Source organism: Hordeum vulgare, chromosome 2H (assembly GCF_904849725.1).
Source record: "Hordeum vulgare subsp. vulgare chromosome 2H, MorexV3_pseudomolecules_assembly, whole genome shotgun sequence".
NCBI lineage: Eukaryota > Viridiplantae > Streptophyta > Magnoliopsida > Poales > Poaceae > Hordeum > Hordeum vulgare.
The window spans coordinates 30629226-30701314 of record NC_058519.1 but is presented as its reverse complement, the minus strand read 5'-3'; the positions used below and the strand labels follow the sequence as shown (position 1 = coordinate 30701314).

The following is a 72089-nucleotide window of genomic DNA, read 5'->3' as shown; positions in this document are numbered from 1 at the left end:
TATTATCATTGGCGATTCATCTCTATTATGAAATCAAATATATCAAAAACCATTGCAGAACATACGACCAAATTGATACAATTTCATCATCACATTAAAGCCAAAGAACAATAGTGATCAAATGTTATTATTGCAAAAAATAAATACATAAAGTTATCTCATAAAACAACATACAACTATGTAAAACATTTAAATGCAACAACAAACGCGATCAAAATAGCAACTAAGGTAACAATTGACCCAACAACATAATGATACCAAGCCTCTTTATCAATGGCATATTTTCTAACATTCCTAATCTTCAAGCGCATTTCATCCATCTTCAAGCGCATTGCATCCATCTTCAACCGCATCGCATCGATCTTCATCTTGCGATCATCGATGACATCGACGACATGCAACTCCAGTTCCATATTCTTATCCTCAATTATTTTCAATTTTTTCTTCAAGTATTTGTTTTCTTTTTCAACCAAATTTAACTTCTCGACAAGAATTTTTATGTGGGTTGGAATTTCCGGTTCACATACCTCCTAGATTAAAAAAATATATGTCATAATTGTCATAAACACTAAATAAAACAAATAGTTATAAAAGATAATATATACCACATCCGAATCATAGACAGGACGAGGGCCGACGGAGGCGGATACCAAAACCATCGCACTATATAATAACAAAAAATAATGAAAGTGAGTAATTTATACAAGTATGTATGTAAATCATACAAGTAAGATTTTTTTAATTTTAAAAAGAAGATAAGAACAAGAGGCTCACCACGGTGGTGCTCGCAGTTGGTGCACGCCAAACCTAGACAAATATTAAGGAAAATGGAGCTTGGAGGTCGAGCTTGGAGAGGAGAAAGCTTAAGTAGAGTGGCTCGGGCATTTCATCGAACACGTCATGTGCATGAACTAGAGTGGCAAGAGCATGGCATGGTCACACTTCAACAACCAAAAAACAGGGGATATGGTGGGCAGGGGCAAGGGTTTATATAGGCAAAACTTTAGTCCCGGTTCTTTGCACGCCCCGGGACTAAAGGCCCCTGCTTCCCGCCTTCTGGTCAGCCGAAAAAGGGCCTTTAGTCCCGGGTCGTGGCTCCACCCGAGACTAAAGGGGTGTCTTTAGTCCCGGTTCTTTGCACGCCCCGGGACTAAAGGCCCCTGCTTCCCGCCTTCTGGTCAGCCGAAAAAGGGCCTTTAGTCCCGGTTCGTGGCTCCACCCGGGACTAAAGGGTCTTTAGTCCCGGATCGAGCCACGAACCGGGACTAAAGATCCACCTGTATAAGCGGGAGTTAGAAAATTTCGAACCCAAATCGTCCATTTCTCTTCTTCTTCCTCTCGTTCTCCTGCCCGGCGCGGCAAGCGACGAACTCGACGACGCCGTCAGGCTGCCCGCCGTCCTGCTCGCCGCCGCCTGCCGTCCTCCTCGCCGTCGCCGTCGTCCTGCTCGCCGCCGCCTGCCGTCCTCCTCCCCGTCGCTGTCGTCCTGCTCGCCGCCGCCATCCTGCTCGCCGCCCTCGTCGCCGCGCGCCGCCCTCCTCGCCGCGCGCCGCCGTCCTCCTCGCCGCGCGCCGTCGACACCTCCGCCCGATAAGCCCCACGCCCCCTCCTCCCCAACACTCCGGCCAGCACAAGCAAAGAAGAAAAAGGAGAAGAAAGGAAGAAAAAGGAGAAGAAAGGAAGAAAAAGGAGAAGAAAAGAAGAAAAAGGAGAAGAAAGGAAGAAAAAGGAGAAGAAAAGAAGAAAAATGAGAAGAAAGGAAGAAAAAGGAGAAGAAAGGAAGAAAAATAGAAGAAAGGAAGAAAAAGGAGAAGAAAGGAAAAAAGGAGAAGAAAGGAAGAAAAAGGAGAAGAAAGTAAGAAAAAGGAGAATAAGAAGAGGAGGAGAAGAAAAGAAGAAAAAGGAGAATAAGAAGAGGAGGAGAGGAGAAGAAGAGGAAAAATAGAAGAAGAGGAGAGGAGAAGTAGTAGAAGAAGAGGAGAAGTAGAAGTAGAAGAAGAAGTAGAAGAAGAGGACAAATAGAAGAAGAGGAAAAATTAGTTTAGGGTTACAAGAAGAAGAACTATTTTTTTTGTCATTTAATTTTGCTATTGTATAGTGTATATGCTTAAGTGTTAATAGTGTTTCTTAAATTATTGCTTAATTTTGCTATTGTATATGCTTAAGTGTTAATAGTTTAATTTTTCTATTGTATATGCTTAAGTGTTAATAGTTTATTTTTAGCAAGAAAATTAATAGAACTAGTTTAATTTTGCTATTGTATATGCTTAAGTGTCAGGGACTGGGCTCCGGCCGGCTGGTATTTTAGAGTTTAGGTTCTAGCCAAGACCCGGGACTAAAGGTCCTCCTATATAAAACGAGCCTTCGAAGTTTCCAACCCCTCTTATATAGTTTGTTAGTTTATTAGTTAATCAAATGTCCGTTTTTTGCAGAACTATGGATCCACATATCAGGAACCTCGAAGAGGAAGAACTTCTCGAAGATATAATCAAAGACGGCCCCGACGTTGAACCAGCTGAATCTCCGACGTCATATCTAAACGACTTCGGATATGGAATGGAGGTCAGCGACACGAAGATGAAGCCGATGGGGTAGGAGATAGGTCCAATGATGGAGAAGGTGATAGCTCCACTGATGGAGAAGCCGGTGGAGAAGCCGGTGAAGAAATAATAAAGTCCGGCGAGGTATACATATGAAGTTCGGCAATCACTTGTAATATGTGAAAAATATTGGAGATAGCTCTATATTGTATACATATACATTCATTTGACGAATGTTTCTCCCTCTTAGGCCTCCACATCGAGCAAATCTACGAAACGAGGCCCGACTAGAAAGTTGGATGCACGAACGCATTACACCTTTGAGGTGATAATGCCTACGGGTGAACCCAAGCTTCCTAAGAATGCTGCTGACACATTCAAGAAGCAATGCGGAGTTCTCGTTAGGGATCACGTCCCGATCAGCGTTCCGGAGTGTAACAAGCGCAAAGGGGCAGCCGATAGTGACTATGTCGCCGAAAGGTACAAAGATAATCTTTGGAATGATCTCATGTCACATTTTAACCCGCCAGAATGTGAGAATGAAGACGCCGCAGACAAACTGAGGGCCAAAGTCAAGCAGTGGACTCTAAAGAAGATGGCCGAACTGTTCCGTAGCTGGAAGAAGAAGCTATGGAAAAACTATCTGAAGACAAAGAAAGTGCCAGTATTCGAGGGGTATCTAGCCAAGCAGGCGAATCACTGGAAGGAATTTCAAGAGTACAAGGAGTCAGAAGATGCCCAGGCATTATCAGAAAAGAACAAGATAAATGCCGACAAGAAGAAATATCACCACAAGCTGGGGCCAGGGGGCTATGAGACCGCCATCCCAAAGTGGGAAAAGAAAGAGCAAGATCTGATAGATAAAGGCATCGTACCTGAACCACTCCGTGATGAGTGGGAATTGAGAGCAAGAAATTGGTTCCTTGCGCATGGTGGGTCGTACGACGAAAAAACAGGGGACCTCATCTGCAATGACAATCTTAGGATACCCAGGGAGAATTGGAAAAGGATAGTGAAAGAAATTAAGGAGGGACAAAGAAAGTTCACTGCAGATAGAGATAAAGATTTGCTCACACTGGTCCTCGGCAATGACGAACATGGAGGACGAACGCGAGGCTTCGGTCCATCTTACCCGTGGTGGCTTGGGTTTGCCAGAGACCAAGACACTTACAGAAGCCGAGAGAGAGCAAAGAAGCGGCAGCAGGATGAGGAGAATGACAAGTTCAACCAGTTGCTTGCGAGGATTAACGAGCAACAGAAGCAGATTGATGAGCTTAGAGGAGTACCGCGCCAGGAAGATCCTGCACTTGATATTACCGGCGCCCCATCTAAGCGGAAAAGCAGCATGGCTGAATCTGAGGCCCCGCCCACCGATGAACAAAGAATGATAGAGGGCGGTCCCGGCTACCCCGTGGATGGAATCAAGGATTCAACATCATGTGAACTTCATTAGAAATTCAAGAACATATCCATGAAGGTGGCCGTCGGACAAGCTTTACCTTCTGGCCCTAATGCACGCTGGCATGGCCGTGAGATTCCAGCTGGCTTTGCTAAAGTCGGGGTGGATGAAATCATGACAGGGTTTAATGATATGGAGCTCGACATAGCTGGACCCGAAGATGAGAGGACACTCGGAGAAGTACTGGGTGGAGTCATCCTATGGGACAAGAACTACATCAAGCTTCCAGGCTCGGCCCCAAGGACAACACCGCCTCCGAGTCGTCGCAGGTCACCTACACCTCCATTACCTCCAAGCCCTCCACATGACGTCGGCCAGCACAACACGAGTCCATCTCGATCACCGCCGCCGGACTTGGGTCGTCTGTCTCCGCCGCTGCCCGCTCCGAATACAAACCCTGAGCCTGCCACGGATACAAAGCGGGAGTGTGCCACCAAGAACACTCCGCCGCTGCCCGCTCCGGATACAAACCCTGAGCCTGCCACGGATACAAAGCGGGAGTGTGCCACCAAGAACGCTCCGCCGCTGCCCGCTCCGGATACAAACCCTGAGCCTGCCACGAATACAAAGCGGGAGCGTGCCACCAAGAACGCTTCGCCGCCGCCCGCTCCGGATACAAACCCTGAGCCTGCCACGGATACAAAGCGGGAGCGTGCCACCAAGAACGCTCCGCCGCCGCCCGCTTCGGATACAAAGCCTGAGCCTGCCACTGATACAAAGCGGGAGCGTGCCACCAAGAACGCAACGCCGCCGCCCGCTCCGGATACAAAGCCTGAGCCTGCCACGGATACAAAGCTGGAGCGTGCCACCAAGAACGCTCCGCCGCCGCCCGCTCCGGATACAAAGCCTGAGCCTGCCACGGATACAAAGCGGGAGCATGCCACCAAGAACGCAACGCCGCCGCTCGCTCCGGATACAAAGCCTGAGCCTGCCACGGATACAAAGCGGGAGCGTGCCACCAAGAACTCTCCGCCGACGATTCCTAAGCCACAGAGCACCCCAAAGCGCAAACAGTCGCCCCTCCCAAAGGTACGTCATGCTAATCTTCCTATCGGACCTTATGATCGTACCCCCGAGGAAAACGCCAGGATAGCAAAGGAACATCATGATGTGCAGATGAAAAAGAAGGAACCCGAGCCCCGCCCGGAATACACCTAGAAGCAAATAGCATTTGCAAAATACTTCACGACTCTTCCATCACAGTATGACTTATACCATAAGCCTGATGACTATACACGCACATTGCAGAAGGAAGTGAAAAAGAGAAGATCTCGGTCACCGCCGCCGGACTTGGGTCGTCCGTCTCCGCCGCCGCCCGCTCCGGATACTAAGCGGGAGCGTGCCACCAAGAACGCTCCGCCGATGATTCCTAAGCCACAGAGCACCCCAAAGCGCAAACGGTCGCCCCTCCCAAAGGTACGTTTGCTAATCTTCCTATCAGACCTTATGACTTACACCATAAGCCTGATGACTATACACGCACATTGCAGAAGGAAGTGAAAAAGAGCAGTTCAACTACAAGCAAGAAAAAATCAGACGTTCCTCAGCTTGGACAATAGGCCAAATAGTCGATCCCACCCCTCAAGGTGTTAACCGAGAATGTTCCCCCTCTGGTGCAGGGGCTAGCTTTAGAAAGAGCAAAGGAGTTGGCGGCTCAATGTGGTATCTCGGTTGAAGAATTGCTGTCTTCCCAAGACGACAAGATACCCAAGGCTGTGGTAGCCCCTAAGCCAAAGTTTGTCATGGGTGAGCCTTTGGTCAGCAAAGATGATCTCCCAACAAATATGCGTTACTTGCATACATGGTACTTAAGTGAATCAAAGAAGGGGAGAACAATGATCGTGCTGAGTGTGCCACGGGAGTACTACGGCCGCCCCGAAGAAATCCATATCGACTTTGATGAACTCTTCGAGATGTACAATGGCGACACCCTCGACAAATCGCTTATGAGTTGTTATTGTCTGTAAGTTTTTCAATTCGTTGTCTACATATAACTTGTTTAGTTATTTCAATTCATTGTCTATATATAACTTGTACTCTATTATGCAGAATGAAGATTCTGGATTGTAAAAGTAAGAGCATCATAAATATTGGGTTTATTGACCCAGATAAAATACATATAGCGACGCTAACTAATTATCCCAAGGAGACGGAGGAAAACCTTCTAAGGTTTCTAACAGATCAAAATTTCCGTGACCACATACTGTTTCCATACAACTTCAAGTGAGGGTCTTTACTCTGTTGTGTCCATTCACTTATAAGTGTAATTGATAAGTTACTGACACACACACACACACACACACACACACACACACACACACACACACACATATATATATATATATATATATATACACATGTGCAGCTTCCATTGGATTCTGTTGGACATTCAAATTGATAAGGGAAGAATTGATGCCTTCGACCCATTATCGAGACCCTTGGAACAGTTCCAAAGCCTGCAGGACATGCTCCAAGGGTAATTTTAATCATTCTTGCGCTCTATCGGTCTCTTTCGATGATTTTCTGATATATCAATTAATGAAAAACTTAGCAAATCATTATCCTTGTCGGGCAGGGTTTGGAAGCGGTTCAAGTGCGTGACTCCCGGTAACTTTCCTGAGAAGCTGACCTTTAGAGCGGCTCAGGTAAGTAGTAGTATGATATACTTCTATTAATTTTCAATACATTTATGATGCTAGATTATTATTTTGATTATATATATTCTATTCTCGTAAAGTGCGACCAGCAGCCACGGGGAACGCATCTATGCGGATACTATGTTTGCGAGACCATTCACATGTTTACCTCTGAGCTCAAGGATCACAGATTCTACGTAAGCAATGAACATTCACACCTCTATTTTTATCCGTCATTCTTTGTTATCATGATTGATATTCATATTCATCTCCTCTTCTTATATAGCACACGGCCATGAGGACGAAGGTCCAACCAGAGCAACGCGCGATTGCTGTTGCAGAGGAGCTTGCGGGATTTCTGAGGACGGAAGCTATAGATGACAAAGGACGATTTAGTGTAGCTAGGGGCCATTACTGATGTTCGTCCATGTAATCGAATAGACGGGCTCTAGTCCCGATAATTCAGATCTGCATATAATTGTATATATATGCTCGCTTGTAAGATAAGTTAATCTTATATATATACGCATAATTATTTCTATTTAAATTATATGAAAACTAATTCCCGAAAACCAAACGAGGCATCACGTTAATCTCCCGAACACCTAAACCCTAAAACCCTAAAACCCCAAAATAATTTCATTCAAAAAAAAACCCAAAAACCAGCAAAATCTGAAAATCTTTAGTCCCGGCCCGTGTAACGAGCCGGGACTAAAGGTCCTGCCCGTGGGGCGCTACGAGGCGCCCACGTGGAGCACCTTTAGTCCCGGCTTGTAACAGGGCCGGGTCTAAAGGTTAGGCCTTTAGTCCCGCCCCTTTAGTCCCGGTTGATGAACCGGGACTAAAGCCCCTTACGGGCCGGGGCTATAGGCCCTGTCCCCACTAGTGATGGTTCTGGTTCGTCCTGCACGTACTCTCCTGACTCCACGTATTCGTTCTCCGATCCCGGTGCTACCCAACATGATAATAATAGCCAATGAACAGCAGCACCACAAGATGCAACAATCACATGATGCATGAGCTGAAAATTGAGCACCCACCACTATTTCTATCACTAGCACAAGCAAAATAAACTACTGCAAGTTTCTGGACAGAACTGGACACTAAGCTACTTTGACATGCATGAGAATGACATGAACAGATGCGGCTCGTGAAAACGGTGCAAACCATATAAGGAACATTGCAAACGGAGCAACGGATCAACGGGAATCAACGAAACAAGATATGAAGCTCTACGTGGAAGATTCAACACTACACTCACATTTGGCACAAATCTGGTATTCCCAGGTTGCCAAGACCTATAACAACCCAACATGAATGGATTGGAGCAAGGAAGAACACCACAACACCAACTAAGCACACACAAAGATCAAAATGTCAACACTACATAATCTGCCATAATCTGCATGTTAGCTCTTTGGGAGCTACATGCAACATAGATACAGGTCTCCAAACATGACAAATAATATATATGGCTGTTGCCAACCAAGAACACTACAAGCACCAGCAAGAATCACAGCAAGAGGAATTAAACTCTAGAAGATACAAGGCCACAAACTTTCCCAAAACCATCAGATCTCAGGGACTTAGTGAAAATTCCTGCACCTGAGTTTCTGTCTCTGTTCTGAAGCTTTTTGACAGCAACCAAAACACAACCTACTGGACTCCAAATGATTTGAAAATTTACAGGAAGCTTCACAAACATACCAGGTTCAAAATCCTAGCACTGAACTAAGGCTAGTTCTCAACAGAATGACCAGAACATCCTCATCTATAAGAGAAGAAAATGTTTCCAGCATCCCAGACTTGGTGAAATTTCAGATTTCACTAAACTGGAATTTTTCAGCCACATGCCCACTTTGTCTAGGTATAGTATGCACACACATAACACCAAGTGATAAATGACACCACTATAGTGTAGAGCAAAACCCCTACTACTATCACACAAAAACGCATGCCCTTGAGCTCCACCTATTCCATGGAATCAAGGCTCAAACTTGCAACAAAACTGAATATGTCAACTCCATAAGGTATCCTACTAAGACAACAACTACAAAGGTTGGATTCATGTGCACAATGACAAAGTGACATGGGGGTTTGAACCCCATGTTTGTGTCATGCACATCAACATCACAAGCACATCTACCAAACTATCCCCACACACAAACACCATGCCCTCTCACATATAAACATGTGAAGGTGCATAGTTTTGCAAAGGTGGGGAAGTTCCCCACACACACATATACTCCACATCATTCACAACAACATAAACTCTTAGATCCAAGGACAACATGAGGGGGAAAACTACTAAGCAAGTAACTTGGAAGCATCACCTCTCAAACATTTTTAGTAGGTACCACATGTGGTGTGCACTCACTACAAACACATCTCCATACCTACACCATCAACTTCACTTACAACCCCTATGCACACATGCCTACTTTCAATCACACCAACAACATAAACTAACAAGACCACATGCACACACATATCACTTAATCCACCAACACCATCTATCACTATATTAGTGTGCAAAACACACACACAACACAATCTGGACCCATCTACACCAGCATGAAAAATATTAAATAGGACACCTAGTTGTCTATGCCTAAGAAAAGGAAGTAACAAAAAATAAAAGGAAAGCAAAAAAACAAAAATATGCATCAGGCTCCTGGGAATCGAAACCAGTACCTCCTGGTACACAGCAACAGAGCCTACCACTACACCACTGCCACTTCGTTGACAAGGTAGGGGAGGCAATCAGGCTAACATGTCCCTGATGCTACTGTGCAGGAAAAACAGAAAACAAAAATAGCGCCGAGGGGGGATCGAACCCGCGCCCTCCAACAGGCACGCAACGCTAGTTACCACTGGGCTACGAAACGGCTTCTAACAGACTAGAGTAGTATTGGGAAAAATACTACTGCTGCTGCGTGCCTGCACTGCACAGAGGTGCGCCGGCAACAGGGAGGCCGCCGGTGCACCGCACTGCTGCTGCTGCTGCGTCGCGGGGAGAACAAGACGCTACGCTGCTGCACCACGAGGAGGAAGAACTTCCTACTGCTACTGCACACAACATGCAAAGCTCCAGACTGCACCAACACCTGCTGCTACTGCACGGCAGGGACTTCCTGCAACCGACTCGTCGGATCCAATGAGGGCGAAGGGAGGAGAGGGCCGGCTCACCTCGGGGGAAGAAGGAGTAGCCGCTCGGTGGAGGAGGCCGGCCAGAGAGGAGGGAGGCACGCGGGAGAAGGCCCTGCTGCCGGTTGATGATGACGGAGGTAGACGGAGCAGATCACCGGAGCCGGCGCCTTGACGTGCTCCTGGCCGGCGTTGTAGACGACCCTCGACCTCACCGAGGACGAAAATGGGGCGCGGGCACCGTCCCCGTGCCCCTGGACATGGCCGTCGGCGCTGCTCAACGGAGTAGACGGGGTAGACGCGGCGGCCGAACTCTCTCTCTCTCTCTGTTCCTACTCTACAGAGGACTTACCAGGGAGAGGGAGAAGAAAAGGAGGGAGGTGGCGGCAGCGCTGGGGGAAGGAGAGGGAACCCTAGGGGAGGAGGAAGGTTTCCTCCACCTTATATTACCTCGGGGGAGGCGCTTGAGCCACAGGATCAAGCCATGGCAAATCGGTGGAGGAGGAGGAGTCGTACAGCGTGACGTCGGCGGGAGGAGGAAGAGGGACGCGGTGGGCTGCGCTGCACGAGGGGTAGAGGAGACACTGGGCCTCTCTGAGTGGGAGGAAGCCCACCAGAGAAGAAAATAGAGAAACAGCCCTGGAGATTTATTTCTAATTAGATAAATTACAGAGAAAGAAAAGAAAAACCCACAGGGCTACTACTGATTATAAAATCAAAAAAAAATGCCCCTGGGCCTAAAAATACCTAAGCTTTTTAAATAAAATGCAAAAGGAATTTTATGGGGCATTTAAATAAATACAAAACAGCAATTAATTATATTGTTTTGTGATTTATATTCACCCTCAAGACCAAAATAAAATTCCACATCATCACATCATCATCTCCACAATAACCTCTAAACACCAGACATTTAAAAACAGCTTTTGTGAAGATGGAATTTTGAACATGAGATAATAGGAGAGGAAAAGGGTTTGAAATTGCAATGGGCTTTGAAAATCCCAAGCAACCACTCCTACACTCCACACACCATCATCACATGACATCAACACATGAAATTACAAGGCCCACTCCAAGACATGTCAAGGTATAGAAGCAAGCACACAAGGCATGGTAAGAAAGGTATGACATGGATGCATGCATGCAAAAGAAGAACACAAGGTGACACATGAAATCATACATGCATAGATAACTCTCATGACAAAGTCAAGGTGGCCCCACATTAAGTAGGTCCAAATAGGGTAGGTTTACATCTGGGGCACTACACGATCGAATCTCGGGCAAGTAACATACCGAAGGACAAAGGGAATGACATACGGGATTATATGAATCCTTGGCAGTGAGGTTCAAATGATAAGATCTTCGTAGAATATGTAGGATCCAATATGGGCATCCAGGTCCCGCTATTGGATATTGACCGAGGAGTCCCTCGGGTCATGTCTACATAGTTCTCGAACCCGCAGGGTCTGCACACTTAAGGTTCATCGTTGTTTTATGCGTATTTGAGTTATATGGTTGGTTACCGAATGTTGTTCAGAGTCCCAGGTGAGATCAAGGACGTCACGAGGGTTTCCGGAATGGTCCAGAGATGAAGATTGATATATAGTATGACCTCGTTTGATTACCGGAAAGTTTTCGACGTTACCGGGAATGTACCGGGAGTGACGAATGGGTTCCAGATGTTCACCGGGGGGGGGGGGGCAGCCCAGCCCGGGGAAGCCCATAGGCCTTAGGGGTACCGCACCAACCCTTAGTGGGCTGGTGGGCAAGCGTAAGAAGGCCCCTGCGCATGATAAGGAAAAATCAAAGAGAAAAAAAAGGGGGAAGTGGGGAAAGAGATAAGGACTCCACCTTCCAATCCTAGTTGGACTAGGATTGGAGGAGGACTCCTCCCCCCTTCGGCCGAACCCCCTGGGGCTCCTTGAGACTCAAGGCAAGGCCCCTCCCCTCCCTCCTATATATACTGAGGTATTAGGGCTGATTTGAGACAACTTTTCCACGACAGCCCGACCACATACCTCCATGGGTTTTCCTCTAGATCGCGTTTCTGCGGAGCTCGGGCGGAGCCCTGCTGAGATTAGATCACCACCAACCTCCGGAGCGCCGCCACGCTGCCGGAGAACTCATCTACCTCTCTATCTCTCTTGCTGGATCAAGAAGGCCGAGATCATCGTTGAGCTGTACGTGTGCTGAACGCGGAGGTGCCGTCCGTTCGGCACTAGATCGGAGTGGATCGCGGGACGGTTCGCGGGGAGGATCGTGGGACGTGAGGACGTTCCACTACATCAACCACGTTTATTAACGCTTCTGCTGTGTGATCTACAAGGGTACGTAGATCAGAAATCCCCTCTCGTAGATGGACATCACCATGATAGGTCTTCGTGCGCGTAGGAATTTTTTTGTTTCCCATGCGACGTTCCCCAACAGTGGCATCATGAGCTAGGTTCATGCATAGATGTAATCTCGAGTAGAACACAAAAGTTTTTGTGGGCGGTGATGTGCGATTTGCTGCCCTCCTTAGTATTTTCTTGATTCCGCGGTATTGTTGGATCGAAGCGGCTCAGACCGACATTACTCGTACGCTTACGAGAGACTGGTTTCATCGCTACGAGCAACCTCGTTGCTTAAAGATGACTGGCGAGTGTCAGTTTCTCCAACTTTAGTTGAATCGGATTTGACCGAGGAGGTCCCTGGATGAGGTTAAATAGCAATTCATATATCTCCATTGTGGTGTTTGCGTAAGTAAGATGCGATCCTACTAGATACCCATGGTCACCACGTAAAACATGCAACAACAATTAGAGGACGTGTAACTTGTTTTTGCAGGGTTTGCTTGTGATGTGATATGGCCAATGATGTGATGTGATATATTGGATGTATGAGATGATCATGTTGTAATAGTTAATATCGACTTGCACGTCGATGGTACGGCAACCGGCAGGAGCCATAGGGTTGTCTTTAAACTAATGGTTGTTCTTGCAGATGCGTTTACTATATTGCTAGGATGTAGCTTTAGTAGTAATAGCATGAGTAGCATGACAACCCCGATGGCGACACGTTGATGGAGATCACGCTGTGGCGCCGGTGACAAGAAGATCGTGCTGGTGCTTTGGTGATGGAGATCAAGAAGCACGTGATGATGGCCATATCATGTCACTTATGAATTGGATGTGATGTTAATCCTTTTATGTACCTTATTTTGCTTAGAACGATGGTAGCATTATGAGGTGATCTCTCACTGAAATTTCAAGACGAAATTGTGTTCTCCCCGACTGTGCACCGTTGCTACAGTTCGTCGTTTCGAGACACCACGTGATGATCGGGTGTGATAGACTCAACGTTCACATACAACGGGTGCAAAACAGTTGCACACGCGAAACACTCGGGTTAAGCTTGACGAGTCTAGCATGTGCAGACATGGCCTCGAAACACATGAGACCGAAAGGTCGATCATGAATCATATAGTTGATATGATTAGCATAGGGATGCTTACCACTCAAACTATCCTCAACTCACGTGATGATCGGACTTGAGCTAGTGGAAGTGGATCATGAACCACTCAAATGACTAGAGAGATGTACTTTTTGAGTGGGAGTTTAGCAAGCAATTTGATTAAGTTAAACTCTAATTATCTTGAACATAGTCTAAGTCCACTTTGAATATATTTGTGTTGTAGATCATGGCTCACGCAACAGTCACCCTGAATTTTAATACGTTCCTAGAGAAAGCTAAGTTGAAAGATGATGGAAGCAACTCTGTAGACTGGGCTCGTAATCTTAAGTTGATCCGACAAGCTGGGAAGAAGGGTTATGTCCTTAATGTTGCGCTAGGAGATGAACCACCCGCTACGGCTGACGAAGATGTTAAGAACGCTTGGTTAACACGTAAGGAGGACTACTCAGTAGTTCAATGTGCAGTCTTGTATGGCTTAGAGCCGGGACTTCAACGTCGCTTTGAGCATCATGGAGCATATGAGATGTTCCAGGAGTTGAAGTTTATCTTTTAGAAGAATGCCCGGATCGAGAGGTATGAGACCTCCGATAAATTCTATGCTTGCAAGATGGAGGAGAATTCGCCTGTCGGTGAACATGTGCTCAAAATGACTGTGTACTCAAACCGTCTAGCTGAGCTGGGGACTGAACTCCCGCAAGAGGCTATCACTGACAGAATTCTTCAATCACTGCCGCCAAGCTATAAGGGCTTTGTGTTGAACTACAACATGCAAGGGATGAACAAGTCACCCGGCAAGTTGTTCGCGATGCTGAAAGTCGTAGAGTCAGAACTCCGTAAAGAGCATCAAGTGTTGATGGTGAATAAGACCACTAGTTTCAAGAGAAACGGCAAAGGAAAGAAGGGTAATTCGAAGAAGATCGGCAAGCTTGTTGCCAATCCGACGAAGAAACCCAAAGCTGGACCTAAGCCTGAAACGGAGTGCTATTATTGCAAGGGTATGGGTCACTAGAAGCGCAACTGCCCCAAGTATCTGGCTGATAAGAAGGCGGCCAAAGAAAAATCAGGTATATTTTATATACATGTTATTGATGTGTACTTAACCAGTTCTCGTTGTAGTGCCTGGGTATTTGATACCGGTTCTATTGCTCATATTTGCAACTCGAAACAGGAACTGCGGAATAAGTGAAGGCTGGCGAAGGATGAAGTGACGATGCGCGTGGGAAATGGTTCCAAGGTTGATGCAATCGCCGTCGGCACAGTTTCACTTCAGTTACCATCAGGTTAGTTATGCACTTAAATAATTGTTATTTAGTGTCTGCATTAAGCATGAACATTATATCTGGATCTTGTTTATTGCGAGACGGTTACTCGTTTAAGTCAGAGAATAATGGTTGTTCTATTTCTATGAGTAATATCTTTTATGGTCATGCACCCAATGTGAGAGGATTGTTCATATTGAATCTTTATAGTGATAATACACATATACATAACACTGAGACCAAAAGAGTTAGAGTTAACAATGATAGCGCCATGTTTTTATGGCACTGCCGCTTAGGTCATATTGGTGTAAAGCGCATGAAGAAACTCCATACCGATGGACTTTTGGAGTCACTTGACTTTGATTCACTTGACACGTGCGAACCATGCCTCATGGGCAAGATGACTAAGACTCCGATCTCCTGAACAATGGAGCGTGCAAGTGACTTGTTGGAAATCATACATACCGATGTGTGTGGTCCGATGAGTGTGGAGGCACGCGGCGGATATCGTTATTTTCTCACCTTCACTGACGATTTAAGTAGATATGGTTCTATCTACTTGATGAAGCACAAGTCTGAAAAGCAATTTCAGAGTGAAGTTGAAAATCATCGTAACAAGAAGATCAAGTTCCTACGGTCTGATCGTGGGGGTGAATATCTGAGTTTCGAGTTTGGAGCTCACTTAAGACAATGTGGAATTGTTTCACAGTTGACACCGCGTGGAACACCACAGCATAATGGTGTGTCCGAACGTCGTAATCGTACTTTATTAGAGATGGTGCGATCTATGATGTCTCTTACTGATTTGCCGTTATCGTTTTGGGGTTATGCATTAGAAACAGCTGCATTCACTTTAAATAGGGCACCATCAAAATCCGTTGAGACGACACCATACAAATTGTGGTATGGCAAAAGACCAAAGTTGTCGTTTCTTAAAGTTTGGGGATGTGATGCTTATTTCAAAAAGCTTCAGCGTGAAAAACTGGAACCCAAAGCGGAAAAGTGCGTCTTCATAGGTTACCCGAAAGAGACAGTTGGGTATACCTTCTATCTCAAATCCGAGGGCAAAGTGTTTATTGCTAAGAACGGAGCTTTTCTTGAGAAGGAGTTTCTCTCGAGAGAATTGAGTGGGAGGAAGATAGAACTTGATGAGGTTGTCGAACCTCTCATCCCTCTGGATGGTGGCGCAGGGCAAGAGGAAACCCATGTCGTTGCGACACCGGTTGAGGAGGAAGTTAATGATGATGATCATGAAACTCCGATCAAGTTACTGTCGAACCTCACAGGTCGACGAGACTGCGTACTACTCCAGAGTGGTACGGTAATCCCGTTTTATCAATTATGTTGTTGGACAACAATGAGCGTGCGAATTATGAAGAAGCAATGGTGGGCCCGGATTCCAACAAATGGCTGGAGGCCATGAAGTCCGAGATAGGATCTATGTATGAAAACAAAGTGTGGACTTTGGAAATACTACCTGAAGACCGCAAGGCTATTCAGAACAAATGGATCTTTAAGAAGAAGACGGACGCTAACGGTAATGTGATCGTTTATAAAGCTCGACTTGTGGCAAAGGGTTTTTCACAAGTTCAAGGGATTGACTACGATGAGACATTCTCACCCGTAGCGATGCTTAAGTCCGCCCGAATGATGTTAGCAATAGCTGCATTTTTCGATTATGAAATCTGGCAGATGGATGTCAAAACGCCGTTCCTTAACGGTTTCCTTAAGGAAGAGTTGTATATGACGCAACCCGAAGGTTTTGTCGATCCTAAAAATGCTAACAAAGTGTGCAAGCTCCAGCGATCCATTTATGGACTGGTGCAAGCATCTCGGAGTTGGAATAAACGCTTTGATGAGGTGATCAAAGCATTTGGGTTTGTACAGGTGGTTGGAGAATCCTGTATTTACAAGAAAGTGAGTGGGACCTTTGTGGCGTTTCTAATATTATATGTGGATGACATATTGCTGATTGGAAACAACGTGGAGTTTTTGGAGAGCATAAAGGATTACTTGAATAAAAGTTTCTCTATGAAGGACCTAGGAGAAGCTGCTTACATTCTAGGCATAAAGATCTATAGGGATAGATCAAAACGCCTTATAGGACTTTCACAAAGTACATACCTTGATAAAGTTTTGAAGAGGATCAAAATGGAACAGTCCAAGAAGGGGTTCTTGCCAGTTTTACAAGGTACGAGATTGAGTAAGACTCAGTGCCCACCAACTGATAAAGATAGAGAGCATATGAGCACCGTCCCCTATGCTTCAGCCATAGGTTCTATCATGTATGCAATGTTGTGCACTAGACCGGACGTTAGCCTGGCCATAAGTATGGCAGGCAGGTTCCAGAGTAATCCAGGAGTGGATCACTAGACGGCGGTCAAGAATATCCTGAAGTACCTGAAAAGGACTAAGGAGATGTTTCTCATGTATGGAGGTGACGAAGAGCTCTCCGTAAAAGATTACGTCGATGCAAGCTTTGACACAGATCCGGACGACTCTAAGTCGCAGACTGGATACGTATTTATTCTTAATGGGGTGCGGTAAGCTGGTGCAGTTCCAAGCAAAGCGTCGTAGCTGATTCTACATGTGAAGCGGAGTACATGGCTGCCTCGGAGGCAGCTAAGGAGGGTGTCTGGATGAAGCAGTTCATGACGGATCTTGGAGTGGTGCCGGGCGCACTGAATCCAATAACCCTGTTTTGTGACAACACGGGCGCCATTGCCTTAGCAAAGGAACCACGGTTTCACAAGAAGACCACACACATCAAACGACGCTTCAACCTCATCCACGACTACGTCGAGGAGGAGGACGTGAATATATGCAAAGTGCACACGGATCTGAATGTAGCAGACCCGCTGACTAAACCTCTTCCACGGGCAAAGCATGATCAACACCAGAACTGTATGGGTGTTAGATTTATTACAATGTAATTCGCATGGTGATGTGAGGGCTAGATTATTGACTCTAGTGCAAGTGGGAGACTGTTGGAATTATGCCCTAAAGGCAATGATAAATAAGTTATTATTATAATTCCTGTATCAAGATAATCGTTTATTATCTGTGCTATAATTGTATTGAATGACGACTTAGATACATGTGTGGATACATAGACAAAACACTGTCCCTAGCAAGCCTCTAGTTGGCTAGCCAGTTGATCAAGGATAGTCAGGGTCTTCTGACTATGTACAAGGTGTTGTTGCTTGATAAGTGGATCACATCATCGGGAGAATCATGTCAAGGACTAGACCCAAACTAATAGACATAGCATGTTGATCGTGTCATTTTGTTGCTACTGTTTTCTGCGTGTCATGTATTTATTCCTATGACCATGAGATCGTATAACTCACCGACACCGGAGGAATGCTTTGTGTGTATCAAACGTCACAACGTAACTGGGTGACTATAAAGATGCTCTACAGGTATCTCCGAAGGTGATCGTTGAGTTAGTATGGATCAAGACTAGGATTTGTCACTCCGTGTGACGGAGAGGTATCTCGGGGCCCACTCGGTAATACAACATCACACACAAGCCTTGCAAGCAATGCGACTTAGTGTAAGTCATGGGATCTTGTATTACGGAACGAGTAAAGAGACATGCCAGTAAACGAGATTGAAATAGGTATGCGGATACTCACGATCGAATCTCGGGCAAGTAACATACCGAAGGACAAAGGGAATGACATACGGGATTATATGAATCCTTGGCACTGAGGTTCAAACGATAAGATCTTCGTAGAATATGTAGGATCCAATATGGGCATCCAGGTCCCGATATTGGATATTGACCGAAGAGTCCCTCGGGTCATGTCTACATAGTTCTTGAACCCGCAGGGTCTGCACACTTAAGGTTCGGCGTTGTTTTATGCATATTTGAGTTATATGGTTGGTTACCGAATGTTGTTTGGAGTCCCGGATGAGATCAGGACGTCATGAGGGTTTCCGGAATGGTCCGGATACGAAGATTGATATATAGGATGACCTCGTTTGATTACCGAAAAGTTTTCGGCATTAGCGGGAATGTACTCGGAGTGACGAATGGGTTCCGGATGTTCACCGAGGGGGGGGGGCAGCCCACCCCGGGGAAGCCCATAGGCCTTAGGGGTGCCGCACCAGCCCTTAGTGGGCTGCTGGGCAAGCCCAAGAAGGCCCCTGCGCAGGATAAGGAAAAATCAAAGAGAAAAAAAGGGGGAAGTGGGGAAAGAGAGAAGGACTCCACCTTCCAATCCTAGTTGGACTAGGATTGGAGGAGGACTCCTCCTCCCCCCTTCGGCCGAACCCCTTGGGGCTCCTTGAGCCTCAAGGCAAGGCCCCTCCCCTCCCTCCTATATATATTGAGGTATTAGGGCTGATTTGAGACAACTTTTCCACGACAGCCCGACCACATACCTCCACGATTTTTCCTCTAGATCGCGTTTCTGCGGAGCTCGGGCGGGGCCCTGCTGAGATTAGATCACCCCCAACCTCCGGAGTGCCGTCACGCTGCCGGAGAACTCATCTACCTCTCTGTCTCTCTTGCTGGATCAAGAAGGCCGAGATCATCGTCGAGCTGTACGTGTGCTGAATGCGGAGGTGTCGTCCGTTCGGCACTAGATTGGAGCGGATCGTGGGACGGATCGCGGCACGGTTCGTGGGATGGTTCACGGGGCGAATCGAGGGACGTGAGGACGTTCCACTACATCAACCACGTTTATTAACGCTTCTGCTGTGCGATCTACAAGGGTACGTAGATCAGAAATCCCTTCTCATAGATGGACATCACCATGATAGGTCTTCGTGCACGTAGGAATTTTTTTGTTTCCCATGCGACGTTCCCCAACACTTGGATCTTTCAGATTCCTCATAGTGATCAGCAGATATAAGTCCCAAGTGACTCAAAGAATATAGCTATGCCTCCCCGGCAACGGCGCCAGAAAAAGGCCTGTTGACGGACAACTATTCCTAACTTGATGCGTGCAACGGCGCCAAAAATAGGTCCTGATAACCCACCAATGTATGGGATCGAGGCAGTTTTCGAGGGTAGAGTATTCAACCCAAATTTGTTGATTTGACACAAGGGGAAGCCAAAAAATATTCTCAAGTATTAGCAGTTGAGTTGTCAATTCAACCACACCTGAAAGATTTAGTATCTGCAAGCAAAGTATCAGTAGCAAGGTGGTACGATAGCAACAGTAGCGGTGGTTACAGTAGCAGCAGCAGGTAACAACAGTATCAAGTAACAATAGTGGCAAGTGTGACAACAGTAGCAGCAGAGTAATAGTAGCAGTAGTGACAACTGTAGGACAAACTCGTAGGCATTGGATCGGTGATTGTGCTGGATGGCATTCATCATGCAACAGTTATAACACGGAGAGATATGTAACCAACTCCAGTTCGTCAATGTAATGTAGGCATGTATTCCGTATGTAGTCATACGTGCTTAGGGAAAAGAACTTGCATGACATCTATTGTCCATCCCTCCCGTGACAGCGGGGTCCTAATGGAAACTACGGGATATTAAGGTTCTCCTTTTAATAAAGAATCGGACCAACGCATTAACACTTGATGAACACATGAACTCCTCATACTATGGTCATCACCGGGAGTGGTTCCGGTTATTGTCACTCCGGGGTTGCTGGGTCATAACACATAGTAGGTGACTACAACTTGCAAGATCGGATCTAAAACACATATATATTAGCGACAACATAATAATTTCACATCTGGAATCATGGCACTCGGGCCCTAGTGACAAGCATTAAGCATGGCAAAGTAGTAGCAACATCAATCTCAGAACATAGTGGATACTAGGGATCAATCCCCGTCAAAACTAACTCGATTACATGATAGATCTCATCCAACCCATCACCGTCCAGCAAGCCTACGAATAGATTACTCATGAACGATGAAGAGCTTCATGGAATTGGCGATGAAGGAAGGTTGATGATGACGATGGCGACAATCTCCCCTCTCCGGAGCCCAAAACGGACTCCGGATCTGCCCTCAAGGGGAAGAACGTGAGGTGGCGGCGCCTCCGTATCGTAAAACGCGATGAACTCTTATCCTTGATTTTTTTCCGGACGGAAGGGAATAAATAGAGTTGGAATTGGAGGCGGCGGAGCTCCGTGGGCGCCACAAGCCTGGTAGGCGCGGCCAGGGGGGGCGCCTCCTGGGCTTGTGGGCTCCTGGCTCACCTCCTCCGGTGGATTCTTGCGCAGGTATTTTTCATATATTCCACAAAAATTCCTCGTAAATTTTTAGGTCATTCCGAGAACTTTTATTTCTGCACAAAAACAACACCATGGCAATTCTGCTAAAAACATCGTTGGTCCGGGTTAGTTCCATTCAAATCATGCAAATTAGAGTCCAAAACAAGGGCAAAAGAGTTTGAAAAAGTAGATACGACGGAGACGTATCATGATTCATCAAGTAAATACTCTTGTATCTACTCAAATCGCCATTGAAGTAAGAACGTAATAAAATCCACTGCATGCTTGAGCACTTATTGGACTGCACACATAAAAAATGTATTACTTCCAACAAGTTACTTTCTTGTTTCATCTTAATGAAAACAAGGCTTTGCCCATGTGGTATGATTTGCATGTCTCAAATGATTCAAAATGAAGTGAGTATAAAGATCCATCAGTATGGGGCTTCTTCATGCACTTTATACCAACATGACTTAAGCGGTAGTGCCACAAGTAAGTGGTACTATCGTTATTACTTTGTATCTTTTGGCACCAATATCATGAACATGTCTAAGATTACGATCGAGATTCAATAAACCATTGAAGGTGATTATTCAAGCAAATAGAATAACCATTATTCCCTTTAAATGAATAATCGTATTGCAATGAATACGATCCTATCATGTTCATGCTCAAGCAAGCACCAAATAACAATTATTTAGGTTTAACATAAATCCCGATGATAGAGGGAGCGTGCGACGTTTGATCACATCAACCTTGGAAATACTTCAACACGTATCGTCACCTCGCCTTTAGCTAGTTTCCTTTTATTCCATAGCTTTTATTTCGAGTTACTAATCACTTAGCAACCGAACCGGTATCCTATACCCTCGCGCTACTAGGAGTACTAGTAAAGTACACATCGATATCATGTATATCAAATATACTTCTGTCGACTTTGTCAGCCTTCTTATCTACCAAGCATCTAGGGTAGCTCCGCCTCAGTGACCGTTCCCCTCATAACAGAAGCACTTAGTCTCGGGTTTGGGTTCAATCTTGGGTAGAGCAGCAACTGGTTTGCCGTTTCATGAAGTATCCCTTTTAGCCCTTGCCTTTCTTAAAACTTAGTGGTTTTACTAACCATCAACAATTGATGTCCCTTCTTGATTTCTACTTTCGCAGCGTCAAACATTGCGACTCGCTCAATAGATAGAAGAAAATTTCTGTTTAATGGGAAGCAAACATGATTATTATTGGAAGCAAGATATATTTCGTAATAAGGAAGCAGACATGAATGTCTCAAAAAAAATCCCTAAAAAAAAATCAAACATGAATATCATTCGTCCAAAAAACACGAACAATATTGCAAACAAAATATATTTCATAAGAAACCCTTTTAGATTTATTAGTTTCCGTAACAACTGAAATTAGTAGTTTCCCAAAAATTTGAAAGAGTTAAATTAGGATGCAGTTAATAGCAGATTCCACATAATTGATTTTAATTTTGACAACTCTCGAGGCATGGTGCACGCCAGCCACTTCCCTCATCCACCCATCAGGTGGGCTTTCATCCAAGCGACCAAGACTGGTTTGACGGGAGGCTAGATATCAATCGCTCTGATGCCTTTTGTATTTGAAAAATTAACCGTTCATGCATATTTTAAAGGATCAGCAGTCACATCAAATCAGATTTATCATAGGGTTCAAAACTAGTCTGATGGGAGGCAAGGCATCAGTAGTCTTATGTCTAGTGCTGCCCAATATCAAAGGCTTTGAACGTTCGTAGATAGCATGCAGTAATTGTCGTCGGTGTCGCTGTTTTATTGTGGATAAGGGACTAGTCAGCGTGTGCGACATACCTCCCCATGTGGGCGATCACGACGAGGACGACGATTGCTCGTAGTCGTCTCGGCGAACGTTGGCTAGCACCGACCGTACGGACGTGGACGCGCCAACGGTACAGTTTTAACACGCCGGTCGTGATGTCTAAATGTTGGTCGAGCCGGCCAACCAGTACCGGGCCGACCGACGCGTCGTCACCGGCTACTACTGGTCCGTTGAAAACGACGAGCGGCCACGAATTTGGCTCTAGCTACTGCTAATTCAGAGCTTTTCGTATGCTAATTAGCTCTGTCGATGCTAATCGTGCACGTCATGCTCTGCTCTCATCTCACACAAACACTACACAGAGCTGTGACATCCACAAGAACATGCACAGTACTGTACGTAGTTCGCAATAGCTTTGTTGTATTAGCATGCATGCAAAATGTTTCAGAAATGCACGTACGCAAACGAAACAAGAAAACACGGACTAGATTGATCTATATATATACAATACCAAAAAACGTGTAGTTCGATACTTTAGCGTACAAATTCTTTACCGAAAATCCGAAATCACCGAACTGATGATACCTTCTAGTTACCCAGCCGCGCAAACGCCGTCCGGCACGCAGCGAGCCTACGCGGCCGAGGGCGCCGGGAAGTACTTGTACTTCACGGCGCCGGCCTCAACAAGAGCTCCACGTAGCAGGCTGGTGGTCTCGTCGCCGGCCTTGTAGTCGAGGCCCTCGTCGTTGTAGATGTCCCACCATTTCTTCACAAGCATCTTGATGTCGTCCCTATCCATGTTGGCCTCCTCGCCGGTGAACCTCCACGGCTTTGAACCCTGCATATATAGATGCATGCATGCCATGGAATTAAACATCAATCATGAATTCACAATTTAAGAATCATCTATGAGGAAATTGATGACAAGGACGTACCGCAGCGCAGTAGTGCACGACCTTGACCTTCTCCAGCTCGACGTTCTCGGGGTGCCTCCAGAGCATGGCGAGCACGAGGTTGTACACGGGCAGGATGGGCTTGTAGACGTCCTTGAAGAACATGTTGAGGAAGTCCTGCTCGGCGAAGGGGGTGGGGTCGGTGACGACGAGCCTGTCGAGGAGGGCCTTGGCGGTGGCGACGCTGGGCTCGTGCACGAACATGCCGGCGTTGAAGTAGAGCGGCGGCGGGGCCACGCCCAGCTCGCGCTCCGGCCACGCCACCCGTTGCGGGCACTGCTGGCAGTAGCCGATCTTGTACTGCGGGGTGTGGCTCCACGTCTTCTCGCAGAAGCAGTCCATGACGGCGTAGAAGCTGCCCTTGTCGAGGTCGAAGAGGTGGTCGATGTTGTCGTACACCTGGATGTCCGCGTCCAGGTACACCATCCTCTCGTACTCCACGAACTACGCACGTACACCGAATACATCAGCGTCGTCGTCACCGTCGAACCAACGATCAAACTGAAGGAAAGATGTAAGTAGGTGATATACACGTACCTCCCAGATGCGGAGCTTGGAGTAGTTGATGACGTAGTAGGCCATGGCGAACTGGGTCTGGCTCTCCGGCGGGTAGACGGGCACGATCTCCCGGACGACGCAGCCTTGCTGGAGCAGCTTCTGGCGGTGCTCCCCGGGGACGTCCGGGAGCACGGCCACCATGAGCGGGTAGGCGGAGTTGACGGCGCGGAGGCCCTTGGCCAGGCCCACCACGCCCTTCTAGTAGAGTTAATTGCAGTACACTATCATGGCACCATGTAACAATCAGTATCAATAGTCATTTTCTTTTACGTGTCACTACCATCTCATAGCCTAATTGTTGCAATACGATCTGACAGCCTTATAACTGTAAGACGTAATGTTTTGGAAAGTGCTCGACACCCTATAGGGGTGTGGCTATCTCATTATATAAGGGTACCCAAGTGGTACAATACAATATACAGTATATGCATACAGAGCTACGTATATACAGTCTAACACCCTCCCTCAATCTTAACTGTGGCCTGAAGTACAAAACAAGTTAAGATTGCGCCTACAGCCTACAAACTGTGGTTGTGGAAGAGGCTTCGTGAAGATGTCAGCAAGTTGATCCTTTGATGAGATGAACTTGATAGAAAGTAGCTTGTGTGCAACACGTTCCCGAACAAAGTGATAGTCCACTTCAATGTGTTTAGTCCTAGCATGAAACACCGGGTTGGATGAAAGATAGGTAGCATCAATGTTGTCACACCACAGTATTGGAGGATGAGCTTGAGTAACATGCAACTCTCTCAATAGAGACTGTACCCATATAATCTCAGCAGTCGCGTCAGCAACAGCTTTGTACTTAGCTTCAGTACTACTGCGAGACACTGTTGCTTGCTGACGAGCATTCCAGGCGATCAAGTTAGGACCTAGAAATACCGCATATCCCCCCGTGGATCGCCTGTCGTCAGGACTACCAGCCCAGTCCGCATTAGAGAAAGCACACAATTCCAACGAAGGTGCCGGCTGAAGAAGCAAGCCATAGGAAGCAGTAAGGCTGGCATAGCGCAAAATACGTTTCACTGCTGACCAATGAGATGTCATGGGTGCATGCAGAAATTGACACACACGGTTGACTGCGTAGGAGATATCAGGCCGAGTAATGGTGAGGTATTGTAGACCACCAACAAGGCTACGATACTCAGTAGCATCATCAGAGGATAGAGAATCACCATCAACAGCAGACAACCGATCAGTGGCAGACATCGGGGTGATAGCGTGTTTGCATGTGAGCATACCAGCACGTCGCAACAAGTCCAAGGAGTACTTCTTCTGAGTGAGAGTCAGCCCAGCAGAAGAACGTGAAACCTCCAGACCAAGGAAAAAATGCAGAGCACCTAAATCTTTGACAGCAAAATCAGCACTGAGGGCACTCACAAGATGATCAGCAGCAGAGTCAGAGGAACTGATGAGAATGATGTCATCAACATATACCAAAAGATACATCGTAACCTCGGGGCGCTGTAGGAGAAAGAGCGACGTATCAGCAGTGGAGGGAGTAAACCCAAGAGCCCGAAGAACAGATCCAAGGCAAGCATGCCACGCACGAGGGGCTTGCTTGAGTCCATACAATGCCTTAACCAGACAACATAGATGATGAGGGCGAGCCGGATCATCAAAACCAGGTGGCTGACGCATATAAACCTCCTCCTCCAGAACTCCATGGAGAAAAGCATTATGTACATCAAGCTGACGAAGGAACCATCCTCTAGTAACAGCAAGAGACAGTAGCAATCGAATGGTAGTGGGCTTGATGACTGGACTGAACGTGTCTTCATAATCAAGACCATACCTTTGTTTGAAGCCCTTGGCAACCAGCCGTGCCTTGTAGCGTTCAATGGAGCCATCAGCATTGCCGTTTGACTTTAAAAACCCACTTGGAATCAATAACATTGACACCAGAAACTGGAGGAACAAGGCGCCAAGTATTATTCTTATGGAGAGCCTGACCTTCCTATTCCATTGCCATATGCCAGTATGGAATACTGAGTGCAGCCTGAAAATGACGAGGCTCGGCAGTGGGATCAGCAGCAACGTGAGCCATACACGCAGCCAGCCACGCAACCGTACCATCCGTGCGTTCCTTTGGACAAAGAACACCGGATTGGCTACGTGTGCGAGGACGATGCGTGACAGCAGGCAGGACAAGCGGTGTTGGTGCAGGAGATGATGGAGCCGTGACCGCCAACGCAGGGCTGGCCGGCAGCCCGGGATCCGGCGAAGCAGTAGCCAGCCCAGGCGAGGCCGGCTGGGAGCCGGGCGTGGCAACGGCCGACACAGGAGAGGCCGGCTGAGCACCGGGCGAGGCAGCCTCAGCTGGCGCCGGCGGGACCAGCAGCGTGGAGCCACGCGTCGGCGTGACAGGCGGGCGGGCTCCACCCGTTGTGCATGGCGCAGCGACGTCGCGCGGGACGGAGGCCACGGGCGAGGCGCAGTCGGGCTGGCGGGCGGGGCGAACGCCACCCGCGATGCATGGCCCATGCACGTCGCGCAGGGGAGCCATCACGGGCGAGGCAGGAACGGGCGGGCGGGCGGGGCAAACTCCACCCGCTGTGCATGGCCCATGCACGTCCTGAGCAGGAGAGTCGTCCGGAATCCTCTCCTCAAGTAGTTCCAGGCGAGCGCCACGTCCAATACCTGCAGCATGATTAGGAAGCAACGCAGGGGTATATGCAACATCAACAAATTGGTCAGGCGAAGGTATAGGCATTGGCACTTGTGACGGATGACCGGTAGGGAGAGTCGGAAGTGTGCGAAAGGGGAACATGTTTTCATCAAACACAACGTCACGAGAGATGTAGACACGATTGGTAGGGACATGTAAGCATTTGTACCCTTTGTGAAGAGAACTATACCCTAGAAAAACACACTTCTTGGACCGAAACTCAAGCTTATGTTTGTTATACAGACGGAGATGAGGCCAACATGCACACCCGAACACTTTGAAAAAGGTGTAGTCTGGAATTTCATTAAGTAGGAGTTCAAGTGGGGTTTTCATTTTTAGAAGTCGCGAGGGAAGCCTATTTATAAGGAAACAGGCTGTGGAGAAGGCATCACTCCAAAAACGAAATGGGACAGAAGCATGAGCTAGTAGGGTTAGTCCTGTTTCCACAAGATGACGATGCTTACGTTCGGCAGTTCCATTTTGCTGATGCGTATGAGGACATGATACACGATGTGAGATCCCAATCTTGTTAAAGAACAAGTTGAGGTGGTGGTATTCACCCCCCCCCCCCAGTCGGATTGCACATGAATGATTTTGTGCTTAAGGAGACGCTCAACGTGGGCTTGAAACTGAACAAAGACATCAAATACATCAGACTTGCGCTTAATAAGATATAGCCAAGTAAACCGACTGTAAGCATCAATAAAACTGACATAATAATTGTGACCACTCACGGACGTTTGGGCATGACCCCATACATCGGAAAACACAAGCTCAAGAGGATGTGTCACAACACGACTAGAATCTGAAAACGGAAGTTGATGACTCTTGCCCTGCTGATAGGCATCACAGATAGTTTCAGCATTTTTATTGGACGCAACTAGTAGATCAAGACGATGCAATAGATGTCGAACTATGGGGTCCGCCGGGTGACCAAGGCGTGCATGCCAGTGTGTAGACGGCACACGTACACTAGTGAACACCTGGGGAGAAGACGGCGTGGAAGGTGGTGGCGGCGCATCAAGAGCATATAGGCCATGCCGAAGGCGACCACTAAGTAGAATGGCCCTCGTGTCCCGGTCCTTGATAAAGAAACGAAAAGGGTGAAACTCAGCAAGGACATTATTATCATGAGTAAGTTGAGGAATGGACAACAAACTGCACGTAGCGGAAGGAACTCGAAGGACATTGGAGAGATGCAATGGGCGAAAATTATGTGTAAGGAGAGAGGCCTGACCAACATGTGAGATGCGCATACCTACTCCGTTTGCGGTGTGAACTCGATCATGACCGCGATATGGCTCCTGAGTAGAGAGCTTGCTCATCTCGCTGGTGAGGTGGTTGGTGGCGCCAGTGTCCATGTACCAAGCAGGATCAATGGAGTAAGATGGCGTGCGTCCAGAATCATGACCCGTCACCGCAGCAGCAGCCTGCTTATCATTCCCTTTGCCATTGTTGCCAAAGCCAAGGAAGTCTTGCTTGTAGCGTCGATGGCAGCGAGAGGCAATGTGCCGCTCAATTCCACGGAGCTGGCAGGCCTGCGGGGCGCCACAAGAGGAGCAGCACGCCACCGGCCGATTGCCGCCCGTGATGGTCGGAGCATTGCCCCATGAAGCCTGTTGTGGTGACGACGCCGATCTGGTGTTGGAAGAAGAGGACCGCGGGAGCTTGCCACGAGTCGCACCATTGGCAGCGGCAAAGCCAAGGGAGACACGGCGTGCCTTGATGCGCTGTTCACGGCCAAGGAGCCATGCATAGAGCTCACGAGATGGTAGCGGATCATCATGGCCGCGGACATTCTCAATAAGATTGTCATAATCATCATCAAGCCCGTTAAGCACAAAGGTGGTGAACTCCTCATCCTGTAGCGGCTGGCCAACAGAGGCCAACATGTCGGCTAGACCCCGCATCTTGTTGAAGTAGTCCGTGATGCTGAGGTCACCAAGCTTAGTCTCACCCAGCTCGGCGCGCCTGAGACTGGGAGGCAAAGCTTGTGTGAAGCGCCGCCCACACCTCCCGGGATGTAGCGGCGAAGATGACCAGCGAGGAGACGCTCGGGGTGAGCGAGGACTGGATGGCGGAGAGGATGGCTTGATCCTGAGCCACCCACGTGTGATACGCCGGGTGATGAGGCGGCGGACACGGGATAGAGCCGTCGACGTAGCCCTCGAGGTAGCGACTCCACAGAAGAGGCAGCACATGGGCACGCCAGGACAAGTAGTTGTTCGGCGCAAGCTTCACCGGCAGGAGATGCGAGAGGTAGAACGGAGACGGCAGCGCGGCCGGGTCAGCATGCACCGGTGGCGGGGCATAGAAACCCATCGACGGGGCCGCCCCAGGATGACCAGCGGCCACCGAGTAGGGCGGGGCTCCAGAGGAACCAATCACGGGGGGACCGTAGGGTTCCATGGCAGCAGCCCCGTAGTGCGACGCAGCCGCAGCTCCCTGGGACGGCTAAAGCAGCGCAGGGTAGACCATCGGCGGCGAGTAGTGGTGCGGTGTAGACGGCCCATAGATCATCGGCGGCGGCAGCACAGACTGGTGCGGCGGCGGCGCGCCATAGTAGGGCGGAGGATGTTGGGGAATGTCGCATGGGAAACAAAAATTTTCCTACGCGCACGAAGACCTATCATGGTGATGTCCATCTACGAGAGGGGATGAGTGATCTACGTACCCTTGTAGATCGTACAGCAGAAGCGATGTGAGATCGCGGTTGATGTAGTGGAACGTCCTCACGTCCCTCGATCCGCCCCGCGAACAATCCCGCGATCAGTCCCACGATCTAGTACCGAACGGACGGCACCTCCGCGTTCAGCACACGTACAGCTCGACGATGATCTCGGCCTTCTTGATCCAGCAAGAGAGACGGAGAGGTAGAAGAGTTCTCCGGCAGCGTGACGGCGCTCCGGAGGTTGGTGGTGATCTTGTCTCAGCAGGGCTCCGCCCGAGCTCCGCAGAAACACGATCTAGAGGGAAAACTATGGAGGTATGTGGTCGGGCAGCCGTGAGAAAGTCGTCTCAAATCAGCCCTAAAACCTCCGTATATATAGGTGGGAGGGAGGGGAGGAGGCAGCCTCAAAACCTAAAGGTTTGGCCGAAATTGGAGGTGGAGGAGTCCTACTCCAATCCTACTTGGAGTAGGATTCCACCTTCCCACTTGGAAACTCTTTCCACCTTGTGTTTTTTCCTTCTCAAACCTTATGGGCCTTAGTGGGAACTTATTCCAGCCCACTAGGGGCTGGTTTATCTCTTCCCATAGCCCATGAGACCCCTTGGGGCGTGATACCCCTCCCGATGGTCCCCGGCACCCCTCCCGGCACTCCCGGTACACTACCGATGAGCCTGAAACTTTTCCGGTAATGCACGAAAACCTTCCGGTAACCAAATGAGGTCATCCTATATATCAATCTTCGTTTCCGGACCATTCCGGAAACCCTCGTGACGTCCGTGATCTCATCCGGGACTCCGAACAACATTCGGTAACCAACCATATAACTCAAATACGCATAAAACAACGTCGAACCTTAAGTGTGCAGACCCTGCGGGTTCGAGAACTATGTAGACATGACCCGAGAGACTCCTCGGTCAATATCCAATAGCGGGACCTGGATGCCCATATTGGATCCTACATATTCTACGAAGATCTTATCGTTTGAACCTCAGTGCCAAGGATTCATATAATCCCGTATGTCATTCCCTTTGTCCTTCGGTATGTTACTTGCCCGAGATTCGATCGTTAGTATCCGCATACCTATTTCAATCTCGTTTACCGGCAAGTCTCTTTACTCGTTCCGTAATACAAGATCCCGCAACTTACATTAAGTTACATTGCTTGCAAGGCTTGTGTGTGATGTTGTATTACCGAGTGGGCCCCGAGATACCTCTCCGTCACACGGAGTGACAAATCCCAGTCTTGATCCATACTAACTCAACTAACACCTTCGGAGATACCTGTAGAGCATCTTTATAGTCACCCAGTTACGTTGCGACGTTTGATACACACAAAGCATTCCTCCGGTGTGAGTGAGTTATATGATCTCATGGTCATAGGAATAAATACTTGACACGCAGAAAACAGTAGCAACAAAATGACACGATCAACATGCTACGTCTATTAGTTTGGGTCTAGTCCATCACATGATTCTCCTAATGATGTGATCCCGTTATCAAGTGACAACACTTGCCTATGGCCAGGAAACCTTGACCATCTTTGATCAACGAGCTAGTCAACTAGAGGCTTACTAGGGACAGTGTTTTGTCTATGTATCCACACAAGTATTATGTTTCCAACTAATACAATTATAGCATGGATAATAAACGATTATCATGAACTAAGAAATATAATAATAACTAATTTATTATTGCCTCTAGGGCATATTTCCAACAGTCTCCCACTTGCACTAGAGTCAATAATCTAGTTCACATCACCATGTGATTCCAACGAATCCAACACCCGTATAGTTATGGGGTCTGATCACGTCTTGCTTGTGAGAGAGGTTTTTAGTCAACGGCTCTGAAACTTTCAGATCCGTGCGTTCTTTACAAATCTTTATGTCATCTTATAGATGCTGCTACTACGTGCTATTCGGAAATGCTCCAAATATCTACTCTACTGTATGAATCCGTTTCACTACCCATAGTTATTCAGATTAGTGTCAAAGCTTGCATCAACGTAACCCTTTACGACGAACTCTTTAACCACCTCCATAATCGAGAAAAATTCCTCAGTCCATTTGTTACCAAGGATAAATTTTGACCGCTGCTAGTGATTCAATCATGGATCACTCTCTGTACCTCTCAACAGACTTTGAGTCAAGGCACACAGCATGGCATACTTTAGATTCTACGGCTAAGGCATAGAAGACGACCTTCGTCTATTCTCTTTATTCTGCCGTGGTCGGGTTTTGAGTCTTACTCAAATTCACACCTTACAACGCAACCAAGAACTCCTTCTTTGTTGATCTATTTTGAACTCCTTCAAAACTTGTCAAGGCATGCATCTTGTTGAAACTTCCATTAAGCGCTTTCGATCTATCTCCATAGATCTTTGATGCTCAACGTTCAAGTAGCTCAATCCAGGTATTCCTTTGAAAACTCCTTTCAAACAACCTTGTATGCTTTACAGAAATTCTACATTACTTCTGATCCACAATATGTCAACCACATATACTTATCAGAAATTCTATAGTGCTCCCACTCACTTCTTTGGAAATACAAGTTTCTCACAAACTTTGTACAAACCCAAAATCTTTGATCATCTCATCAAAGTGTATATTCCAACTCCGAGATGCTTGCACCAGTCCACTGAAGGATCGCTGGAGCTTGCATACTTGCTAGTATCTTTAGGATCGACAAAACCTTCTGGTTGTATCACATACAATGTTTGCTCAAGGAAACCGTCGAGAAAACAATGTTTTGATATCCTACGTGCAATATTTCATAAATAATGCATCAACAACTAACATAATTCTAACAGACCTTTAGCATCGCTACGAGTGAGAAAGTCTCATCACAGTCAACTGTTTGATCTTGTCGAAAACATCTTTGCGACAAGTCGAGCTTTTCTTAATAGTGACTTATCACCATCATCGTCTGTCTTCCTTTAAAGATCCATTTTTACTCAATAGTCCTATGACCATCAAGTAGTTCTACCAAAGTCTTCACTTTGTTTTCACACATGGATCCTCTCTCGGATTTCATGGCTTCCAGCCATTTGTCGGAATCTGGGCCCACCATCGCTTTCTCCATAACTCGTAGGTTCACTGTTGCTCAACAACATGACCTCCAAGACAGGGTTACCGTACTACTCTGCAGCAGTATGCGACCTTGTCGACCTACGAGGTTTGTAGTAACTTGATTCGAAGCTCAATGATCACCATTATCAGCTTCTACTTCAATTGGTGTAGGCGCCACAGGAACAACTTCCTACGCCCTGCTACACACTAGTTGAAGTGATGGTTCAATAACCTCATCAAGTTCTACTACCCTCCCACTCAATTCTTTCGAGAGAAACCTTTCCTCGAGAAAGGATCCGTTTCTAGAAACAAACACTTTGCTTTCGGATCTGAGATAGGAGATGTACCCAACTGTTTTGGATATCCTATGAAGATGCATTTATCCGCTTTGGGTTCGAGCTTATCAGACTTAAACCTTTTCACATAAGTGTCGAAACCCCAAACTTTCATGAAACGACAGTTTAGATTTCTCTAAACCTCAGTCTATACTGTGTCATCTCAACGGAAATACGCGGTGCCCTATTTAAAGTGAATGCGGTTGTCTCTAATGCATAACCCATAAACGATAGTGGTAATTCGATAAGAGACATCACAGTATGCACCATACTAAATAGTGCGTGGCTATGACGTTCAGACACATCATCACACTATGATGTTCCAGGTGGCATGAACTGTGAAACAATTTCCACATTGTCTTAACTGTGTACCAAAAACTCGTAACTCAGATATTCATTTCTATGATCATATCGTAGACACTTCATCCTCTTGTTACGACGAACTTCACTCTGAAACGGAATTGAACTTTTCAATATTTCAGACTTGTGATTCATTAAGTAAATACTCCTGTATCTACTCAAGTGGTCAGTGAAGTAAGAACATAATGATATCCACTGCGTGCCTCAGCACTCATTGGACTGCATACATCAAATGTATCACTTCCAACAAGTTACTATATTGTTTCATCTCAATGAAAATAAGGCCTTGCTCATGTGGTATGATTTGCATGTCACTAGTGATTCAAAATCAAGTGAGTATAAAGATCCATCAGCATGGAGCCTCTTCATGCAATTTATACTAACATGACTCAAGCCGCAGTGCCACAAGTAAGTGGTACTATCATCATTACCTCGTATCTTTTGGCACCAATATTATGAACATGTGTAACACTACGATCGAGATTCAATAAACCATTAAAGGTGATTATTCAAGCAAACAGAGTAACCATTGTTCTCTTTAAATGAATAATCGTATTGCAACAAACACGATCCAATCATGTTCATGCTTAACGCAAGCACCAAATAACAATTATTTCGGTTTAACACCAATCCCGATGGTAGAGGGAGCGTGCGACGTTTGATCATATCAACCTTGGAAACACTTCCAACACGTATCGTCACCTCGCCTTTAGCTAGTCTCCGTTTACGCCGTAGCTTTCATTTCGCGTTACTAATCACTTAGCAACCGAACTAGTATCCAATACCCTCGTGCTACTAGGAGTACTAGTAAAGTACACATCAACATTATGTATATCAAATATACTCCTCTCGACTTTTGCCAGCCTTCTTATCTACCAAGTATCTAGAGTTGCTCCGCCTCAATGACTGTTCCCCTCATTAGAGAAGCACTTAGTCTCGGGTTTGGGTTTAGTCTTGGGTCTCTTCATTAGCGCAGCAACTGTTTTGCTGTTTCACGAAGTATCCCTTCTAGCCCTCGCCTTTCTTGAAACTTAGTGGTTTTACTAACCATCAACTATTGATGCTCCTTTTTGATTTCTACTTTCGCAGTGTCAAAACATCACGAATCGCTCAAGGATCATTGTATCTATCCTTGATATGTTATAGTTCATCACGAAGCTCTCATAGCTTGGTGGCAGTGACTTTGGAGAACCATCACTATCTCATCTGGAAGATTAACTCCCACCTGATTCAAGTGATTGTCGTACTCAGACAATCTGAGCACACGCTCAACGATTGAGCTTTTCTCCTTTACTTTGTGGACAAAGAATCTTGTTTGGAGGTCTCGTACCTCTTAACAAGGGCACAAGCATGAAATCACAATTTCATCTCTTCGGAACATCAATTATGTTCCGTGACGTTTTACAACGTTTTCGGCGCCTTGCTTCTAAGCCATTAAGTATCTTGCACTGAACTATCGTGTAGTCATCAGTAACGTGTATGTCGGATGTTCATAGCATCCACAGACGACGCTCGAGGTGCAGCACACCGAGTGGTGCATTAAGGACATAAGCCTTCTGCGTAGCAACGAGGACAATCCTCGGTTTTACAGACTCAGTCTGCAAAGGTTGCTACTATCAATTTTCAACTAAATTTTCTCTAGGAACATATAAAAACAATAGAGCTATAGCGCAAGCTACATCGTAATTCGCAAAGACCATTAGACTATGTTCATGACAATTAGTTCAATTAATCATATTACTTAAGAACTCCCACTCAAAAAGTACATCTCTCTAGTCATTTGAGTGGTACATGATCCAAATTCGCTATCTCAAGTCCGATCATCACGTGAGTCGAGAATAGTTTCAGTGGTAAGCATCCCTATGCTAATCATATCAACTATACGATTCATGCTCGACCTTTCGGTCTCATGTGTTCCGAGGCCATGTCTGCACATGCTAGGCTCGTCAAGCTTAACCCGAGTGTTCCGCGTGTGCAACTGTTTTGCACCCGTTGTATGTGAACGTTGAGTCTATCACACCCGATCATCACGTGGTGTCTCGAAACGAAGAACTGTCGCAACGGTGCACAGTCGGGGAGAACACAATTTCGTCTTGAAATTTTAGTGAGAGATCACCTCATAATGCTACCGTCGTTGTAAGCAAAATAAGGTGCATAAAAGGATTAACATCACATGCAATTCATAAGTGACATGATATGGCCATCATCACGTGCTTCTTGATCTCCATCACCAAAGCACCGGCACGATCTTCTTGTCACCGGCGCCACACCATGATCATCCATCAACGTGTTGCCATCGGGGTTGTCGTGCTACTTATGCTATTACTACTAAAGCTACATCCTAGCAAAATAGTAAACGCATCTGCAAGCACAAACGTTAGTATAAAGACAACCCTATGGCTCCTGCCGGTTGCCGTACCATCGACGTGCAAGTCGATATTTCTATTACAACATGATCATCTCATACATCCAATATATCACATCACATCGTTGGCCATATCACATCACAATCATACCCTGCAAAAACAAGTTAGACGTCCTCTAATTTTGTTGTTGCATGTTTTACGTGGTGACCGAGGGTATCTAGTAGGATCGCATCTTACTTACGCAAACACCACAACGGAGATATATGAGTTGCTATTTAACCTCATCCGAGGACCTCCTCGGTCAAATCCAATTCAACTAAAGTTGGAGAAACAGTCACTTGCCAGTCATCTTTGAGCAAAGGGGGTTACTCGTAACGATGAAACCAGTCTCTCGTAAGCGTACGAGTAATGTCGGTCCAAGCCGCTTCAATCCAACAATACCGCGGAATCAAGAAAAGACTAAGGAGGGCAGCAAAACGCACATCACCGCCCACAAAAACTTTTGTGTTCTACTCGAGAAGACATCTACGCATGAACCTAGCTCATGATGCCACTGTTGGGGAACGTCGCATGGGAAACAAAAATTTTCCTACGCGCACGAAGACCTATCATGGTGATGTCCATCTACGAGAGGGGATGAGTGATCTACGTACCCTTGTAGATCGTACAGCAGAAGCGATGTGAGATCGCGGTTGATGTAGTGGAACGTCCTCACGTCCCTCGATCCGCCCCGCGAACAATCCCGCGATCAGTCCCACGATCTAGTACCGAACGGACGGCACCTCCGCGTTCAGCACACGTACAGCTCGACGATGATCTCGGCCTTCTTGATCCAGCAAGAGAGACGGAGAGGTAGAAGAGTTCTCCGGCAGCGTGACGGCGCTCCGGAGGTTGGTGGTGATCTTGTCTCAGCAGGGCTCCGCCCGAGCTCCGCAGAAACACGATCTAGAGGGAAAACTATGGAGGTATGTGGTCGGGCAGCCGTGAGAAAGTCGTCTCAAATCAGCCCTAAAACCTCCGTATATATAGGTGGGAGGGAGGGGAGGAGGCAGCCTCAAAACCTAAAGGTTTGGCCGAAATTGGAGGTGGAGGAGTCCTACTCCAATCCTACTTGGAGTAGGATTCCACCTTCCCACTTGGAAACTCTTTCCACCTTGTGTTTTTTCCTTCTCAAACCTTATGGGCCTTAGTGGGAACTTATTCCAGCCCACTAGGGGCTGGTTTATCTCTTCCCATAGCCCATGAGACCCCTTGGGGCGTGATACCCCTCCCGATGGTCCCCGGCACCCCTCCCGGCACTCCCGGTACACTACCGATGAGCCCGAAACTTTTCCGGTAATGCACGAAAACCTTCCGGTAACCAAATGAGGTCATCCTATATATCAATCTTCGTTTCCGGACCATTCCGGAAACCCTCGTGACGTCCGTGATCTCATCCGGGACTCCGAACAACATTCGGTAACCAACCATATAACTCAAATACGCATAAAACAACGTCGAACCTTAAGTGTGCAGACCCTGCGGGTTCGAGAACTATGTAGACATGACCCGAGAGACTCCTCGGTCAATATCCAATAGCGGGACCTGGATGCCCATATTGGATCCTACATATTCTACGAAGATCTTATCGTTTGAACCTCAGTGCCAAGGATTCATATAATCCCGTATGTCATTCCCTTTGTCCTTCGGTATGTTACTTGCCCGAGATTCGATCGTTAGTATCCGCATACCTATTTCAATCTCGTTTACCGGCAAGTCTCTTTACTCGTTCCGTAATACAAGATCCCGCAACTTACATTAAGTTACATTGCTTGCAAGGCTTGTGTGTGATGTTGTATTACCGAGTGGGCCCCGAGATACCTCTCCGTCACACGGAGTGACAAATCCCAGTCTTGATCCATACTAACTCAACTAACACCTTCGGAGATACCTGTAGAGCATCTTTATAGTCACCCAGTTACGTTGCGACGTTTGATACACACAAAGCATTCCTCCGGTGTGAGTGAGTTATATGATCTCATGGTCATAGGAATAAATACTTGACACGCAGAAAACAGTAGCAACAAAATGACACGATCAACATGCTACGTCTATTAGTTTGGGTCTAGTCCATCACATGATTCTCCTAATGATGTGATCCCGTTATCAAGTGACAACACTTGCCTATGGCCAGGAAACCTTGACCATCTTTGATCAACGAGCTAGTCAACTAGAGGCTTACTAGGGACAGTGTTTTGTCTATGTATCCACACAAGTATTATGTTTCCAACTAATACAATTATAGCATGGATAATAAACGATTATCATGAACTAAGAAATATAATAATAACTAATTTATTATTGCCTCTAGGGCATATTTCCAACAGAGGAGGCGCAGCATAGTGATGCGGCACCGATGACGCGCCGTAGGGGACCGTCCAGGAGGACGATGGCGGCGGGGCGCCATGGCCAGGGTGAGGCACACCAGAAGAGGCAGCAGCCCCAGGCTGGGCGGTGAGATCCGATCCAATCGGATGGCGGGGAGACGTCGGGGCCCCATAGGCTATCGCCAGGGGCCGGGAGGCGAGGAACGGCGACGCGGGGGCGAGGGCCGGCGCCATGGCAGTCGGGGCGACGCTAGAGGCTGGCGCGGCGCCAGGGGTCGGCGGCGGTGGTGGCGGTGTCGGTGCAGCGGAAGACATCGTAACCTAAACTGATACCATGTAAGACGTAATGTTTTGGGAAGTGCTCGACACCCTAAACGGGGTGTGTCTATCTCATTGTATAAGGGTACCCAAGGGGCACAATACAATATACAATATATGCATACAGGGCTACGTATATACAGTCTAACAATAACACGTATTGACGCTGTATCTGACGTACCGGGCCCGCATGTCAGTCTCCACGGTGGCGTACACGTATCGGCTCGGTCACTCACTCGAACCTGGTCGAACCCGACCAACACTCTTCTCTCTCTCGAACCTGGTTGAACCGGACCAACCCTCTTCTCTCGCTCGAACCCTAGCCTTGCTCTCCCCTCTCCCTCTCCGTGCGGCTCTCTGACGATGTCTACGGTGACTCCCGGCGGAGGTGACGTTGCGGGCGGCTACGGAGACCTCCCCGGCCTCGGGGTAGATGACCACGTAGGTCTTGCTGTGGACGATGGCGGCTCCTCCGACCATGATGAGGATTTGGAGGAGGAGGCGACGGTGTCCATGGAGCACAGGGTGAAGATGGCAGAGATCTGGGTGGCCAATCCTACCAGTAGCCATCACTGGACCAGTGGTGCTGGTGGCGGTGTGATGTAATTGCCTCTACTCTATCCCTGTTTTTGCTTCTTTGAATTTATTTCTTTTTTTGGGTTGTATCAATGGTAGAGGCTAGTTGTATCAATGGCAGAGGTTGTGTGTTGCTCATGGACTCTGAACCAGTGTGCCTGGACTCTATATGTGTGTTCTCCAGCTAGTTGTATCAATGGTAGAGTTTGTTTGTTGCTCCTGGACTCTGAACTAGTGCTCGTGTGACATTCCAAATTCATAGTACAGGTTGTGTGTTGCTCCTGTGCAATTCAGAATTCATAATAAAGGCTTTATATGCTTATAGTACGACTGATGAAGACAGCAAGTGCTTATGTGTGCTTATCTGAATTTTGATGTCTATGTGCTTATCTCAATATTTATGGTTATCAGTTTGCTTATCTGAATTTATATGGTTTCTTATCTGAATTTATATGCTTATGTGCTTATCTGAATTTTTATGTCTGAATTGTAGTTTGAATGATAATGTTTGGAAACTGAGGATTCACTTTGATTCTCAGCCAAATATTAGAGAGCAGGGCTTAGATTTGATTGACACAAACTTCAAACTGTAGGAACTAAAAAAGGAATATAAGCACAATTTAGTTCTCAACTTGCTAGTGAGGGCAACAACACCTTATTTAGCAGCAAGTGCAGCAACTGAACATGATAAATTAGCAGCAATAGTTTATCAACCACCTGTTCTTTATGATCTTAGTGAGCCTGCAGTTCTTGCTGTTGATCCAGAAGGTGTAGTTTTCGATAGCAGCCTTAGTCAGCCTACTGCCTTTTGCACCCAAGAGAGCATAAACTTCAGAAAGGACAATCTGGATGTTATGATGGAGGAAGAGCCATTGTTTGAACAGTCACATAATAGTAGTGATGCATATGACAGTGATAACAATTCAGATAACAGCTCACACTTAGGAAAGGAGGAAGAAGATGTACATCAATCTGAAGAGTCAGATTTTAGGAACAAACCTATTAGGACTATGATTGATGGTATTAAGGACAAGAAGATGGTGAGGTGGCATAGGAATAGAGAGAAAGGAAAGGTAGCTCAATGGGAGATTACACCACATTATGCTGAGAAGCTAGAGGTGGAAAAGGAAAGGGCTAGATACTGCAAACCTATCCAAGCTGGTGTTAATCTATGGCAAGTGAGTAGTGGGCAGCAAACACATGCTGAAACTTGGAACTGCATTCATGTGGCTGCAGAAAGTGGGACCTGTCTGGCATACCTTGCAACCATGCAATATCCGCAATTAACAAGGCAAAAAGATTTCCAGAGGAATATGTGTCCAAATTCTTTAAAAAACCTTTCTACCTTGCTTCTTATGAGCCAATGATATATCCTATTCCTGGGGAACATGATTGGACAAGGACAAGGGGACCAAACATAGAGCCACCCACATTTCATGTGAAGATGGGAAGAAAGAAAGAGAAGAGAATAAAGGGAAAATTTGAGGTTCCAAAACCAAAGGACAGTTCAGGAATGGCCACTATAACATGCAGCAAATGTGGGCTCCAAGGCCACAGATACACCAACTGCAGACAACAGTTGAGAGCAGAGTTGGCTCTGAGGAAAAACAGCATGTGGTAAGCATATTTTCTCATAATGTGCTTTCCAAGTATTGTCCTTTTGTGTTTATTTGCTTTGCAACTATTATGTTCATGTGTTCAATCCATTATTACAGGCTAGAACTGGAACATCACATCCTCCAACTACAAGATCACAACCTGGAGCTGCAAGACCAAGGAGGGAACCAAGATCACAGCCTCCCCCTGCAAGATCTACCAAAAGATCAACAAGTAGTGCCAGTGTTCATAGGCCTTTTACTACCCCAAGATTTGCTGCTCGAGCTTCATCATCAGCTCCTGGAGGTTCATCATCTGCTCCTGCCACTAGATTTGCTGCTGGAGCTTCATCATCAGCTCCTAGAGGTTCATGAGCTGCTCCTACACCAAGAAACCATTCTGGTTGGATGGCATTTTTTACTGCCAGTGGTAACCATGACTAATGATGTGTATTCAGAGTATTTTCTAGTTGTATGATCAGTACTAAATGATGTGTGATAAGTGATAAGTACTAAGTTCTATGATGTGTATTAAGTGAATTTGCTGGTTGTATGATCAGTACTAAGTGATGTGGCCTATGTGTTTTGGGTTCAAAAATAAGAATGCCTCAGATCTATTTATGTGTTCTTGGTGAGCTGATGATCAGGTTATATGATGTGTGATGTGATGGTCATGGTTCTGATCTATTTATGTGTTCATCATCTGTTTATAGCTACATGTTAGGAAATTAAGAGCTCTTTTTAGTTAGGAAATTAAGAGCTCTGTTTAGTTAGGAAATTAATAGCTAGCAGATTTCACATAATACAACAAATGGTCATGGTTCTTATTGCTCAAATGGTGTTATATCTGCTCTCTGATGTGCTTGATGGTATGGTTCTTATTGCTCTTTGATGGTCATGGTTCTTAAGATATACCCATCTATCAATGCAACAGGTGCTTCATGCTCATGGACACTTAAACACATACCCATCTATCAATGCAACAAATAAGATATTTCACATAATACAACATACTTGGGTTGAACAAAGATCAAGTCACTTAAGCATACATAATTCAGAGATTCTTTCATTACAACATTGGTACAAAAGGGCACCACATCTACCATACCATAGTGGACATTACAAACATAGCATAGTGGAGTTCAACATGCATTAAAGAACAACAATTCACAAAAGGGCACCACATCAACCATAGCATAGTGGACTTCATCTTCATCTGATCAGCTCATCCATCCAAAATGTCCCTCATCATCTTCAACTTCTCTTGGTTCTTCTCCAATGCCTTCAACTGATCAGCAATCTAAAGCTTCAGCTCATCCTTGCATTTAATGAGATTCTGAATTCCTTTCTTCAGACCATCAATGTGAAGGTTGAGCACCACAATGTCATTATTAAGTTTGTCCTCAGATTTTGTCAGTTTATCAACCCGAACCTTTAAATTGTAGTTCTCTTCACTTAGCTTCTCCTTCTCCTTCAAATGATTTGCCTTCTGGGTCCTAATGACCCTGCCTTGAGCTTCTGCAAGGTTCATAAGCACTGAATACTTCCCTTTAACTTCAATTATCTCTGCCTCTTTCTTCTCAATCTCAGACTTCATGACAGACACATCAGAACTAGAGCTCTCTGCACCATGGGCATTTACCTTCATATGGCTCAAATCCATGACCCTCTCCTGCTGGGCATTGAGCAGTTGATTCACATCTTCTACTAGTTTATCATAGTTTGCATCAAGATTTCTTTTCTCCTCTGTGAGGTGGTGAATTTTCAGTGAATTCTCCAAATTATCATCCCTCCTACCACTCCTACTGTTTTCCAACATTTCACAAAGTTTCAACAATGCATTTTGCATTGTGGGAGGCCACTCTTGGTCTACCCACCCAACAAAACCACAGTTTTGAGGTGGCTGCAATACAAAAAACACATATTATATTATTCCATAAAGAACACCAATAAAATAATTGCAAAAGTACTGACCACTACTTCAACTACTTGTAAGAAAATAGCAGCAATTGTAACTAAGCTGCATCTTTAGCAGTCCATCAATACCAGCACTTATAACTACTTGTAAAAAAATAACAGCAGTTGCACAAGTACTGACCACTACTTCCACTACTTGTAAAAAATGTCAGCACTTCCAACTAAGCCAGAATCTTTGAGCTAAGCTCCATGTTTAGAATCAATAAAAAAATATCAACACTTCCAACTAAGCCAGAATCCTGGAGCTAAGCTCCATCTTTAGTATTAAACAATCTGAGAGCACTTGCCCATTTGTAATAAACAATGACTGTGGTGGGATCAAGAACAATGACAGTCTGCATCTAACTAAGCTAACAGGGATCTAAAGAACCAACCAAAAACAATTAACTATGTAGTCTTCTATATTGACTAAACAGGAGGCACATTCTATATTGTTACATCAACAATTAGCTAATCTAACTAAGCTGAGCTAATTGCAGGGAACCAGCAGGTAGAAAAAACTGAAGCAACTTCATGCATCTTACCGGCTGAGCACATACTAAAAACCTCCTGCCTGTCTGAACTCCTTCGAATGCTACACGACGCTCAGGCGGCAGCCCATGCTCCAAGCAAACATACAGGGCAGAGTTCTCGATGCCCATGTAGTCTTGGTCGTCGTTGCTAGCGGGGATCTAAAGAAGTAACCAAAAAACAGAGATAAATCCCCAATGTGAAGAGACAGAAACCCTAAACCTAACCCTGGCTCTAAAATTACCTGGTACATCATGCCGTCGGAGGAAGAGCTGATGTCCAGGCTCGATAGGTCGTTGCTACTCTCATCCTCATAAACCATGGCGCGCCGGAGGTGGTGGCGGCCGACGAGGTTCGGCGACGAGAGGGGGGCAGAGTGCGAGGAGAGAAGAAGGGGGAAGGAGGGGACTGACTCGGTCGACCAGGTTGGAGCGAGACACAAATACCGACCGAACCGATTCATGCCGACTGACATGCGGGCCCGGTACGTCAGATACAGTGTCAATACGTGTTATACGGCTGTCCGATCATATTGGAACAATTAGGCTATGAGATGGTACTGACACGCAAAAAAAAATAACTATTGGTACCAATTCGTTACGTGGTGCCTAAGTGTGGTAGTGCCCTGCAATTAACTCTTCCAATAGTCGCCGGAGCCGGCGAGGAAAGTCACGTATGCCGCCCTCTTGGGCGCGTCCTCCATGATCCCCTTGAGCATGGGAGCCATGGATCTCTCTTGGCTTGGCTTGCTTGAAAGAAAGAATGGATGAGATGGATTTGTTGCGTGTTGTGGACTTGAGACTGTGTTTGTGTTTGATGCTTGATGAAGGTGCCTGCTAGCGTTTATATAGACTTGAGAGTGGGTGGTTCGAGTAGATCAGCCACGGAATGAAAAGCGTAGAAAAGGTGTCTGGACTGGAATGTCCGAAATGATGCTATTTTCTCGACCCGTTCATTTGGTTTTCTTTAACTCTGGTGTGAATCTTTTTTAGAAGAGCCTATTATTTTTGGACTGTGCTAACTTCCGATTGTTCGAAAGATAAACAACATATTTCCTAACTAATTTCTCATGCATACAGCTTTACTAACTAATCCGTGTGCGTAGTGGCAAAGGAGCGCATGCAACCAGCCTTAACATATGATTCCATGCACGCATACAAACTAAAGTCAAAACAGATGCTATCATCAAAAGTTTCTTTTATTTTAAAATTTTAATATGTTTCGTAGTTTAAAACATTGCTCCGATTCGAAATTCGTTTTTACATAAAAATCATCGCGACGAGATTTTTAAAACTAGATCCATGTTGACATGTTTCGACGACTTTTTTTAGTTTAAAGTTACCACACATGTACTACGTAACTTATCATGGTGTTTAGACTGAAGTTACAGGAGTGTTTCAAGTAGTTTTTATTACCTGGGCAAACGGTTATCACGATGTTCGTAAGTAAATTATCAAGTATGCAAATACCACCGTCTACAATTGGTGGCATGCCTCGACCGTGAGTTGTGCTCCACGTGCCGCATGGTATATGACTTGCTAATGGAAGTTCGCGGGTCATCACGCCAAGGCCCGTTTAGTTGTATGTCGGGCTGGTCTGTTGGCCACGTGCGATCATGTGTGTGGTTCGCAAAAAACATTCAATTTACGTAAAAGTTGGCAGGTGTATGTTTTGCAACTCGTTAGTTTCTCTGGGTCAAAATCATTGCGGTGTTTATACGTAAGTTATTTGGTCTGGTCAATAACTTTTACCCCGGGGTCAAAAAAGCTACCGGGAGCTGGTATGTGAGTTATCAGTTCTGTTGTGTATATATTACCAGTTATTTACACGTGATTTATCGGGGGTGTTTTCAACAACTTTTCTCTTGGGTTAAAAGTTAGCATGTCTCGGCAAAGTAAATTATCACTTATGTTGTGTGTATATTAGCATGCTATGTACACATAGGCTACTGCGGTGTTTTTAATAAATTTTATCACGATGTCAAAATTTACTATCGTGTTTGTATGCGAGTTATCATCTTTGTTGCGCATATAATTACCACACTATTATCATAGAGGTTACCGGAGGTATGTTTTTTCGAACAATTTTCATCATGGGGGTCAAAAGTTATCGTGGTATTTGTAGGTGTGTTATTACCTCTGATGTGCGTATATAACCATGCTTTTTTACATCAAAGTTATCAGGGGATAATTTTGAACAATTTTTATCTCGGGATAATTTTGAACAATTTTTATCTCGGGATTGAAAATTTATCGGGTTGTTTGTACATGAATTATCAGCTATATTATGCATATGTTATCATGTTATTTACACAAAAGTAACAATGTGTATGTATTTCAACACTCCCGCTCTCAACCCATGAGTAATATGAGTCTGAAGCTTCTTTTGTATCTCTCATAATTTCTTCGTAGGGGTTCCTGTCCGTTTTTCTATAAGTCAAAAAAATACCTTTTGTTTGTATGTGAGTTATCATTTTATTTTGTGTTCATTATTTGCTACTTACACAAAAGTTATCAAGATATGTTTTTCAACAGCCTTTTTCCCGTTAAAAATAATTATTGTGGTATTTGTATGTGAGTTGTAAGCTCTATTGTGTGTATATTATCATGCTACTCACACACAAGTTATCTGGTATGTTTCTTCAACATCTTTTTTTCCGTTACAAAAGTTGTTGTGATATTTGTATGTGAGTTATCAGCTTTATTATGTGTAAATTATCGTGCTACTTACACAAGTTATCGGGGTATGTTTTTTAACAACCTTCCTGTAAAAAAAACCTATTTTTTATATATGATTTATGAGCCCTACTATGTCTAAAAAATAAGATATGTTTCAACGCCTCTTTGCCTCCGTGAAAGTCAAAGTTACCATGGTATTATGTATGTACAATGTTGGTGCACATAAAAGTGCACTAAAGTGACATGACAAATGCAGCAATGACCAAATAGAGAACCCAATGATAGATAGTAGAGCACTAATAAACAAATGTGTTTGTGTTTAGAAAACACACTACTAAAAGTAGGTCAAATAGCATGACTGCAATTTACTTCGCACAATAACACAAGCTAGGTGAGTTGGCGGTTGTGGTTGAGTACAATGTGGTTGATCCTAGGTTTGAATCCAAGACACCTCACTTTTTCCTCTGGCTTGATCCATTTTTACCTGAAAAAGGGTAATTGCTGCTGGCCACCGGATGCGGATAGAATGGTAGCGCATGTGCTCGGATCGGATGCAAAAATCCGAACGTCTGGAAAATAGCAATTGCCATTATTTTTTTCTCTGGTCATTTTCTTTATCCATGGGGTCACATGGCCCTTACTTTCATTACAAATATCTTCGTTGATTTGTGGCGCTATCACGTGTTTGATACTAGCTACCTTCATTTTGTTTATAAGACTTGCACCCATTTTTAAATTTATAATTTGATCAACATAAGATGAGTTATATAATCTAAAATTTATACCACTAGAAATTATATAATTTAAAGTTTTTTATAATACATTTTTATGATATATAACTTGTATTACATTGGTCTATTTGTCAATTTAAAGATGTACGTAAGCCTTATATAAATTGAAAAAGAGGTATTATTCTTGGCACTGCATAGTTTTTTCTTTTTTTGAATCTTCACCGGGGAAGAGCTTCCCCCACCTGGATATATTAATCAAATGGGTCAAAATCCAGATGATTACAAGCACCCAAAGAATACCATGGAGAATTACACGGGGTGAGAGAGAGGAGGGTGGGGAACGAATCCCCAAAAACGAAACTAAGACGAAAGAGCCATGAACCAAGTTTGAACATGAGATCGACTATCCTCACACAGCCTACCCCGCCACGGCAATGCATCTTCACGGCAGCAGCTGAGGGACCGAGCAAGAGAGGGAAACTGCCCTGAAACACGACAGCATTCCGGTGTTTTCATAATTGCCGGCAGTAGATCATGAAGAATTCAGTCGCAGACTGCACCACATAACCTGCTGATCGGACCAGTGATTTCAGACAATCCACTGACGTGTCAGCAACGAAAACGCCAACCGCCCTCCGAAAGCTGGTAGCGAAGGGGCAGGCGAAGACGAGATGGTTCGCGCGTAGCCGAGCAAATAGGGCACCCTGCGGTGTCCGCCGCCATGATGCCAACTTCTCCACGACCCCCTTGAGCATGGGAGCCATTGCTCGCTCAATCTCTCTTATCTTGCTTGAAAGAAAGAATGTATGAGGTGGATTTGTTCAGGGCCGTCTCCAGAAATTCGGGGCCCCGGTGCGAAAAGCAAAATGGGGCCCTAACATTTAAAAAAACATACAATAACACTAGCATGGTCACCTAATTATGTAATTAAAATTTATGTTATTTCATACAAAACGTAGAAAATTCTCAAGTGTCAATGTAAAATACTTAAACCAATAAACTAACCTCATGCTCTATTGAAAAGTGTCATCCGTCTTGTGTTTCTTGAAATGAAATCTTCATAGTTAATCTTCTCCAAGACATCATGTTAACATCTTGACATCTACTGCATTAACATCTTGACCATCATCAATGTTAGCATTTGGTGTTTGATTTTCAGAATTAGTTTGGGGTCCTTTCACAACATATTTATCAAGAGCACCATACTGAGATTGAGCATCTTCATCTAATTTATGTTTCTTCTTGTGCTTGAAGGCACCAGAATCATCCTTTCTTCTAGAACTAGAATGCATGATTATCTCTCTAATCTGAATCAAAATTAAGGAAAAGGTGAGGTGAATGATACCACTGGCAAGGTCTGTTTAATCTGAACAAAATTAAGGAAAAGGAAGACCTGGAAGAGTGTTGGGAGCAGGCAGAAGATGATCTGAAGCCGGAACTGTTGCAACCTGGAATCAAAATCTGTCTTCAGAACATTATCTCCTGGTCAGATCACCTTCAGAAGATTATCTCCTTTAGATCAACTTGAATCAAAATTAAGGAAAAGGAAGACATGCTGCATACACCATTCCTGTTGCCTGTTGGGCGCTTCCGCGGCAGTGCCGGTCGGCCACTGGCGCGGGCGCGCGATGGCCTACCGGCAGCGTCCGGCGTACGCTTCTGCAGTTCTGCTCGTTGGCTCGTTCCCTCGCTGTCGCTGCGCCCGTCAATCTGCAAAGCGATCTCGATCGCCGCCGCCGTTTCTGTCCGAAGGAACAGGATGATGTGCGTGTCCTGAAGACAAAGTAGCGCTAGTAGGATTAGGCCTGAGTACGATGCAATGGACAATTCTGAAGACAAAGGCCAGGCCCGAGAAGTGCCTGCCTGGGAGGAGCCTGGAGTATGTTCATTTAGCCTATAACTAATTTTTTAAAACTATATATATATATACAGATGGACCTTAGTAGGGGCCCCAGAATTTTGGGGGCCCTGTGCGAGCTGTGACCTCGCACAGGCCCCTCAACGGCCCTGGATTTGTTGTGTGTTGTGGACTTGTGCTGCTGGTGTTTGTGTTTAATGCTTGATGGAGGTGCGTGCTGGTGTTTATATAGGCAACCAACGTGGGCGTGGGTGGTTCGAGTAGATCCGTCACGAAATGAAAAGCTAGCTTAAATGAAGCTAGGTGTGTCTGGATTGGAATGTCTGAGATTGTGCTACTATCTCGAGCCATTCATTTCGTTAACTTTTACTCTTGTGTGAATCTTTCTTACAATAGCCCCATTGATATTTTTTCCGACCGTTGATATTTTTATTTGTCAAAGGGGCCACATGGTCCTCCATTTTCATTACGAAAAATCTCCCTTGATTTGTGGCGCCACCCCTGTCTTTAGTATACTTGGTTGTCTTGTTTCGGTGGATGAGGTGGCCAAAATCAAACATTATCTTCTCGTAGATATCTCTCTTGCCTTATACGATAACTGAAGACTTAATTAGAGCTGGTAAGAACTGATATTGCGTGTGTGATACCCCCTTTGTTCTCATTTACTTCGCATATTGGTTTTGACCGAAACAAATTTCGTAAAGTTTAAATAATTTCGTAAAAATAATATAAACACTTAAAGTAATAAATTTATTTGCATTGATATGAAGATATGTAATGATGAATCCAACGGTATAGATTTGATGGTGTAATTTTCTACCAACTTGTCGAAACTACATAAAATTTGACTTTACACAAAACCTAATACGCAGTACTAAATTCCGCCCAATCCTATTGTGTATGGTTCGTCAAAGGATGGCATATTCTTGTGTGACTTGGTATATGCTAATGTAATAAATGACATGTACATTGGCAAGAGATAACCAGTCGATTTATCTATCCAATCCGGATAATTGGTTGATTCATTTGGATATAATATTTCCAGTTGAAGCAGGAGGTATATATGTCGGTTTTACGAAAGGTGAAAAATCCGTGGCAGAGTCTAGCTACTTAAACCGACCTCGCGAGGCGCGTCCCGTGAAATCTTTTTCTCGTCGCACCTTCATTTGCTGTCTAATCACCCTGCACCCACCACAATAAAATGTTGTTTCTACGACAGGCAGAGGAGATGGATGGAACCTTTTGTGGTTCAGCTGCAAAGAAAAACTATGTGCATGGAGCCATCGACAGATGGTGAGATATAGATAACTAATTCGCACATGATAATGTGGTCTAACAACGAAACACGGATTGCTTAGCTTAGCTAGTGCACTGTGTTATCAGCTCTGATGGATGACATAATGATGATGATGGAAGTTGGACTGTGCATTATGAATTTGACACTACACATACTAGTAATACTAATATTATCCAGGGCAAAGTGGCAGCAGTGTGTACGTACGTGTCACGACGCGAAGGAGAATGAAATCGTCCGCCCAGCCTGCATGCGTGGAACAATGAGACCAGATCCCAACCAACCTTTTGTTCGTACTACTCAACTGGAAGCTGTTGGTCATGGCCGGTGCAGCAGTTGGTGTCACCGTGTTTTTTCTGGATGACAACGTGGTGTGGCCGGTTAGTTAATTACCCTCCGGCGCCGTGAAAACAACACGGCTGGCAGCGGAGAGACGTACGTACGCGTTTTTCCGGTCGCCGCGAGGTCACTCTCCGTCGGGTTAGTAATACTAGTATCGAGCAGTTTTCAATAGAGAGAATATCGAGTCTTGAGATAACAAGATTTGGACGGTGAAAGCACAGTCCGTGCTTGGCACATGGCACCGAAGATGGAAGGGGCCGAAGCTACGCTTAGCTCGTCCGGTTGTTGGGGGACGATTTCACCGTTTTGACCATTTTTACATAATTTAGTTCAATCTGATCCTGTTTGCAAAAATAAATTTGGATATGACTATTTTTTCTACCGTCATCCGCTATCAGCCGTGTTAGGCATACACATCCTACCTTCACAGACAATGACGATAAGATCGTTTGACTCCGTTGATCCGAAGGAACCACCCGCATTGATTCGATCCCTACCGTCATTGCCTGTGACGATAGGGTGTCTATGTCTACCGTCACAGTCGGTGACGGTAGGAAAAAAAGATCAGATTCGAAAAAAATTTACATATGAAGTTAGATCGGGCTAAAGTTAAAAAAAAGAGTTAAAAAATTGCATTGTGCCGGGAGTGACGAATGGGTTCCGAAAGTTTACCGGGAGGGGGCAACCCACCCGGGTGAAGCCCAATGACCTTGTGGGTGGCGCAACAGGCCTCAGTGGGCTGGTGGGATAGCCCAAGAGGACCTAGGCGCCAAGAAAAGAAAACCAAAAAGAAATAAAAGGGGAGGTGGGAAGGAAGAGAAGGACTCCACTTTCCAATCCTAATTGGAGTAGGAATCCTTCTCTCATCCTGGCCGGTGCACCCTTGAGGGCTTGGCCAAGCCCTCAAGGGAAGCCTCCTCCCCCTCCCTCCTATATATAGTGGTGATTTAGGGCTGATTTGAGACAACTTTTGCCACGTGCAACTCAGATCTAGACACCATAGTTCTTCCTCTAGATCGAATTTCTGCGGAGCTCCGGCGGAGCCCTCTAGGAGTAGATCATCACCACCACCGGAGCGCCGTCACGCTGCCGGAGAACTCATCTACTTCTCCGTCTTGCTTGCTGGATCAAGAAGGCCGAGATCATCGTCAAGTTGTACGTGTGCTAAACGCGGAGGTGCCGTCCGTTCGGCGCTAGATCGGATCGGATCGTGGGACGGATCGGGGACGGTTCGTGGGACGGTTCGTTGGGAGGATCGAGGGACATGAGGACGTTTCACTACATCAACCGCGTTTCTTAACGCTTCCTGCTGTGCGATCCACAAGGGTACGTAGATCCAAATCTCCTCTCGTAGATAGACATCACCATGATAGGTCTTCGTGTGCGTAGGAAATTTTTTGTTTCCCATGCAACGTTCCCCAACAGTGGCATCATGAGCTAGGTTCATGCGTAGATGTTATCTCGAATAGAACAAAAAGGGTTTTGTGGACGGTGATGTTCGATTTGCTGCCCTCCTTAGTCTTTTCTCGATTCGGTGGTATTGTTGGATTGAAGCGGTCCGGACCGACATTATTCGTACGCTTACGAAAAGACTGGTTTCATCGATTGACATGCAACCTCGTTCCATAAAGATGACTGGCTGGTGTCGGTTTCTTCAACTTTAGTTGAATTGGTTTTGACCAAGACGGTCCTTGGAGAGGTTAAATAGCAATTTGCACATCTTCGTTGTGGTTTTTGCGTAAGTACGATGCGATCATACTAGATACCCATAGCAGCCACGTAAAACATGCAACAACAAATTAGAGGACGTCTAACTTGTTTTTGCAGGGTATGCTTGTGATATGATATGGTCAATGACGTGATGTGATATATTGGATGTATGAGATGATCATATTGTAATAGTAAATATCGACTTGCACGTCGATGGTACGGAAACCGACAGGAGCCATAGGGTTGTCTTTAAACTAAAGTTTGTGTTTGCAGATGTGTTTATTATGTTGCTAGGACATAGCTTTAGTAGTAATAACATAAGTAGCACGACAACCCCGATGGCGACACGTTGATGGAGATCGTGATGATGCAGATCATGGTGTGGCGCCAGTGACAAGAAGATCGTGCCGGTGCTTTGGTGATGGAGATCAAGAAGCACATGATGATGGTCATATCATCTCACTTATGAATTGCATGTGATGTTAATCCTTTTATGCACCTTATTTTTCTTAGAACAACGGTAGCATTATGAGGTGATCTCAAAATAAAATTTCAAGACAAAATTGTGTTCTTCCCGATTGTGCACCGTTGCTACAGTTCGTCGTTTCAAGACACCACGTGATGATCGGGTGTGATAGACTCAACGTTCACATACAACAGGTGCAAAACAGTTGCACACGCGGAACACTCGGGTTAAGCTTGACGAGCCTAGCATGTGCAGATATGGCCTCAGAACACATGAGACCAAAAGGTCGAGCATGAATCGTATAGTTGATATGATTAGCATAGAGATGCTTACCACTGAAACTATTCTCAACTCACGTGATGATCGGACTTGAGTTAGTGAATTTGGATCATTTACCACTCAAATGACTAGAGTGATGTACTTTTTGAGTGGGAGTTTAGCAAGTAATTTGATTAGTTAAACTCTAATTATCTTGAACATAGTCTAAGTCCACTTTAAAATATTTGTGTTGTAGATCAATGACTCACGCTAAGTTGAAAGATGATGGAAGCAACTTTGTAGACCGGGCTCGTAATCTTAAGTTGCTCCTGCAAACTGGGAAGAAGGATTATGTCCTTAATGCTGCGCTAGGAGAGGAACCACCCGCTACAGCAGACCAAGATGTTAAGAACGCTTGGTTAACATGTAAGGAGGACAACTCAGTAGTTCAATGTGCAGTCTTGTATGGCTTAGAGCCAGGACTTCAACGTCGCTTTGAGCGTCATGGAGCATTTGATATGTTCCAGGAGTTCAAGTTTATCTTTCAGAAGAACGCCCGGATCGAGAGGTATGAGGCCTCCGATAAATTCTATGCTTGCAAGATGAAGGAGAATCCGTCTCTCAGTGAACATGTGCTCAAAATGTCTGGGTACTCAAACCGTCTAGTTGAGCTGGGGATTGAACTCCCGCAAGAGGTTGTCACTGATAGAATTCTTCTATCACTGCCACCAAGCTACAAGAGCATTGTGTTGAACTATAACATGCAAGGGATGAACAAGTCACCCGGTGAGTTATTCGCGATGCTGAAAGTCGCAGAGTTAGAACTCCGTAAAGAGCATCAAGTGTTGATGGTGAATAAGACCACTAGTTTCAAGAGAAACGGCAAAAGAAAGAAAGGTAATTTCAAGAAGAGCGGCAAGCTTGTTGCCAATCCGACAAAGAAACCCAAAGCTGGACCTAAGCCTGAAGCAGAGTGTTATTATTGCAAGGGTATGGGTCACTGGAAGCGCAACTGCCCCAAGTATTTGGCTGATAAGAAGGCGGCCAAGGAAAAATCAGGTATATTCGACATACATGTTATTGATGTGTACTTAACCAGCTCTCGTAGTAGTGTCTGTGTATTCGATACCGGTTCTGTTGCTCATATTTGCAACTCGAAACAGGAACTGCGGAATAAGCGAAGGCTGACGAAGGATGAATTGACGATACGCGTGGGAAATGGTTCCAAGGTTGAGGCAATCACCGTCGGCACAGTTTCACTTCAGTTACCATAAGGATTAGTTATGAACTTAAATAATTGTTATTTAGTGCATGTGTTAAGCATGAACATTATATCTAGATCTTTTTTATTGCGAGACGGTTACTCGTTTAAGTCAGAGAATAATGATTGTTCTATTTTTATGAGTAATATCTTTTATGGTCATGCACCCAATGTGAGAGGATTGTTCATATTGAATCTTGATAGCGACGATACACATATACATAACATTGAGACAAAAAGAGTTAGAGCTAACAATGATAGCGCCATGTTTTTATGGCACTCGCTTAGGTCATATTGGTATAAAGCCCATGAAGAAACTCCATTCCGATGGACTTTTGGAGTCACTTGACTTTGATTCACTTGACACGTGCGAACCATGCCTCATGGGCAAGATGACTAAGACTCCGTTCTCCGGAACAATGGAGCGTGCAAGTGACTTGTTGGAAATCATACATACCGATGTTTGCGGTCCGATGAGTGTGGTGGCGCGCGGCGGATATCATTATTTTCTCACCTTCACTGACGATTTGAGTATATATGGTTATGTCTACTTGATGAAGCACAAGTCTGAAACGTTTGAGAAGTTCAAGCAATTTCAGAGTGAAGTTGAAAATCATCGTAACAAGAAGATCAAGTTCATACGGTCTGATCGTGGGGGTGAATATCTGAGTTTTGAGTTTGGTGCTCACTTAAGACAATGTGGAAATGTTTCACAGTTAACACCGCCTGCAACACCACAACGTAATGGTGTGTCCGAACGTCGTAATCGTACTTTATTAGAGATGGTGCGATCTATGATGTCTCTTACCGATTTCCCATTATCGTTTTGGGGTTATGCATTAGAGACAACTGCATTCACTTTAAATAGGGCACCATCAAAATCCATTGAGACGACACCATACGAACTGTGGTATGGCAAAAGACCAAAATTGTCGTTTCTTAAAGTTTGGGGATGTGATGCTTATGTCCAAAATCTTCAGCCTGAAAATCTGGAACCCAAAGTGGAAAAGTGTTTCTTCATAGGTTACCCAAAAGAGACAGTTGGGTATACCTTCTATCTCAAATCCGAGGGCAAAGTATTTGTTGGTAAAAATGGAGCTTTTCTTGAGAAGGAGTTTCTCTTGAAAGAATTGAGTGGGAGGAAGATAGAACTTGATGAGGTTGTCGAACCTCCAATCCCTCTAGATGCTGACGCAGGGCAAGAGTAAACCCGTGTCGTTGCGACGCCGGTTGAGGATGAAGTTAACGATGATGATCATGAAACTTCGGATCAAGTTCCTATCGAACCTCGCAGGTCGACAAGATCACGTACTGCTCCTGAGTGGTACGGTAATCCTGTCTTATCAATTATGTTGTTGGACAATAATGAACCTGTAAATTATGAAGAAGCAATGGTGGGCCCGGATTCCAACAAATGGCCGGAGGCCATGAAGTCCGAGATAGGATCCATGTACGAGAACAAAGTGTGGACTTTGGAAGTATTACCTGAAGGCCGCGAGGTTATTCACAACAAATGGATCTTTAAGAAGAAAACGGACGCAGACGGTAATGTGACCGTTTATAAAGCTCGACTTGTGGCAAAGGGTTTTCACAAGTTCAAGAAGGTGACTACGATTAGACTTTCTCACCGGTAGCGATGCTTAAGTCCGTACGAATCGTGTTAGCAATAGCTGCCTTTTACGATTATGAAATCTGGCACATGGATGTCAAAACGGTGTTCCTTAACGGTTTTCTTAAGAGTTGTATATGATGCAACCCGAAGGTTTTGTCTATCCGAAGAATGCTAACAAAGTATGCAAGCTCCAGCGATCCATTTATGGACTGGTGCAAGCATCTCGGAGTTGGAATAAGCGCTTTGATGAGGTGAACAAAGCATTTGGGTTTATAAAAGTGGTTGGAGAATATTGTATTTACAAGAAAGTGAGTGTGAGCAACGTGGAGCTTTTGGAGAGCATAAAAGATTACTTGAATAAAATTTTCTCTATGAAGGACCTAGGAGAAGCTGCTTATATTCTAGGCATTAAGATCTATAGGGATAGATCGAAACGCGTGATAGGACTTTCACAAAGCACATACCTTGATAAAGTTTTGAAGAAGTTCAAAATGGATCAGTACAAGAAAGGGTTCTTGCCAGTATTACAAGGTATAAAATTGAGTAAGACTCAGTGCCTAGCAACTGCGGAAGATAGAGAACAAATGAGCTCCGTCCCCTACGCTTCAGTCGTAGGTTCTATCATGTATGCAATGCTATGCACTAGACCAGACGTCAGCTTGGCCATAAGTATGGCAGGCAGGTTTGAGAGTAATCCAGGAGTGGATCACTGGACGACGGTCAAGAATATTCTGAAGTACCTGAAAAGGACTAAGGAAATGCTTCTCGTTTATGGAGGTGACAAAGAGCTCGTGTAAAAGGTTACGTCGACGCAAGTTTTGACACCGATCCGGATGACTCTAAGTCGCAAACCGGATAATATTTATTCTTAATGGGGGTGCAGTAAGCTCGTGCAGTTCCAAGCAGAGCGTCGTAGTAGAGTTTACATGTGAAGCGGAGTACATGGCTGCCTCGGAGGCAGCAAAGGAGGGTGTCTGGATGAAGCAGTTCATGACAGATCTTGGATTTGTGCCGAGCGCACTAGATCCGTTAACTCTGTTATGTGACAACACTGGTGCCATTGCCTTAGCAAAGGAACCAATGTTTTACAAGAAGACTAGACACATCAAACGACGCTTCAACCTCATCCGCGACTATGTCAAAGGAGAGGACGTGAATATTTGCAAAGTGCACACGGATCTGAATGTAGCAGATCCGCTGACTAAACCTCTTCCACGGGCAAAACATGATCAACACCAGAACTGTATGGGTGTTCGATTTATTACAATGTAAATCGCATGGCGATGTGAGGACTAGATTATTAACTCTAGTGCAAGTGGAAGACTGTTCGAAACATGCCCTAGAGACAATGATAAATAGTTATTATTATATTTCCTGTTTAAAGATAATCATTTATTATCCATGCTACAATTGTATTGAATGAAAACAATGTCCCTAGCAAGCCTCTAGTTGGCTAGCCAGTTGATCAATGATAGTCAAGGTTTGCTGGCTATGTGCAAGTGTTGTCACTTGATAACTGGATCACATCATTAGGAGAATCGTGTGATGGACTAGACCCAAACTATGAACGTAGCATATTGATTGTGTCGTTTTATTGCTATTGTTTTCTCTATGTCAAGTATTTGTTCCTATGACCATGAGATCATATAACTCACTTGCACCGGAGGAATACCTTGTGTGCATCAAACGTCACAACGTATCTGGATGACTATAAAGGTGCTCTACATGTATCTCCAAAGGTGTCCGTTGAGTTAGTATGGATCAAGAGTGGGATTTGTCACTCCGTGTGACGGAGAGGTATCTCAGGGCCCACTCGATGATACAACATCACACACAAGCCTTGCAAGCAATGTGACTAAGTGTAAGTCACGGGATCTTGTATTTCGGAACGAGTAAAGAGACTTGCCAGTAACAAGATTGAAATAGGTATGCGGATACCGACGATCAACTCTCGGGCAAGTAACATACCGAAGGACAAAGGGAATGACATACGGGATTATATAAATCCTTGACACTGAGGTTCAAACGATAAGATCTTTGGAGAATATGTAGGATCCAATATGGGCATCCACGTCCCGCTGTTGGATATTGACCGAGGAGTGGCTCGGAGCATGTCTACATAGTTCTCGAACCCGCAGGGTCTGCACACTTAAGGTTCGGCGATGTTTTAGTATAGTTGAGTTATATGTGTGGTTACCGAATGTTGTTCGGAGTCCCGGATGAGATCACGGACGTCACGAGGGTTTCTGAAATGGTCCGGAAACAAAGATTGATACATAGGATGGTTTCATTTGGTTACTGGAAGGTTTTTGGGCATTACCGACATTGTACCGGGAGTGACGAATGGGTTCCGGAAGTTCATCGGGAGGGGGGCAACCCACCCGGGGGAAGCCCAATGGCCTTGGGGGTGGCGCACCAGCCCTTAGTGGGCTGGTGGGACAGCCCAAGAGGGCCTTGGCGCCAAGAGAAGAAAACCAAAGAAAAAAAAGGGAAAGGTGGGAAGGAAGAGAAGGACTCCACTTTCCAATCCTAATTAGAGTAGGAATCCTCCTCTCCTCCTGGCCGGCGCACCCTTGATGGCTTGGCCCTCAAGGCAAGCCTCCTACCCCTCCCTCCTATATATAGTGGTGATTTAGGGCTGATTTGAGACAACTTTTGCCACGTGCAACTCAGATCTAGACACCATAGTTCTTCCTCTAGATCGTATTTCTGCGGAGCTCGGGCGGAGCCCTGCAAGATAGATCATCACCACCACCGGAGCGCCGTCACGCTGCCGGAGAACTCATCTACTTCTCCGTCTTGCTTGCTGGATCAAGAAGGCCGAGATCATCGTCAAGCTGTACATGTGCTGAACGCGGAGGTGCCGTCCGTTCGGCGTTAGATCGGATCGGATCGTGGGACGGTTTGTGGGGCGGATCGAGGGACGTGAGGACGTTCCACTACATCAACCGCATTTCTTAATGCTTCCTGTTGTGCAATCTACAAGGGTACGTAGATCCAAATCTCCTCTCGTAGATGGACACCACCATGATAGATCTTCGTGTGCGTAGGAAATTTTTGTTTCCCATGCAACATTCCCCAACAGTCTCGAGGGCATGACTATGTGTGGAACTCGGCAGGCGGCTGGTGGCTGTGGTTCGGTCACGCGGCTGATGGTGGGGCCAACTGGTTTGGTCTGTGGAGGGGAGGACGATGCCAAGCGAAAGTCTGTCTGTGACCATGCTCGGAGCCGGCAGCGGCGGTGTCTACGGGCGTCGTTGCCTTCTTGAAGGCGTTGTTGTGGTGATGTGCTCCTCTCCCTTATCATCTCCTTCTCCGAGGGAAACCTTAGATATGTGCTCTCTCAGATCGGATGATGACGGCGCATTGTGTCGTTTCCCTCTTGTGGGCATCATTTTTGGAGTAGGGATTAGCCGGAGGGACCAACGGTGAAGTGGTGGAGGTGGTGCGACTGCTTGGAGTCGACGGTGGTTGTTCGATGGTGTTCTTGGGGGCTTTGCGGCGGTGCCTTTGGCGTTATAGGGCGTCCATCTGTTTTCCCCCTTGTGAGCTCGACCATTCTTTGATGTGGTTATGATTCTTCCTTCCGAAGTCGGGTTAGCTGGGTGTGCTCCTCTCCGGACCACTTCGTTCCCGTACGACACCTCTCCTTGTGGGTGTTGTTGGGTGGTGACCAGACGGACAACGTTCAAGGCTCTCCTCGCTTGATCAGATGAAGTTGGATGTTGAGGCCCCCTTTGTGTTGGTTGTGCTGGTGGTGTTTTTCTTCATGTCCTTCTCTTCGGCTGCCCTTTGGGTGACTTCTGTGCTTGCTCAAGACACTATCATGGTTGCCGTTGTGCTGCGGCGAGCTTCAGGCTCTTGGAGTGGCCTTGGTTCATCTTTGGTCAATGACGAAGCAATGATGCCTCCCCAACCTGCTAATCGTTTCGACCTCCCGTGGCAGATCTTCCAGTCAAGGTTCGTGTTTAGTTCGACACTCGTTGGTTATGGTTGATCCTTTGTTGTGCCGTGGGGCTCGATACGCACGTCAGTGCGGTGCGTCAGGTTATTTGCAGAGTATTGCTATAATGGATCTGGTGAGGATTTTTGTCAGGCAATGAAAAGTGTTGTGCTCGGACGCCAATGGTATGCTTCTTCTCCGATGTTTAAGGCTTCTGAACCATCGAAGAGGGCAGTTGTTTAGGGTCGTCTGGTGACCGTATCGAGGTTGACAGAGTCAAGGGTGGTTTTGGTGTTGTTGTTGCATATCTCTATGTTCCCTCTCTTTTGCCATGTCAATTGCTTTGTAATAGGGCTTAAAATTAGCTGAACTTGCCTATTTGTTTCTCTAATCGCCGCTCAGGCTGTCCTCCGAGGACTCATACTTTTGCTGATGCTTTGCCTTGGCTTTAATAAAATTGGGGCTGGAGGGAGACCCTTCTCATTTCAAAAAAAAAAAAAAAAAAAAAAAAAGAAACCTGCTGCACACTATTACTAACTTTTTTTTTTTTTACAATATACTATTTACTAACTCAACGGAGAGTGACCTCGCGTCGGCGCGTACGTCTCTGCTGCCAGCAGTTCTTTAGTAGCGTTGTTTTCATGCCATAGGAGAGTAGTGAACTGACCGGCCACACCACGTTATCCCGAAAAACGGTGACACCAACTGCTGCACCGGCCATGATCAATAGCTTACAGCTGACCGGTGTTGGTACAAAAAGTTGGTTGCCATCTGGTCTGTCTGATTGTTCCACGCATGCAGGCTGGGCGGACGATTTCATTCTCCTTCGCGTCGTGACACGTACGTACGCATTGCTACCTCTCTGCACTGGATAATATTACTACTACAGTACGTAGTACGTAGTGTAAAATTCAGAATGCACAGTCCAAGTTCCATCATCATCATTCTGTTACCCGTCCGATCTGATAACACGGTGCACTAGCTAGCAATCATCCTTGTTTGGTTGATTGACCACATCGTGTGCTAATTAATCATGTCACGATCTGTCGATGGCTCCATCCATATGGTTTCGTTTACACGGGCCATACCGGAAAGCTAGCTGATTCCTGCATTGGTGCGGGGTGATTTAGACAGAAATATGGAGTATTTTACTGGACGCGCCTCGATCTTGACGTGGGTTGAAGTAGCTAGACTCCACCAGGAACTTTCACCTTTGGTAAAACCGTCCTACCTCCTGGCTCAATTGGATTGGAATGAACCAGTTGATTTTTGGCCCAAAATCACGTTTTACCATTCTCTAATTAAGATCGTAAGGTACGTACTTACAACATGCGTGTGTCAGCTACTTCTTACAAGAGGTAGGTTTTTGTCACCCCATCTTCCAAAACAAAACAAGGAATAATATTGGAGACAGGATGGCGCCACAAATCAAGAGAGATTTTCGTCATGAAAATGGGGGCATGTTACCCCTTTGATCGATAAAAATACATCAACCCACACGAAGAAACGATAACTCAAATAAAATAGCAAAATCAAGGAGGCTCAGGAAGATTCACACGATAGTAAAAGGGGGCTCAGACATTCCAATCCTTGGCACCTTTCATCTCAAAGAAAAAAAGAATCCTGACACCTACGCTTTCCTGCATTTCGTGGCGGGTCTACTCGAACCGACCATGCCCGGTTGCCTATATAAACGCCAGCGGACACCTCCATCAAGCATCAAACATAAACACAAACACGAACACGCTCAAGTCCACAACACACAACAAACACCTCCATCTCATCCATTCTTTCTTTCTTTCAAGCAAGACAAGAGAGATCGAGCGAGCCATGGCTCCCATGTTCAAGGGGATCGTGGAGGACGCGCCCAAGAGGGCGGCGTACGTGACCTTCCTCGCCGGCTCCGGCGACTACTGGAAGGGCGTCGTGGGCCTGGCCAAGGGCCTCCGCGCCGTCAACTCCGCCTACCCACTCGTGGTGGCCGTGCTCCCCGACGTCCCCGAGGAGCACCGCCAGAAGCTGCTCCAGCAAGGCTGCGTCGTCCGGGAGATCGTGCCCGTCTACCCGCCGGAGAGCCAGACCCAGTTCGCCATGGCCTACTACGTCATCAACTACTCCAAGCTCCGCATCTGGGAGGTACGTACGTGTACATCACCTACATGCTAGCTAGATCAATATGTTCTTCAGTCTCAGCTTTGGTTCGATGCTGACGACGATGATGTGCGTAGTTCGTGGAGTACGAGAGGATGGTGTACCTGGACGCGGACATCCAGGTGTACGGCAACATCGACCACCTCTTCGACCTCGACAAGGGCAGCTTCTACGCCGTCATGGACTGCTTCTGCGAGAAGACGTGGAGCCACACCCCGCAGTACAAGATCGGCTACTGCCAGCAGTGCCCGGACCGGGTGGCGTGGCCGGAGCGCGAGCTGGGCGTGCCCCCGCCGCCGCTCTACTTCAACGCCGGCATGTTCGTGCACGAGCCCAGCCTCGCCACCGCCAAGGCACTCCTCGACAGGCTCGTCGTCACCGACCCTACCCCCTTCGCCGAGCAGGACTTCCTCAACATGTTCTTCAGGGACGTATACAAGCCCATCCCGCCCGTGTACAACCTCGTGCTGGCCATGCTCTGGAGGCACCCCGAGAACGTCGAGCTTGGCAAGGTCAAGGTCGTGCACTACTGCGCCGCGGTACGTCTCAGGCATGCCATTTTTCTGTGTTTGTCGATTCTTAATTATGAGTATATGATCGATGTTTCCATGCCATGCATATGTGATATGTGCAGGGTTCGAAGCCATGGAGGTTCACCGGCGAGGAGGCGAACATGGACAGGGAGGACATCAAGATGCTTGTGAAGAAATGGTGGGATATCTACAACGACGAGAGCCTGGAGTACACGGCCGGCGACGAGACCACCGACAAATTTCACACGGCCTTTGCTGAGGCCGGCGGCGTGAAGTACTTCCGGGCACCCTCGGCCGCGTAGGCTCTGCCTGCGGGCCGGCGCTAGCCCGGCCGGGTCGCGGCGCACAACGAGGGCGTGTCTTCATTAAGTAGTAGTATACGATTATACAGTATCAGCTAGGGGATTTCGGATTTCGTTGAAGAACTGTATATATATATAGTGTCAAAGTAACTATATGGATCAAGATGGATCTACAAGGTTTTTGGTATCGTAGATGAAATCTAGTCCGTGCTTTTTAGAGGTTTGTAATTTGTAAACACCATGTATAGATCTACCTGTTACGTCACGATACGTGTATTGCTGAAACGTCTTGCATCCTAATAATAAATCAAAGCTATACCGCAAATAGTTGTGCATGTGTCTTGTGAATGTGCGAGACCGCGCCCGTATGAGTTTTTGCAGGGGCACGACGAAGCTAATCAGCATATGCAAAGCTTTGGATGAAGCCAAATCCATGCATGCATGCCCGTTCATCCAAAATGGAACTCGACTTTTGATGATCCCCGCGCGTGTCCTCATCGTTTTCGACGGACTGGCAGTAGCCGGTGACGACGCGACGGCTGTGCCTTGCGCCCTTGTCCACGACCCAGACGGTGCTTTCCTACTGGTTGGCCGGCGCGGCGAACATTATTTCGGCTCGCGAGATCGGAGTGTCGTCAAAATGGTACCGGTGGCGCGTCCCTGTACCATACGGCCGGTGCTGGCCGACGTTCGCCGAGACGACTCCGAACCGTCGTCGTCCTCGTCGTGATAACCCACATGGGCAGATATATCGCCGACATTGACTAGTACCTTATCCAGAATAAAACAGTGGGGTCGCGATAACTTTCACACCCGTAGGCGTTAAGGGATCGGGGTCTAGCCACACGTCTCGTGTGATATCTAAGAAAAATAGTCCCTACATCTACGTGTGGATCAAATAGATAATGTCCAAATGTCCGGTCTCCTGTCTCACGTCACCGTATGCGTGCATGTGAGGATCTATTTGAATTTTCGGTTTTTAAAATGTTTTATCTTTTAAATGAAAAATATGATTGAAGATCCGTTTTCACTATTAAATCAATGGCAACAAGATTTTTGAAACTAGATCTCATATCAATATGTTTGGATGAATTTTTTTTAGGTTAAAAGTTGTCATGTCTATTACACATAAATTGACATGGTGTTTACACTGAATTTACCATGATATGTTTCGTCTATTTTTTATTCTATCTTTATAATTAAATTTTGACATATTATAAAACGAGGAATTAAGAAACTAGACTTCCCAATAATCTAAAATTGTCATGGTGAAAAAATTGCCATGGTCAATTAGTAAAAATTACCGTAAAAAGTAGTTCAAAATATAACGGTAAAATTAGATCCAGAAAAAAATAGGTATAACATATCATGACAACTTTAGTATAAACATTGTGGTAACTACACATTATGACAACTTTTTGTTAATTTTTTTTCATCGATCATGGTCAAAATTCTAAAATTATCATGATCTATAAACTAAATTTGTCATGATGAATAACTAAAAAGCCAAAATCCATGCATTAAATTTGTGGTGGTTAATTACTAAAAAATACCATGGTTAATTAATAAAAATTACCGTAAAAAGTAGTTAAAAATATAATGATAGCTTTGAATCTAGAATAAAAAAAGATAAAACATGTCATCGCAACTGTAGTGTAAACACTATGGCATTTACAATGTAACATCATGGCAACTTTTGCTCAAAAAAATTCATCAAAACATATCATCATGGGATCTAGTTTTGATGATCTCGTCGAAACGGATTTAATGATGAAAAATAATTTTTAATTTGATTTTTTAATTAGAAGATAAGACATTTTTAAACCGAAAACCAAAAACGATTCTTGATGAGAGAGAAACAGAGGTGCGGACGAAGTGAGTAAATATCCACACACCAGCCTAGTCCTATGTGACAAAGAAATTCAGACATCAGTTGCCAAGATTCGTGCGACAGAAAACGGACGGTAATCCATACATGTAGACGGTTTGCATACGCCCACACGTATGGACGTTATCTTTTGCGAAACAGTGACACCGATGACAATTACTGCCTGTTAGTATAAGCTAAATTCAGAGCATTAAATTTATCTCCTTCCGTGTCATGATATATGATGTTTTAGCAGTTTATTTGAGCTGCTAAAACGATATATATTATCGTACAGAGGTAGTATATATATATATATATATATATATCCCTAATAATAAAGCAGGTATCGCTTCTGTCGTCCGTCATTGGCGGTTTTACAAAACAACCCTTCTATTTCAGAGAAATTAACCCGCAGTCCTTTGTTTAGTTAAAAAACGTTTCGTTTATATAAAAACACCCCTCCCCGTGGTCAAGGTCTTCTTATCCACACGCCCCCGCGGCCGGCGTCGGCGTTTCTTATCCACGCGCACCACGCGGCGAGGTGAAGCAGGGGAAGACTCGGGTAGGTCGGGGACGGGGCCTTGGCGGAGCCTCCAATGGACGCTGGAGATGGCCGGAGTGAGGAGAGTCGAGGGGATCGGGAATGGCGTCGCTGCGCTCGCGGAAGGCTCGTCGACGGCTGGGGCTGCATTGGCGTGGTCGAGGCAGAAGGGAGCCGATGCTCCGGTGGCCAGAGGCGGGTCGTGGCTGCGCGGAGCCACGAATGGACGCCGGAGGGAGGAGGCTCTGCGATTCTCCCGCCGTATCGCTGCGGCCAGCGGCCTGAATCTCGAGGCCAAGCAGCTCTCGGCGTGTATAGCGCTGGCCTAGGCTCCTCCGCGAATCGGCGGCCCGAATCCGCTGCTAGAGGGAGCCCGGCGGGTGCTGGAGCTCGCGCTTCCGGATAGGATCGGTGCCGGGATTGGAGGGGCTCACTGGTTAGTAGGCCGGGGCCATGGCGCTGTTCCGGAAGTTCTTCTTCAAGAAGCCGCCCGACGGGGTGCTCCCCATCACGGACAACGTATACGGTAAATGGAGATGGACTTGTTTCCTCTGCGTTGCCGTTGGTCTGGTTGCGTGCAGCAGACGACTGCATTTTTACACCATGGCCATTTTAGTAGTGGAGAAAATAGGTTTCAGTTTGATTGATTTGTTGCTGATTGCAACTCCAAAGTAGTATAAGCAACTGAGCGTAGTTCAAATGTTGATTTGACCTACGGTGAGCAAGCATTAGCTGGTTTAGAGAAGAAATTTAATCAGAGAGTTTTCTCCATTTTAGCATATGCTTACATCTGCTTATCAGTTACCATGTTTTGAATGAGGAAATCTGATGTATTAGTACCGACTCGCAAACCATACATCACCTTATTTTTAGTGGCTAAATAGCCATTTGATATGAGAACAGAGTTGAGCATTTGGTACCATGTTTTCATTTGAAGTCAATAGGGATAGAATAACTGGTTATAGCTTGTGGATGTTCTCAGTTGTTTTTTGCACACAAGGTGTTTGTGTGTTTGTCCGAGCCAGTTTCTTTTTGCACACAAGGTGTTTGTGTGTTTGTCTAAGACAGTTTCAGTCACAGATGCTTGAGGTAAACTCTCATATAAATACATCATGAGACTAACTCTCCTTCCATATGATTCAAAAAATGGTATCATGGTGGGAGTCAATCTGGTAACTAAACTAATGTCACGTGGGTGTGTGCATATGGATGTGCCTTAGTTGTTCACAGCCAGATGAACTGGGTTGTTGCACGCACAGAAGGATTTGGATGAATGTATCATGATTATGATATTTTCCTTGTCCTTTATCAGAAAAATTGATAGTTTCCTTGATTTGTTTTGTTCTAGATTTGTAAAGCATTGCACTCATTTGCTTTTTGGTGTGGGAGCTTCAAGACAACAGGGGCAACAAGCTTCACTCAATATATTCATCTATGATTTTCTCTCCAATTTTGAAATTATTTGTCTTCCTGATTTATAACAACATCGGGAGTCTGAACCATGTAGTCTACTTATCCATAATGAACCACATGTGCGAACCATGCATTCTGAACCCGATCAACCGTATTTCTCCGTAGGTCGACGAAATATGAGCGGGACCATGTCTTAGGTTGTGGAAATATGAGCCGAACTAGGAGAGTTATTAAAGACGTCCCATTTGTTCCGTTGCAACGCACGGGTATTTGTGCTAGTATATATATATATATATATATATATATATATATATATATATATATATATATATATATATATACATCCTACCACCCAGGGGTAGTTACCCGACATATTCAATATACTACCATGCGGTACTATATACTAATTTATCATTTTAATTATGTTCATATACTATATACAAGATTTTTCAAAGTGAGTTACATGAAAAAATTACAAGTTGACCCATAGTTTTTATTATATTTGTGAAATACATATATATTTGTATGTAAAAAGGAGCATACACAAAATATGATACATACTATCAAAAAAACAGTATATACACTACCTAAACATGATTATATACTATATACTACACATATATAATCTTCAATTTGATACATACTCCATACAACATAGAAAACGCAAGTGGTGATAACTATCACCGGTGATAGATAAAATTTGTCCGGTGATATATATATATGGACACCCGGCCGGTTTCATGGATCGCATCGTACGGCTGGAACGGGTCACCTGTGCCTACCTGAAGTCAGCTAGTCTTGCTGTCACGACATGAGCGGACCGACCGACGCGACAAACGGACGGTCGACGCGCATGGCCGCCCTAGCAAGCAGCTAGGTCGGCACACTAGCTGCTGGCTGGTGTACGTGCCGGTTCTGACTCAAGGCACACGTACGTCTCCCCGCATGAATAAAGTTAGTAGCACAAATATCCGTGCGTTGCATCGGATAAAAAAAACATAACCGATTCATATTTTATTGTGCACCAGTTTTTATATCTGATTTTACTAAACATCTGTGTTAAAGTTAAAAATGTAAATTTTCGTCAGATGCAGCTAAACACAGCGAGCAAATACACATGAAGAGTAAGACAAAATTGCTTACCATCTCCATCTTCCCAGCTAAGCAAGTCACCAACTGGATGAAGTGGCACCGTAGAACTCCCACCTGACTTGGGCATGTAATTTTCATCATGATCCTTCCCTTTTGTTGAGGCAAGATATGCTTCTCTTTCTTCCGATCTTTCGAAGACAGAATGATGCAAAACAATCTCACGCTCATCAATGTCACTGTTTTCTAGTTCAAAATCCACGGAGTTGATACCATTTGAACATTCACTGCCAACATCTGCAAGGTCACTGTCCTGTCTCAGGAGAGCTGGTGACTCATGCTCCCTGTGCACATCCTTTTCATCGAAGTCCTTGTGTTCCTCCTGATCAACAACTGAAGAAGCCATATCAGATTCAGCAACAGAACTCAATTTGGATTCACTCTTGTCACTGAACTGCCTTTGGAAAGTACTTGTGCCCCTTCCACTTTCTCAGGGACAAAATATGGGCTCAATCTAGACAAACGTCTCTCCTGCGTAGCATCTGTAGTTCCAAAGTTGAAGCTCTCGTGTCTTCAGAAGATGTCACGATGAGAAGTTGGTGGTGATTCCCCGGGGCTTAAATTATCATGTGCAGAAACACCAGTTTCACTGGAATTCTTAAGAAAATCAAATGGGTTCTTTCTTGCATGCAGGATTGAAGGAGCTGAGCCAGGAATTGCTGCTTCATGAGAATCATATGGAAGGTCAAATGGGTTCCTCCTTGTTACTGAGATGTGTGATACTTGTGCACCGAAGCGTGATAAGTCATCTACATTTTTCCCATTGGCATCTGTTAGGTTATTGTCAATTTCAAATACTATATTCTTCCTGGATCTTCGCCTAACCATCAAAATCTCCAACCTACGGTTTCTTTCCACCTCAGAATATCCAAGATCCATCAGATTCTTTGCATCGTCTGCTGTCCAAATAAATGCAGCTTCCTGACCTTCACCTTTCTTGTTCTCCTCACCACCATCTTTAGTACGTATCATTGTTGCCATCATCATCATCATCATTGCTGTCATCATCCGTTTCATGATCCTGCGAGGAGACATGTGAATCACTGTCTGAAACATCATTAGGAATGGGATCAGGACGAGTGAAATCAGCACCCAGAAGAGGGTCAATTTCATCAAGAACTGGTGCAATGTCAGTCATGGATGCATCGGGTGAAGAACTCTCAGCCCCATCAGAGTCAAAACCAGATGAACCATCCCGACTGCCAACTGATGCCCATGGCGAACCAAGAGAGGAATCAAGGCGATTTTCGTCAACGGGGCAGAGCAGGGGTAGCTGCGGGAGGAGGAGGCAACGGCGCGGGCCTCGTCGTCGGAGAGCATGGGCGGGAGCACCCCGATCCCGCCGCCGCGGGTGACGAGCTCGAGCAGGCCCAGGGCGGCGCGAAGTAGGAGGTGTCGGGCCGGAAGGGCGCCCACTCGGGCTCGGACATGCGGGCCATGGCGTCGTCGATGGCCTCCTCCAGCCGCCGCTTGAGCGCGCCCGCGCCCTCCCCGGTCGCCGGCGACGCCCCCGCCCTCCCCGGTCGCCGGCGACGCCCCCGCCCTCCCCGGTCGCCGGCGACGCCCCCGCCGCGTCCAGCTCCAGCACCATCGCGCCTCACGCGCCCGGGCGTCGCGTGTGGTGGGCGCGGCGGCCCGCGGCGGCCGTGGGCCGGGCCAATAGCCGCCGGGACAGGGTCGCCGACTCGCCGCCACACGGGAGGTGAGCTTTGTTTCCCAGCTCCCGTCAGATCCACTTATGAAAGGACTGCGGATTGAATACCTAAAAGTGAAGGGGTTTTTGTGCAAAAGTGTCGGCGTACGATAGAAACGATACGTGATTTACTATTAACTAGCAAAAAGGCCCGTGCGTTGCAACGGAAGAAAAAAATTACAATCTTCAATTATGATAGTCGCATTATGTTCTTAAAATTTCAGGACATTTCTTAAAATGCATGAACATTATTTGAATTATGATGAAAATGACAAAGTATGTTTTGCTAATTAATGATAGCATATGCATAAGAACATTATTTTTATCTTGCTGATATATGTGTTTTGCATTTGTAATCTAAGTGAAGTCTTAATTTGGTTGCAAACATATTAGACAGCTTCATCAAAAACAATCAATTTGTAAGTACATGCATACCAAATGTTTCAGGTTGCGTATCAAAATAATTAGCAAAACAGTTTATATATATATGAAAGATCAAAGCTAAGCCATTTGTTTACGTAAAGCTTGTATAAACAACATTGTATATTTTCTTTATACATTAGAAACATTTTTTTACGTGTGACATCAGAAACATTATTGAGTTTTGATGTCTAATTTTTTTAATACATATTTTGTATGCATCATGAACATTTTTTATATGCATGTTTTACATTATTCAAATACACGACTAACACTTTTAAAAAGTTCTATTTTTTATATCTACTTTGTTTCATACACATTATATTTTTTTGTATATGTTTTCTTATACACAAAAAACATTTTCCTATGCACATTTAAAGTTTTTTAAATACACGATCAATATTTTTAAAAATAAAAGAAAAATATATTATTTATTGTCCATACGCACTGTACATTTTTTTTGTATATATGGAAACTTTTTTGTCTATAAATTTGCTGAAATAGAAGAAAAAAAGAATTGTGTCTGCAATCGGGATCAAACTTGCGTCTGCTGGGTGGGACGGAGCGCATCCAACCAGCTGGGCTAGCCTTGTGCTTGCGATAAAGTATGGGAACCACACTCTTTAGAATTAGAAAGAAAGAGCCGAATCAAAGTTCAAAAAACGAATCGTTTTTGTCACTTACGGATGGCATTGGTGGGTAATTTTGGCGAACTTTAGAGGTAAATTTAATGACGTACCACAGAAGCAATATGTGCTTTATTAGTAGGGGTAGATATAGATATAGATAGCACAAATGCCCGTGCGTTGCAATGAAACAAATGGGACGTCTTTAATAACTCTCCTAGTTCGGCTCACATTTCCACAACCTAAGACATGGCCCCACTCATATTTCGTCGACCTACGGAGAAATACGGTTGATCGGTTCAGAATGCATGGTTCGCACATGTGGTTCATTATGGATAAGTAGACTACATGGTTCAGACTCCCCGATGTTGTTATAAACCAGGAAGGCAAATAATTTTAAAATTGGAGAGAAAATCATAGATGAATATGTTGAGTGAAGCTTGTTGCCCCTGCTGTCTTGAAGCTCCCGCACCAAAAAGCAAATGAGTGCAATGCTTTACAAATCTAGAACAAAACAAATCAAGGAAACTATCATTTTTTCTGATAAAGGACAAGGAAAATATCATAATCATGACATATTCATCCAAATCCTTCTCTGCGTGCAACAACCCAGTTCATCTGGCTGTGAACAACTAAGGCACATCCATATGCACACACCCACGTGACATTAGTTTAGTTACCAGATTGACTCCCACCATCATACCATTTTTTGAATCATATGGAAGGAGAGTTAGTCTCATGATGTATTTATATGGGAGTTTACCTCAAGCATCTGTGACTGAAACTGTCTTAGACAAACACACAAACACCTTGTGTGCAAAAAAAAACTGGCTCGGACAAACACACAAACACCTTGTGTGCAAAAAACAACTGAGAACATCCACAAGCTATAACCACTTATTCTATCCCTATTGACTTCAAATGAAAACATGGTACCAAATGCTCAACTCTGTTCTCATATCAAATGGCTATTTAGCCACTAAAAATAAGGTGATGTATGGTTTGCGAGTCGGTACTAATACATCAGATTTCCTCATTCAAAACATGGTAACTGATAAGCAGACATAAGCATATGCTAAAATGGAGAAAACTCTCTGATTAAATTTCTTCTCTAAACCAGCTAATGCTTGCTCACCGTAGGTCAAATCAACATTTGAACTACGCTCAGTTGCTTATACTACTTTGGAGTTGCAATCAGCAACAGACCAATCAAACTGAAACCTATTTTCTCCACTACTAAAACGGCCATGGTGTAAAAATGCAGTCGTCTGCTGCACGCAACCAGACCAACGTCAACACAGAGGAAACAAGTCCATCTCCATTTACCGTATACGTTATCCGTGATGGGGAGCACCCCGTCGGGCGGCTTCTTGAAGAAGAACTTCCGGAACAGCGCCATGGCCTCGGCCTACTAACCAGCGAGCCCCTCCAATCCCGGCACCGATCCTATCCGGAAGCGCGAGCTCCAGCAGCGGATTCGGGCCACCGATTCGCGGAGGAGCCTAGGCCGGCGCTATACACGCCGAGAGCTGCTCGGCCTCGAGATTCAGGCCGCTGGCCGCGGCGATACGGCGGGAAAATCGCAGAGCCTCCTCGCTCCGGCGTCCATTCGTGGCTCCGCGCAGCCGCGACCCGCCTCTGGCCACCGGAGCACCGGCTCCCTTCTGCCTGGACCACGCCAATGCAGCCCCAGCCGTCGACGAGCCTTCCGTGAGTGCAGCAACGCCGTTCCCGATCCCCTCGATCCCCCTCCCTCCGGCCATCTCCAGCGTCCATTGGAGGCTCCGCCAAGGCCCCGTCCCCGACCTACCCGAGTCTTCCCCTGCTTCACCTCGCCGCGTGGTGCGCGTGGATAAGAAGACGCCGACGCCGGCCACGGGTGCGTGTGGATAAGAAGACCTTGACCATGGGGAGGGGTGTTTTAATAAAAACGAAACGTTTTTTAACTAAACAAAGGACCGCGGGTTGATTAACTGAAAACGGAAGGACTTTTTTGCAAAAATGCCACGACGGACGATAGAAGCCGTACGCGCTTCATTAGTAGGTAAGAAAAAGGAGAGATTACTCACACGGGCTTTAGCTATCCTATATCTTTATCTTTACCTACTAATAAAGCAAATAGTGCTTCTTCCATACGTCATCCAAATTGCCCTTAAAGTTGACTAAAATTACCCACCAATGCCACCTATAAGTCATAAAAAACGTTTCAAATAGGAAAATATCCGGACTGGGCCGGCCCATGCAGGCACCTCCTATATTACGGTCTGGGCGTTGGAAAAAGATGCAGCACACCTGTTTGGGCCGGCCCATGCGTGGGCGCCTGTTTTTTTAGGTTAGTTTTTTTATTTTTCTTTTCAGTTCCATTTTGTTTTTCTACTTTAAATAATTTAGAACTTCAAACAACTTTTCTCAATTTTAAGAAACTAAGAATATCGA

The 72089-nt window shown here is 45.5% G+C and overlaps 1 protein-coding gene and 3 pseudogenes across 1 annotated transcript; 1 reads left to right on the top strand and 3 right to left on the bottom strand.

Annotated features, from left to right (window-relative positions):
* Window positions 1-23119: 23119 nt before the first annotated feature.
* LOC123429408 lies at window positions 23120-43532 on the bottom strand (annotated as a pseudogene).
* A 17150-nt stretch (window positions 43533-60682) lies between these two features.
* LOC123429407 (galactinol synthase 2-like) lies at window positions 60683-62269 on the top strand. Its single transcript, XM_045113448.1, has 3 exons — window positions 60683-61094; window positions 61187-61648; window positions 61744-62269. Exons 1-3 carry the CDS (start codon window positions 60789-60791, stop codon window positions 61942-61944), a joined length of 969 nt encoding a protein of 322 aa, XP_044969383.1. The 5' UTR covers window positions 60683-60788; the 3' UTR covers window positions 61945-62269.
* Window positions 62270-66815: 4546 nt separating this feature from the next.
* Window positions 66816-68163, bottom strand: LOC123429406 (annotated as a pseudogene).
* A 5-nt stretch (window positions 68164-68168) lies between these two features.
* LOC123425198 lies at window positions 68169-71052 on the bottom strand (annotated as a pseudogene).
* Window positions 71053-72089: the final 1037 nt, after the last annotated feature.

Excerpts from the sequence above, each read along its gene's own strand:
- LOC123429407 (XM_045113448.1), top strand. The coding sequence starts at position 60,789 with ATGGCTCCCATGTTCAAGGGGATCGTGGAGGACGCGCCCAAGAGGGCG. Across the intron at positions 61,095-61,186 it reads CCAAGCTCCGCATCTGGGAG|TTCGTGGAGTACGAGAGGAT; the intron begins GTACGTACGTGT and ends TGATGTGCGTAG. Across the intron at positions 61,649-61,743 it reads TCGTGCACTACTGCGCCGCG|GGTTCGAAGCCATGGAGGTT; the intron begins GTACGTCTCAGG and ends TGATATGTGCAG.